Below are 62,622 nucleotides of genomic sequence, written 5' to 3' on the forward strand. Positions count from 1 at the left end.
TGAACTGCTGTTTAAAATTCTGCAGAAAATTCCTGATCCAATGATAGAGGATACTTAGCATATCTTGCTTGGGTTTTCTCAAATTATAGGTTTTTAGTGCTTATGTTGTGATTTTTTTTTTAATAATAATTCAGCCAAAAAAATTTATTGAGTTGTATAATTATCATGCATGCATTTTTTTTTTTTAAATTGATCAATTTTATTTAGGTAGTTCTTGAATACAAAGCATGATTTGATCAAGTTCTTCTGTCATGAATTGAGATTTTTAGACGTGTTTTTTCAAGTTGGTTTTGTAGAATATATCATGCGCAACTTGCTATATATAAAAGCAGAACAACTATCAAACGTAATTAGTTAGACACCATTTAGAACAACTTTAAAAAGACAAGCCTAAGATTTGTTAAAAAACAAACTCTGCCATTTTTTTTTCCTACCGTTTGGAGGAGAATGATAAAAAAAGGTCCCATGTAGGGGAAGATAGAGAGAGGCTGGAACCACTACCGGTGAGTTTTTATCTTTGCATTTAAGTTTGTTTGTTAAATACGATTAGGTTTTGATATTTTGTTTGGATTGGTTTTGATTTGGATCTTCAAATTAAGTGTTTCTCTTGGCTTTTCAGTTTCATATTTTAATCAGGTTTTTTAATTTGTTCGGGTCTTTTTTTGTCTCCACATTTAAGTTTGTTTATTTAATATGATTACGTTTCAAAATCAATTTCTCTATGCTTGAAATTTGCTTATTTATTAATTGTTCTGTTTGGTATTAGAATACCCAACTTGATGGCTGTTTATGGCAAAGTCAATAAGAGTTTGCAACCTAGGTAACTTAATCCATTTAATATAGTCTAATTTTGGTCTTACCTTCAATTTGCTGCAATTTAATTGTTGGGTCTCAATCATTATTCTATAAGAGCACGTTATGAGCAACTTAAGCCAAATATAATAGCACATTGTGATTACCGTAATATATTAGTTCTTAATAATTATATTCATATTTATAATGATCTTATGTGTAAATTTTTGACAATTTGTAAACAACTTTTTTAGTTGGAGCAGATTTAGCCTTCAAATAGGTGAAATTAGACAAATATTTAAGCCTGAACATGTTAACACTTACAACTTAAATCTGGAATTTTGCAGATTGTACAAGTATGTGTTTTAACTTTTAATGTGTTTGGAAAAAAGTATTGATTTGAGATTGACGTATTCTCCTAGAGACAGCCTTTAAACTTGCCATTATTGGGGAAGTTTGCAGATTGTACATTTGTGTTTTAATGTGTTTAGAAAAATGAATTGATGCATTCTCTTAGGCTTAGAAATGACAAGGTTTCATGGTAGTAGTAGTGGTGCGCTATGATGTTAACATAGTCATACGAGATATTAATGGATTAAACTACATGATAACCAACTTTTTCTTTGAGTTTATCTAATGGCCATAATGCCACACTATAACTATTTCATTTTGAATTCTGATTTTTAAGACATCACATGCATCATCTAAGCCTATATTATTTTTCATTTATAGTGTTCACTTTGATGCAGTTTCTAAAATTACTTGATCAAATGTACTCTTTGCATTATTATTAACATGGTCTTACATTTCAAATGTCTTATAGACGTGATTTCAAATCAAATATCTAATACTATATATAAAAGCAGAAGCTAAGAGAAGGTAAGTCTCTACAATTAAGGATGTTGCTACATGTAGGAAAAAACCCCACTTAAAATTTTGCCATTTTCCAGAAAAGAACACAAAAATTTGTGACTTTAAAACATCAAGCCTTTCAATTTCATTCTCTAAATTCTATTTTGTTTTTCTTTTCTTCTCTTCCTTCTTTCTTTTTTCTTCAATCCTTATATGATGGTTGCTGTTGAAAGGTAGAGATAGAATTATGTTATGCTTTTTATTTTTGAAATTTAGGTGTTAATTATGTTTTACATTTGGGTATTTGGTTCAATTGGTTATGCTTTAGGTTTATTTGGTTGATTTTTTTTTTTTTTTTTGGAGAAAAATTTAATGAAGCAATGAGCCATATCACTAACACAAGATTATGGTTAGTGAAAACCAGAACAACTACAAATAGTTCAAAGGTTAAAATTCAAATGTTTTACTCAAAGGTACAAGCTCTTATAGTATTTTATTATTTGTTGAAACATGCTGCTTATATTATAATTGTCTTTTTCTAATTTTTACGTTGGATAGACCAAGGTTATACAATGGTTGATTGCAAAACGGAATTTTATTGCTTCGTATAATAGAAATTGGGTTATTTATTTGTGCAGATACAAAGGACAAGCTGTTTCTTCCGGAGCTTATCAGGCATGTGTATCTCTGTCAATTTTTTCTAAGATTGGTGGATGAATGATATTTGTCTAGATGTATTTTTCCAGATTATTTTGATACTTGGCTATTGTGGTTTAAGTCTAAATAGCGCAATTGGTAAAGCAAAGGCCAGGCATTATTAAAAAATTGTGGTGGCCACATGGAGTCTAGGTTGGAAATTTATTTTCAACTTCAAAATTGATTTTTTTGGCTTTGGTTTCAGGTGTGAAATATTTTTTGTAGTGAAGTATGATTGTGATTATGTAAAAATTGCTTCGGTTTAAAAGGGGCTGGTGCTTATGGTTATCCCCTAGCGTTGAACTTTGTCATAAATTGAGTGTAAAAAATCAATAATCCAAAATGTTAAAGTTCATTTTGAGTTAGATGATTTTGATTATTCCAAAATGTGGTTTATTATGTCATAGCAATGCAAGCAATGCCTTTAGACAAGCTGTAGTTTCTCAATGATGATGAGCTTGAGCTTTTACAAGAGTATGTTAATCGTGATATTCATATTAAAGCTAATAAGGACAATGTAATCATTACTATCAGGTAAGCTTCTTGAGGATCAATAACTATATTCTCTTAAACCCACAACCTTCAGAAAAACCTTGAACCAAATCTACATTAGTTATAACTTATAAGATTTCAGTTATCATTTTTTCTAAATCATGTGTTGATGCCAGGTTGGTCATTTTCAGAACAAGTGTCTTTTTTTTTTTTCTTTTTTTTTTCCCTTTCATTCATGCCCTAGATTTAATCCCATAATCAAAGAAGTGTATAAATGGAATTTTGAGTTATTTGCATTGCATCTGTGTGCTAATTAAGAGATACTTTAGTTTACAAGTATTTTTCCTTGATATTATTTATATACACATTGATTTTCCAGTTTATAATGTTTACATACTAGGTTTAATTCTTTAGTGCATGTATGAATTTAGTTAGTTTGAATGTAACTGACTGATATTAGCTAATTAGTGACAATGCTAAAAATAATTTCTAAGAATTCCAGATTGGGTTCTCCTTTGAAACAGTTGTTGTTGGTGGCAAATTATTTGATGATGTCTGTCATCTCCTTAAATTAGATTCAGTACAGACCAAGAGTTGGGAACTGAGGGAATGCCTATTTCTTTTTTCTTTTTTATTGTTTTAATTTTTTGGTTTCTTCCTTTCTATTTGGTGTGTGTGTGTGTGTGTGTTTTATATATATATATATATATATATATATATATATATATATATATATATATATATATATAAAGTAGCGTTGGAACTGTGCAATTATTGTTGCATGAAAATATGTGATTTTATTTAGGTTGTATTTTTACTTGCAGGTATATAGAGTTGAATGCAAGAAAATTCCCAACAAATTACTTTGTAATATATACCCACCACAAAATTAAGTTTAGTCCCTTGCAAACAATGGTTTCTTGCATCTATTATTTTATTTTGTGTATGTTTGCCAGAATTTTTTTATTTTTTAATTTATTTTAAGCACATCGTAATATATAACTTTAGATTTTGTGAGAATTGTTTCATATTTTTCATCTAAAATCTTATTAGTGGTTTTGTTTATTTATTGATTGATTGGTTGATTCTAATTCTGTCCATTGTAATTAACAATTTGAAGTTGTTTTACTAAAATGAGTTTGGATTTCACAAGTATTGGTGTGATATGCTTGACATATTAACATGGAAATCAAAAGAGTAATTGACATTGGAGAATGAGGAGTAAAAAAACAGAACGTTTTCAAACTATGTGCTAGGAATTAAGGTTATGTTTTGTCTCTAAAAACCCAAGGCTTATTAAAAAAAAAAAAACTAACATAAAAGGCCTTTTGTTTGTGGTTAGCTTGCTTGATATATATCATGTGCTTGATATTTTGTTTCTAGATGAAAACTATTGTAACATATGAAGGGAGTGATATTTTGTATTGTATTTTATAGATAGAATTTTTGCAAGTATAGGACAAATGAGGGGCTGTACAACGTGCACTTGACGAATTTTAATGTATTTTTATGTTGATTGTTTTCTATTACATAAAATGATCCCGCGCATTGCGCGGGTTAAACTCTAGTAGATATAAATGACAAATCATCCATATACATAAAGACATTTTCTATTATAAAGTCAATCAATCAAAGCTACATCCACTAAAGAGCTAACCCAATTAGCAACCCATTGCGGACCCAGTGCTTCGCAGTGATAAGAAATTCTTGTAAGAGCAATGCAACTTCTGAAAATGAAATGTTTTTTCTATTCTAACCAAAATAGAATGGTTCAAACAACCTCCAAAGTCTTCATTAAAGATCCTTATGTTCCACCAATCAAGAAAATGTAAGTGTGGAAACAAAAAAATTTAGTCAAAAAGCTCGTGGTTTGAAAATGTCGACACTACTGTAGCACTACGCACAACTGCTACCACCAACAATTTGACTGCTTCATCTATCCAAACCGCAATTATTTCCATGGCTCAGATTTCACCATCATTCTCTAATATGGTCACCGCTGATAATATCATGCACTATCCCCTGAAACTGAAAGATGACGACTTTAGTAGTTTAAGAAAAATGGAGGAAAAAGGGACCACAAAAAAGATTTTTCAATTGATCATAATAGACACGAGAGGTCCATTTCAATACGAAGCAATCAAAATGAAAATTATCAAACAGGCCTAACATTTAGATTTTTTTTTATATGGGCACTGCTTTCCATTCGACAAGCAGAAGTCGCCTTTAAGCTTACTTTTCGAGTCATTTTATATTAGTAGGTATGAAACCAACATTTCGTTTTTGGGGCCAAGCTATACCTTCTGACAATTTTGGGGACCTCTCAGAAATCCACCCAAAACTATCTAGTGGATTTTTCAATTTAAAAAAAAAAAAAAAAAAAAAAAAAAAAAAAAAAACCTTAATCTGAGAATATGTCAAGTGCCTTCCGATTTTTTGAGGTTGAAATTGAGGAAAACCAAACATTAGATAAAAAAAAAAAATGTGGGTCAAAACTAAAAAATAGTTATCCTAATGAATAATTTGAGCAAAAAAAGATTGACTAGACAACTTACATGGAAAATTTTCAATATATATTATGAACTGCAAAATAGAGTAAGCAGACAACTCACATCAAATCCACATCATTTCTAGAATCACAGATTAATTAGTATGAGCAGTATCCATCTAAAAGATTGCTTAGTTTGTTCTCTATATATTCGTGTGAGAGTTCCTGCCTATGTCAGTATCTCTCTCTAAAGAAGCTAATTTCTTCCTCCCAGATGATCATCTGCTTATGAATACACGACCACTCTTCTCACTAACCTACCATGTCATCTTTCTTCTGTTCCTCTCCTTATCGATCTCAAAATTTTCCTTAGCTACCACACTTTCAAACGAAACTGATAAACTTGCACTGCTAGAATTCAAGTCCCACATAGATAGCCCACTTAATGTCCTGGCTTCTTGGAATGACTCTTTCCATTTCTGCCACTGGGTTGGGGTCACTTGTGGCAACAAACACCAAAGAGTCATCGGTTTGGACCTAAAAAACAAAAATTTGGTTGGCAACATATCACCCCACAATGGAAATCTTTCTTTCCTTCGATCCCTCGACCTTGCAAGTAACTCTTTCCATGGTGGAATTCCCTCAGAAGTTGGTTACTTGACCCGGCTTCAAACTTTGAACCTGAGTTATAATCCAATATTGGGAGGGGCAATTCCAGTCAATCTTTCTTACTATTCCAACCTACAGTATCTTGATCTCCAGTACAACGATTTAGTACAAGGAATCCCTTCAGAACTTGGTTTTTTGTCAAAACTTCAGAAACTAATTCTTGAAAGCAATAATCTAAGTGGAAGGTTCCCACCTTCTCTGGGGAACTTGTCCTCTCTCCAATATCTTTCGTTTGCATATAACAATTTAGAGGGAGAAATCCCAAATACAGTAGCCCAGATGAAAACCTTGACATCTTTTTTTGTAGAACTAAATCATCTTTCTGGTGTGTTTCCACCTTCCCTATACAATTTATCATCACTCACAAATATTGCCTTGACTCTTAACAACTTCATTGGTAGCCTCAAACCTGACTTGGGCATTGTTCTTCAAAATCTCCAGATACTTTGGATAGGAGGAAACCAATTTACAGGAACCATTCCAATTTCATTGTCCAATGTCTCAGACATTCACAATCTCGATCTTGGTAATAATTCTTTCACAGGAACCATACCTATGAGTTTTGGTAATCTACAAAATCTTCGATGGTTTGCTGCTGGTAATAATCTTCTTGGAAATTATTCAGTTGATGATTTGAGTTTTCTGAGTTCTTTGAACAACTGCAGCCAGTTAGAGCATCTGTCTGTCAGCCACAACCAATTGGGAGGTGAGCTGCCTAACTCCATAACAAACCTCTCAATCCTATTAACATCGCTATGGCTAGGAGGGAATTTTATTGGTGGGAGCATACCCACGCACATATCAAATATTGTCAGTCTAACGGAACGTCACTTAGAACAGAACTTGTTGACAGGGAGTATTCCAAATTCAATTGGAAAGCTCTCAAGCTTGAACATTCTAAACTTAGGGGCAAACAAGCTGATAGGGGAGATCCCATCTTCCTTTGGTAACATGACTCAATTGCTTTCCCTCTATATGTACAATAACAGCTTAGAAGGGAGCATACCCCCAAGTCTTCAAAGGTGTAGCCACTTGCAAGATGTACGCCTTTGCCATAATAAATTAAATGGCACCATACCTGAGCAACTTCTTGGCCTCCACTCTCTTCCTCTAGTCCTTATTAATGTGTCACATAATTCTTTGATCGGTTCCTTACCACCAGATGTTGGAAACCTGAAATTTCTTGTTGAACTAGACGTTTCATACAACAAATTTTCCAAAGAGATTCCAGCCCAGCTAGGGGACTGTTTGGCCTTAGAAAAACTTTATATGCAAGGAAACTACTTTGAAGGAACCATTCCCGACTTAAGTAAGTTAAAAGTTATTCAATATCTTTATCTCTCTAACAACAACTTGTCAGGCCAAATCCCAAGGTATATGATTAATTTTCACATGCAAAATTTGAACCTATCTTTCAACAATCTTGAGGGAGATGTACCTGTAGAAGGGGTCTTCAGAAATGCTAGTGCAGTTGAAGTCAAAGGCAACACTGGTCTTTGTGGGGGGATCCAAGAGCTGCATTTGCATGCATGCCCCATTCAATTATCCAAGAAACCTAGAAAGCATTTTGCTTTTAAGTTGATACTTGCAATAAGCGTTGCAGCTGCTTTCTGCTTGACATTATTTTCTTTGATTGCTCTTTCTTGGTTGAAAAAGTCAAAGAAGAAATCCCTTTCCATTTCCACCTTTGGACCCTCCTACCAAAAGATCTCTTATAAAGAATTACGCAATGCAACTGATGGATTCTCTTTGAGGAATTTGATTGGTTCAGGTAATTTTGGCAGTGTCGATAAAGGAAAACTTGGTCCAGATGTAAAAACTGTTGCAGTCAAGGTACTCAATCTTCTAAAGCAAGGAGCTTGCAAGAGTTTCATTGCTGAATGTGAAGCCTTAAGGAACATCCGTCATCGAAACCTTGTTAAGATTCTGACTGCTTGTTCGAGTATTGATTTTGAGGGCAATGATTTTAAAGCTTTAGTCTATGAGTTCATGCCAAATGGAAGCTTGGAGATGTGGTTACATCCTGAAGATGGGCTCAAGCAACTGAGAAGTTTAAATCTTCTCCAAAGAATCAACATTGCAATAGATGTGGCTTCGGCTTTGCTTTATCTTCATCATCATTGCCAAACTCCTATTATTCATTGTGATCTAAAACCAAGCAATATTCTTCTCGATGATGATCTGAATGCTCATATAAGTGATTTTGGTTTGGCTAGGCTCCTTTTAAAATCTGGGAAGGAAGTTCTTCTTAGTCAATTAAGCTCAGCAGGGATTAAGGGAACTGTCGGATATGCTGCTCCAGGTAATGTATCATGATTTCACTTAATTGTAAAAGTATTAACGTATAATGAATGCATCAATAATCAAAACAAGGATGCCCATTATAGAATATTTACATTCACCAAATCACTAGTTTCATAGCATTGAGTAAAAATTGTTCTTAGTGTATGAAAGTGCTCTAAATTTTTGCAGAGTATGGAATGGGTAGTCAACTTTCAACTAATGGGGATGTTTATAGCTTTGGGATCCTCTTATTGGAGATGTTAACCGGAAGAAGACCCACTGATAAATTATTCAAAGATGACTTGAACCTTCACAACTTTGTTAAGTTGGCATTGCCGGGACGAGTGATGGAGATTATGGACCATTCAATTTTCAACAAAGTAGGAGAATCTGATAACATGGTTACAAGTTGGAGTGATTGGACAAGTGGACACACTGAATGCTTGATATTGGTCTTTCAAATTGGATTTGCATGTTCAACAGAATCTCCAATAGATAGAATGGACATGAGCAGAGTAGCCCTGGAATTGCTTTCAATTAGAAGGCAAATTCCTTTGGACCGAAACTCTTGAAATGAAAGTCCATAGCTAATGGTGCAATCATAGTGTGGTTAAAAGAAGAATATCATCTTTGGAAGCCTAACGTTATAGGCAAAGCCCAAGAATAAGAAAAGGTATCCATAGCAGTTAATTAGGTTTTTATATTTTATTTAGTTATTCTATAGTCAAGGGTATTTTAGTAATTATATAATTGTTGGGTATGGGCCGGGGTTTTCTTCTATTAATAAGTAAGTCTTATTTAATTTATGGGTCTATATGTAGGGTTTTTGTTTAATTTAATTAGTAAGTTGCATGTGTGATGCATGGATAATATTGTAATGTTTTATCTTTGATGTAAGATGCTTTTGGAGAATGTTGTACATATATTATAGTATAATTGTTATAGAACTTTGTTAGTAATGAGTTCTGTAGGGACTTGGGCCCAGTTGACCAAGAATGACCTGAGGAACCAGGGCCTAAGGATGGTCTAGACCATCGAGGTTGCCCTAGGTAACTGAAACTGGCCTAACATTGTAAGGATAGGCCTAGCCCAACGACAAAAATGCAAAGGGTGTAAGGTCGGGGGACGATCAGATTCCGGGTTAATCAAGTCCAATATCAACTAACAAGCGAGGAGGAACCAATGAGAGGACAGCCAGATTCAGGTCGGTTCCCTCGAACACAGTTAGTGCCTTTGGGAAGTTCGCTGTCGAACGATATATGGCGTTATGAACAAATTTCAATAGAATCCTCAAAAGGAATCACCATTATTAGGATTTCAAGCAGAAGTGGGATGGCATAAGGACTGATGCAAAAGTAATAATTTGGAACTCCACTAATAGGAGACTATAAAAGGAAAGAGAGGAAGAGGGGAAAGGGGAAAAGGGTTGGTTAAAAAAAAAACACAGGGAAAGGAACTCAAAAAGAGAGGTAGGAAGAGTAAGAGTGAAATGAGAGGTCAGAAAGGGTTAGAGTTGGGTTTGTGGCAAGGAAGGGGAGGAGTTTGGGCTATCAAGGCAGTGTTTAAGGCAACATTTAGTAGGAGTGCTAGGATACCCACCAATAAATAAATTGGGAGCCCAAATTCATCATCCCATAGGGAATTACCAAGGGGATTGGGTACCACAAGTTCATCATAAGAAAAAAAAAAAAACTCGGAGGAGTTTCAGCAACTTAATGATAGTGGGAGGCCTGCATAACGACAATGGCAGCCTCTCATATTCCTCTCTTTCTCTTTCTTATAAATGCTTTGCCAATCTTAGGTCTTTATTTTCGTAATAATGAAACAATGCTTTTTTTTTTTTTTTGAGAAATAAACAATGCATTTTATTTAACAATTCTTAGGGTCTTATCTAGTTAGTTATATTAATCCTTGATTTTTTTATTATTTATTTTGCTTTTGTTTTTAATACTAAAACGGTGGGTATACTAAAAAACATGAAGAAGAGAGAAATGTGTTGTATTAGCTTAGGTAATTAATGAGAAATTAATGAGATAACAGTAAAAATAATTTAATGTGATCTTTTGGGTAACTAAAAAAAAAAAAAAAACCTTAAAAATAGAGTTTAAAAAAAAAAAAAAACTAAATGTAAAAATAGAGCATCACATAGCAGGACATCATGTACTTTCACATGATTTCTCTACTTTATATATATATATAAAATTGGTCCTAATTCTAGTAGGAGAAGTCAATAGTTTTATTTATATAAGTGTTTTATAGTATTCAAACAAGCAAGAGTTGATTATTAAAATTATGGAGTGTTTTAAGTATTGAAGCACATTGAGCGTAGGGTTCTTTTTTCCTCTCTTTCTTTTCTTTCTTTCTTCTTTTCTTTTCTCGGGTACTATATATTCACAGGCGTTATTCATGTTATTGTTCACTGTTCACATATATATTTTTTAATCTATTTATGTTTCTTTCTTCTCTTTTCAATCCTAAATCAAATCATTTCTCTCTCTTTTTTTTCTTTTTCTTTTTTTTTTTTTTCTTTTTTTGAATTGATCAAATCATTTCTCTTGAACCATAACCTTTTAAAGTCCAAATACACGAATCCTCCTAGACCTTAACCCGCCAAAATATAGACAACTTTCCCACTTTGTTCTACATTAATTTGGTATTAGAGCTAAAATCCTACTGCAAGCTTCTTCTTTTTTGTGGCTAAAATCTTCTTCAATTAGCCGCTCAACGAAAATTCACATCCAAGATAATGGTGACTGACTAACGTGGAATTAAAGTCTTAAGTTTAAGGCCTTTTCTCAAGATTACGAAGGAACAAACAAGACATTAAACCAATTATGTGAGAAGCTGAATTCAATAAAAGCAAAGCTCGAGGAATTATCCATCACGAAAGGAACCTTGGATAGATTGCCAACAGTTGTCCTTGGCAAATTTCCTGCTAAAACCATGATTGATCAAGACCCCTTCAAATCAAGTTTAGTTGTAGCCCCTATACTTCCCTCAAGTTCAATACCTTTTTCTTCCATAAATTCCTATGCACCAAGCTCTAGCCAAATGCCCCCACAACAAATACAATCCAACATTGTATTCACACGTCAAGGTGCGAATTTTATGGACGGGAATCAACCTTATCATCTATCATAGGTTTGATATCGTGGTGTTAGTGAAATGTTTAATCCTACATTAAAAAAAAGACTCTTTTTATTATTTTTAACTGTGGTGATTAATGGGCCAATATGTATTAAAGCAGATATTGAGCTAGGTATGTGCGCAAAGGGAAGGAGGCGAGTTAGAGGTTAAATTTGAAGTTGATTATTTTTATGGGAAGGGCAATTCAAAGGTTTTCTTTGATTGGTTGCTACTTTGTACCACCTAATTATAAGCAACAAGCTCACTTGCATTTCGCACATACGGTGTAAGGCAGTTATCCATTAAAGAGAATACTAACAAGCTCTAATGCTTGGCTATGAGATCGGGATTTCCATGGAATGAAAAATTGATTATTTCTATGTATTACCAAGGCTTAAATCCTAATATTTCTTTCGTGTTTGGTTGAAAGTATGCTTTACACTATGGTTGATGCAATTCAAGTTTCATAGCAAATGGAAGAAGAGTTTAAAAAGAAAAGCTTAATGAGAGCCCCAATGGCAAGCAAAATTAGAAGTAACAGAACAATTGTGGATGCTAATTGTTGGAGAAGTTTGTTGATAAGGCTCAAGGTAATTCTTACCCTTCAAACAAGAAACTCTGTTTTGGTACTTCTTCATCACAAGGAAGTAGTAGTTCTTATAGTGTCATACTTGTAATGGTTTTTGGTCATGTCTTTTCAATGTCCTTCAAAGCCAGTTTTTATGTTTCTAAACTTCTTTTTTCTCGTATGGTTCCTTCGTAGTTTGTTTTCTTTAAAAATCCTCATTTCTACTTGGAAAGGATAGCTCCAAAAGAAGTCAAGAGGCAGCAGAGGGATCTGAACCAACCTGAACTTGAAGAAGAGATTTGTGAACCTCTCAATGTTAAGTACATGTGAAATTGAATAATAAACGGTGCCTTTACATGTGAAATTGACAAGTTTGGGGAGATTGTTACATGTGATGTGATGAGCTTGCTAGTTGAAAAAGGGTCTAACAAGAGGCTAGCTTGTACAGAGCATTTGTGCTTTTACTTTTGGTGTTTTGTACTATGGCATTGGACTTGATATCAACTTCCTCAGGTGCGCTTGTTGCATATAAAATAACAACGAAGTTAAATTACCTATGAATATAACTAAATAAGTATAGCTTGAATAACGTTTCAAAAAAAAAGTAAAGCTTTAATAATAAAACATAAACATATTAGATAAAATAAATAAATATTTACGCTCTGTTTGTTTCGTTGGAAAACTTTCTGTAAAGATAGTTTTCCACATTTTCCAGTGTTTGGTAGCACAAAAAAAACCTGGTCAATAGAAAACTATCTTTGGTCAACGGAAAACCATAATAAAAATAGGGCTTATTTTCTATAGGTTATTATCCAAAAAATAATTTTGGAAAACAATCTCTCTCTCACGTGTTGCATCTTCTATAAATATTATCTTCGTTTATAGCCATGGGAAACATAATTTTTTGGCATCTTCTCTCTCTTATGGTAAGTTTTCTCACTTTTTCTCTATTCCCTTTACTTTTTCTCTTCTCACACCCTCACTGTCACTAACTCTAGTCTCTCCTCTTCCCATAGCTCTCTCTCTCTATCTGTTTCTCTTCTCTCTTTTCTCCATGTTTCTCTTCCCCTTTGTGACACAATTCTCTAATTATATTTTTTTTTCTTCACTGATCGGTCAATAGCTCCGACTTGCAAAGGAGAACAAATTTTTAGCACTAACTATTTCATTCCTCTCTACCAAATTCCTAATTATTTGCTTTGAATTTCAAGCTTGATTTTCTTTTTTCTCTAAGAAATTTTCGATTTGATGGATTCCAGGCAGAGGTTACTTCTTTTTCATACATAAAGTGCAAAAAAATAAAAATAAAAAAGAAGAATGAATGAATGAATGAAGTAAAAGATGAAGATTTTAAACATAGTACCTATATTACTCTAAATTGCTTTTACATGAGACAATATTTACCGTAGACTAATAATATTGTTATATAATGAATGATAATTGTTTAGGAGAATTGCATTTGTTGGCAAATACTTTTTTTGTTGGCAGATACTATGCAATGATGATATATTATGCAGTACATTATGTAAATACATAATTTAGAGTAATATTGAAGACTTGTGGTTGACCATAGTAGACAATTAGTATACCAACAAAAAGAGTAGATAATTAAAAGTTATTGTTATTTATACTTATTGAAAATATATTCCCCTGTCAAATATATATATATATATAGGCAAATGGTTGATATGTGTGTGTGTACGTACATTATTATCTATATATATGAACAAGATGAGTGGTAGAGATCATAAAAATTTGATAACTAATTAATTTTGAATGTATATTTTCAAAATTTTAGTATAAAAACCAAATTCATTCTTGGTTTTTTATTTATAATGATTACATTAGTTAGTTTACATAATATACATGTTTTAAATTACACAAAAAATAGTTTTTAAAAAATTGCATACCAAACATCAGAATACATTCTCAAGCTCATTTTCAAGGTCGTTATCAAACATTGAAAAATGAGATAGTTTTCTAGAAAATGTTATTTAGAAAATGAACAATTTTCCAGAAAACGTTAATACTGAAACAAACAGAGCATTAATATGAATTGCAATTCAATCTATTCAATGTTAATAGTATATCTAGCTATGGATATATTCAACTAAGGTTGTTTTTCCTTAATTTGTATGTATCTCAGAGGAAATTGGATAATTATAGACTTTTATTTGGATAAGGATTAGATTTGAGATTAAATGGAGATTAATATTTGAGTTTAGTTAGGATTAGTTTTCATTAGTTGTTATCTTTTATCTCTTTATTTCTTGGAAGCTCTGGCTCTATATAAGAGTCTAGTTATTTGTATTTATGATAGATGATTGATTGGTTAATGATATTCAGGATGGAGATTTTCCAATATTTGGGTGTGTTTTTCTTAGAGAGTTTCAACCTATGACGTCCGCTCCTGATGATAGCTCTTTATCATCAGACTAAAACACCAATCAGTTTTTGGTGTAGACGGAGATTGAACCCTAAGTGCTGATTATTAGGGTTTATCCTTTAATTTTCTTATTCTTTTTGTTTTCTCTTGATTGTTTTGCATCACAATTTATACTTTTGTTTCGTAGCATTAAGAAAGAGAACGCATAGAGGTTAGATATTTAGATGACTCATGCTCTCCAAGCCTTGACAGGTTGACCGAGTTTGGGACGTGATATATATATATATATATATATATATATATATATATATATATATATATATATATATATATATATATATGAGATGGGTTCAAGTTACACCTAGTGTAACTCTAAAGGGTTACACCTTTTTTAAACCATTGGATTTAAGTAGATCCAACGGTCAAAAAAAGACCTTCATTAATGTTAATATTCTGATTAGGATCTCATTAATTATCCCTTATTTATTATCTTTTATATCTATCTCTAAACCCAAAAAAAGTGTTATATTTGACTCTTTCTCTACGTTTCTCTCTCTATCTCTTTCTCCTCCACCATTGTTCCACCTCCATGGATAGATTGCTGGCAGACGGTTGTGAAGCAATGGTCTCTCATCCCTGCAAATCATACATTCAAAAAAGAAATGTCTATACGATGAACGGACTTTTCAACACAAACCAGCAATAGCCGCTACCATAAACGCAAGAAAGCATGAAAACATCATAAAAAAAAATATGTAGACTCCACCTAAAACCGTTACCCAAGGCTTGCAACAAATAATTTACAAGTAAATGATCAAAAACCATCTATCGTTTTAGCTCCAAAAAAAAAATCAAAAAATCAAAAAAAAAAAAATCAAAACCGAAAAGTCTATAGAATATGTCAAAATATTACAATATGTCTAACAAGTCCACAACTCTATCAATTCATAGTATCTATAGGCTATCGGGAGAAGAGAGTGACATAGTCTGGACTCAAAACTGGTACACAACTTCCTTATAAATATATAAAATATAAAATATATTTTAGAAAAACAATTGATAGATTCAATTCAAATATCTAGCAAACCTCTAAAGCACAGCTTGTGTTGAAGAACTGTTTGGCAGCATTCTGGGCATGAAAATATAAGGAATCTTCAAAGGTTCCAAGGGTAAAATCATGAAAAGCTACACATTTGTCAAAATCTGTTGAAACTTTTCTATTGATTAATGCAAGTTCTTGCTTTTGGTTTGCATTTACTTGTTTTCCTTCTCTATCTCTTTCTCTTCGTTTTCATTTTTGTTTTCCTTCTCACAAACCTCTAATGTCAGTGTTTCGCAGTTTTTTTTTATTTTTTTTTCCTTCTTCGGCCGGCAATCTATTTATGGAGGTGGAACAATGGTGGAGGAGAAAGAGATAGAAAGAAACTTAGAGAGAAAGTCAAATATAAATTTTTTAGGTTTAGAAATAGATATAAAATATAATAAATGAGGAATAATTAATGAGATCTTAATCAGAATATTAGCATTAATGAGGGTCTTTTTTTTACCGTTTGATCTACTTAAATCCAATGGTTTAAAAAATGTGTAACTTTTTAGAGTTACACCATGTGTAACTTGAACCCATCTCTATATATATAAAAGGAATAAATGCTTTCTACCATTTTTTTGTACTTCATTTTATACCAATGACCAATCATCCATAATTCCATATACACAAAGACATTTTCTATTATAAAGTCGATCAATCAAAGCGACATCCACTAAAGAGCTAACCCAATAAGCAACCCATTGCGGACCCCGTGCTTCGCAGTGATAAGAAATTCTTGTAATTACAATGCAACTTCTGGAAGTGAAATGTTTCTCCTATACTAACCAAAATTGAACGGTTCAAACAACCTCCAAAGTCTTCACTAAAGATCCTTATGTTCAACAAATCAAGAAATTATAAGTGTGGCAACAAAATTTGGTCATGAAGCACTGAAATAAAAATCCCGTGGTTTGAAAATGTCGACACTACTGTAGCACTACGCACAACTGCTACCACCAACAATTTGACTGCTTCATCTATCCAAACCGCAATTATTAATGGCTCAGTTTTCGCACCACCATTCTCTAATATCATGCACTATCCCCAAGCAGGAAATGCATAATGATGAATATTAATGGAATCTCACTTCAATTATGGGTCCATGAAATGGACAAAAATTCTATTAAGCAAGATTATATATTTTTTGGATTAGAGCTTAAACGGATTACGTAAAAGATTCAACCAAATATTAATCAAACATTTATGTTCAACAAGTATTACTGTATTAGCATGGGGTTTGTTTATCAAGAAATAATATAGGGTAGGTAGCACTGGGATTTGCTTGACAGCAACTACATTTCTTCACTATTAATAAAACAGCGTAAGTACAATTACTTAAGACATCAATTTTCCTCACTATTAAATTCGATTGTGTGATTGCATTAACCAATACAATACAAAGATGATTAAACTGAACTATGTGATTTATTAATCAATAGTACCATTACGTGGTTAAAATTTAATTGGAGAACTTAATGACAACATCGAAAAACTTTACCTAAATATTATCCTGAAAAGAAAGCCTATCTGTACTCTTGTTTTCCTTTTCTTGGTCTGAAAGGCCTTTTTTGCTTTAGCCAGCAAGACACAAACATCTACATTCTGTCTTCACTGGTTGGATCATAATAGATTATCTAGAATCACGTAATGCAACAAGTAACCGAGTTTTAAATACGAAGCTAATACAAAGTTTGCTGAAACATTTCAATCAACTTTTAGGGGCAGAAGTCTAAATGACGTTTTTTAATTGATCATGATAGACACGAGAGGTCCATTTCAATACGAAGCAATCAAAATGACAATTATCAAATAGAACCTAACATTTAGGTTTTTTTTTTTAGCCGAAAAATATACTTTTGGTCCTTACATTTTGGACTAATTCTCGTTTTGGTCCCTAAATTGATTTTGCTCTTAAGTCAGTCCCTGAAATCAAAAAATCGATTTTATTTTGGTTCCTACCATCAACCCAGTAACAGAAAACTCTTACGTGACAAACGGAGTTCCTTGCTTGCTGACACGGCGCTGATGTGGCCATTAAAATATTATTCAAAAAATTATTTGGCATTTGTAAATGCCACGTCAGATTTAAATTTATAAAAAATTAAAACAAAAAATTTTAGTTTCCTCAATTATAATTTTAATTAAAAAAAACAAACAAACAAAAAATTTACTTTTTTTTAGTTTTAGAGATTGAATCTCTGTTCACCAAAAAAAAAATTTGAAGCTCTCTCTCTCGTCTCTCTCATCTAACGCGCTCTCTCCCTCTCTCTCCAAAATATAGGGACCAAAAGTGTATTTTCACATATGGGCTTTGCTTTCCATTCCACAAGAAGATTTCGCCTTTAAGCTTAGTTTTTGAGTCATTTTTGTATGAGTAGGGATGAAACCAACATTTCATTTTTGGGGCCAAGCTATACCTTTTGACAATTTTGGGGACCTCTAGAAACCCACCCTAAACTATCTAGTGGATTTTTCAATTTAAAAAAAAAATAAAAAAAAAAATAAAAATAACTTATTTTAAGAATATGTCCAGTGCCTTCAAATTTTTTGAGGTTGAAATTGAGGAAAATCGAACATCAAATAAAAAAAATGTGGGTTAAAACTAAAAATAAATTATCCTCATGAATAATTTGAGCAAAAGAAGACTAACTACAAAGTTAAAACAAACGACAATAGACAACTTGCATGGAAATTTTTCAATATATATTATGAACTGCAAAATAGAGTAAGCAGACGACTCACATCAAATTCACATCATTTGTAGAATCACAGATTAATTAGTATGAGTAGTACCCATCTAAAAAGTTGCTTAGTTTGTTCTCTATATATTCGCGTGAGAGTTCTTGCCTATGTCAATATCTCTCTCTAAAAAAGCTAATTTCTTCCTCCCAAATGGTACATCTGCTTATGAATACACAACCACTCTTCTCACTAACCTACCATGCCATCTTTCTTCTGTTCCTCTCCTTATCAATCTCAAAATTTTCCTTAGCTACCACACTTTCAAACGAAACTGATAAACTTGCATTGCTCGAATTCAAGTCCCACATAGATAGCCCACTTAATGTCCTGGCTTCTTGGAATGACTCTTTCCATTTCTGCCACTGGGTTGGGGTCACTTGTGGCAACACCAAAGAGTCATCGGTTTGGACCTAAAAAACAAAAAGTTGGTTGGCAACATATCACCCCACAATGGAAATCTTTCTTTCCTTCGATCCCTCGACCTTGCAAGTAACTCTTTCCATGGTGGAATTCCCTCAGAAGTTGGTTACTTGACCCGGCTTCAAAATTTGAACCTGAGTTATAATCTAATATTGGGAGGGGAAATTCCAGTCAATCTTTCTCACTGTTCCAACCTACAGTATCTTGATCTCCTGTACAACGATTTAGTACAAGGAATCCCTTCAGAACTTGGCTTTTTGTCAAAACTTCAAATACTAATTCTTGATAGCAATCATCTAAGTGGAAGGTTCCCACCTTCTCTAGGGAACTTGTCCTCTCTGCAAAATCTTTCGTTTGCATATAACAATTTGGAGGGAGAAATCCCAAATAAGTAGCCCAGATGAAAAGCTTGACATTTTTTGATGTAGCAATAAATCATCTTTCTGGTGTGTTTCCACCTTCCCTATACAATTTATCATCGCTCACATATATTGCCTTGACTCATAACAACTTCACTGGTAACCTCAACCCTGACTTGGGCATTGTTCTTCAAAATCTCCAGATACTTTGGATAGGAGGAAACCAATTTACAGGAACCATTCCAGTTTCATTGTCCAATGTCTCAAAAATTCACTTGCTTGATCTTGGTAATAATTATTTCACAGGAACCATACCTATGAGTTTTGGTAATCTACGAAATCTTCGATTTTTTTATGCTTTTAATAATCTTCTTGGAAATTATTCAATTTATGATTTGAGTTTTCTGAGTTCTTGAACAACTGCAGCAAGTTAGAGCATCTGTCTGTCAGCCACAACCAATTGGGAGGTGAGCTGCCTAACTCCATAACAAACCTCTCAATCCTATTAACATCGCTATGGCTAGGAGGGAATTTCATTGGTGGGAGCATACCCACACACATATCAAATATTGTCAATCTAACAAAACTTTACTTAGAACAAAACTTGTTGATAGGGAGTATTCCAAATTCAATTGGAAAGCTCTCAAACTTGAACATTCTATCCTTGGGGGCAAACAAACTGATAGGGGAGATCCCATCTTCCTTTGGTAACATGACTCAATTGCTTCACCTTTGTATGTACAATAACAGCTTAGAAGGGAGCATACCCCCGAGTCTTCAAAGGTGTAGCCAGCTGCAAGAGGTACGCCTTTGCCATAATAAATTAAATGGCACCATACCTAAGCAACTTCTTGGCCTCCAATCTCTTCCTCTAGTCCTTATTAATGTGTCACATAATTCTTTGACCGGTTCCTTACCACCAGATGTTGGAAACCTAAAACTTCTTGTTGCACTAGACGTTTCATACAACAAATTTTCCAAAGAGATTCCAACCTAGCTAGGGGGTTGTTTGGCCTTAGAAACACTTTATATGCAAGGAAACTACTTTGAAGGAACCATTCCTGACTTAAGTAATTTAAAAGGCATTCAATATCTTGATCTCTCTAACAACAATTTTTCAGGCCAAATCCCAAGGTATATGATTAATTTTCACATGCAAAACTTGAACCTGTCTTTCAACAATCTTGATGGAGATGTACCTGGAGAAGGGGTCTTTAGAAATGCTAGTGCAGTTGAAGTCAAAGGCAACACTGGTCTTTGTGGGGGGATCCAAGAGCTGCATTTGCATGCATGCCCTATTCAAATATCCAAGAAACCTAGAAAGCATTTTGCTTTTAAGTTGATACTAGCAATAAGCATTGCAGGTGCTTTTTGCTTGACTTTGTTTTCTTTGATTGCTCTTTCTTGGTTGAAAAAGTCAAAGAAGAAACCCCTTTCCATTTCCACCTTTGGACCCTCCTACCAAAAGATCTCTTATAAAGAATTACACAATGCAACCGATGGATTCTCTTTGAAGAATTTGATTGGTTCAGGTAATTTTGGTAGTGTCTATAAAGTAAAACTTGGTCCAGATGAAGCAACTGTTGCAGTCAAGGTACTCAATCTTCAAAAGCAAGGAGCTTCCAAGAGTTTCATTGCCGAATGTGAAGCCATGAGGAACATTCGTCATCGAAACCTCGTTAAGATTTTGATTGCTTGTTCGAGTATTGATTTTGAGGGAAATGATTTTAAAGCTTTAGTCTATGAGTATTGATTTTAAAGCTTTACAAGCAACAAGCTCACTTGCATTTTACACATATGGTGTAAGGCAGTTATCTATTAAACAGAATACTAACAAGTTCTATAGCTTGGCTATGAGATCAGGATTTCCATGGAATGAAAATATGATTATTTCTATGTATTACCAAGGCTTGATCCTAATATTTCTTTCGTGTTTGGCTGAAATTATGCTTTATACTATAGTTGATGCAATTCAAGTTTCATAGCAAATGGAAGAAGAGTTTAAAAAGAAAGGCTTAATGAGAGCTCCAATGACAAGCAATGTAAAAATAGGATAATTGAATTTGTTTTCAAGCCTTACCTTTCACAGTTCAAGGCATTTCATTTATAGAAGAGTTTGTTACAGATTCAAATTCAAATACAATTCTGACTTATATACAAATTCAGCTATACTTCTATCTTATCACTTAGATACAAATTCAAAATACGATTCTATCTTATCCTAATCCTATCTCATCACAATCCGAGATTTGTATTTTGAATACTACAACTGTGATACATCAATAACTAACATCAGTAGCTCTAGCTGTATATGAATTAGTTGCTATCCTTGACAACTACGGCTGTATCCTTAACACGCCCCTGCAAGCTCAACGGTATTGGAGATACATTGAGCTTGGTCCGAAGAAGAGCAAATCAGGAGGAAGACAAAGGCTTTGTAAAAATGCCAGCAAGCTGATCTCGGGTAGACAAAAAATGAATAAGAAGAGAACCATCAGCAACCATATCCCAAACAAAGTGAAAATAAATCTCAACATGCTTAGTGCGAGCATGGAAAACAGGATTTGAGGATAAATAGGTTGCACCAATGTTGTCACACCACAAAACAAGAGAACTAGAGATAGGAGTTCCAAGTTCAAACAAAAGGGTACACAACCATTTAACCTCTGCTGAAGCATTGGCAAGGGCCTTGATTCAGCTTTTGTACCAGATCGAGCCACAGTCTGTTGCTTTTTACAACCCCAGGAAATAAGATTGTTGCCCAGAAAGACACAGAAACCACTAGTAGACCGCTGATCATCACGACATCCAGCCCAATCTACATTAGAGAAAGCTTGAAGAGAATTGAACTTAGAGCGGTGTAGCTGCAAACCAAAATGAAGAGTTTGCTTAACATAACGCAGGAGGCATTTGACAAACTGCCAATGGATGTTAGTAGGGCGATGCATAAACTGAGAGAGTTTGTTGACTGTGAAAGAAATGTTAGGATGGGTGAGGGGGAGATATTGCAAGACCCCAACAGTACTTCTATACATAGTGACATCAGAAAGTGGATCCCCCTCAAAAGCAAATAAACTTGTTGATTGAGTCATGGGAGAGCTAACAATCTTTGCCTCAAGCATATTTGTCTTCCTTAAAAGATCAATAATGTAACAATTCTGAGACAAGACAAGACCCGAGGATTTTGGCAGAACCTCAATGCCAAGGAAAAATTTTAGATTACCCAGATCCTTAATAGCAAAATCAGTCTTGAGATGACAAAGAAGATCATCAATTGCAGAAGATTTAAAGGCAGTAACAATAAGATCATCCGCATAAATTAGAAAATATATAGTAACAGTGGCACTATGATAAATAAACAGAGGAGAATCAGACCTCGATCCTTTGAAGCCCAAAGCAAGTAAGTGAGAAGAGAGCTGTGAGAACCAAGCTCGAGGGGACTGCTTCAACCCATAAAGAGCTTTCTTCAGCTTGCAAACATGATTTAGAAATTGGGGGTGAACAAACCCAAGAGGCTGAGACATATAAACATCTTCAAATAGATGGCCATGTAAGAAGGCATTATGAACATCAAATTGGCGAAGAACCCAACCTCTTGAAACAGCAATAGAGAGAACTGTCCTAACAGTGGTGGGTTTGATTACAGGACTAAAGGTTTCTCCGAAGTCAATCCCAGGCAATTAATGAAATCCTTTGGCCACCAAGCGAGCTTTATAGCGTTCAACGAAACCATCAGCATTATGCTTAACCCGAAATACCCATTTGCATCCAATGACATTGCGAGTAGTGTGAGGAGGAACAAGAACCCATGTATAATTTTTGAGCAAAGCATCAAACTCGAGATTCATGGCCGCACGCCAATTGGAGTCTATTTACCAGATAACAAGCTGTTTGAAATGCATCTTCCTAATATTGAAGTGGAATGTGAGCATGATTTAATAAAGCTAAATCAGTTTCCACAAGATGACAGTGTTTGCGCTCAACAACACCATTTTGTTGGGGCATGTGAGGACAAGATACATGATGAGTAATGCCACAGTTTTGGAAAAAATTGGTAAGTGAGCGATATTCACCGCCCCAATCAGATTGAACAACTTTTACTTTGCGATTAAAATAACACTCAACATATTTTTGTCATTTAATAAAAATAGGTAGCACATCACTTTTATTTGTCATGGGATAAAGCCAAGTATAGCGACTGTATGCATCAACAAAAGAGACATAATATTTGAAACTAGATTTTGAGCAAATAGGAGAGGGACCCTATACATCTGTGTGAATTAAATCCAAAGGAAAATTTATTTGAGTACAAGACAATGAAAAAGAAAGTTGTTTACTCTTAGAACCGAAACAAGAAAAACAAAGGTGAACAACTTTGCTGGAAATAATAGGCAAACTAAATTTTGAAAGAACATGATTAACAATACGAAAAGCAAGATGGCCCAAGCGTGAGTGCCATTGTGCTGGAGAAGTGCATTCACCAACAAAGATAGATGAAGACGAAGGCAATTTATTGAAAGCAAAAGGAAAAAGGTACATCCCATTTCTACTCAGCCCGTGCAGCAGAACTCTCCCTGTTGTTCGATCCTTCACAAAGAAATAAGAGGGGTGAAACTCAATAGAGGTATTAGTATTAGATATGAATTTGTGAATAGAAATCAAATTTTTGGTAATGTGAGGCACATGGAGCACATCATGTAAAAGAAAAGAAGAGGAAGGAATGGATAATTTAGCAATGTGCTTAACATTCATACCAATACCATTACCAATGCGAATCTGATCAAGACCGTGATACTCCTCTGCCTTCACATTCAAATTTTCTAGATCAGAAGTGAGATGATGAGTTGCACCAGAATCAGGGTACCAATTGAGATCGGGTAAAGCTTGTGGAGCGGCGAGCAGAGCATGCATATTACTGGTAGTGTCAGTGGAGAAGGGATTATCAAACCTGTGATAGCACTTCAAGGTCGTATGTCCTGTCTTGTGGCAAACCTGGTAGATGGGATGATTTTGGGAGGAAGGGGAAGAGTGACCATGCCCCCGTCCTCGAAAATTTTGTTGATTCCTGGATGAAGAGTCACAGCCTGCTGAAGGGGAGGAACCACCTCCATGACCACCACGTGAAGGCCCTCGCCCCGCAAAATTTGCCCCTGCAAGTGAGAGGTGCACAGTTGGTTGTTGATGCTTAAGCCGGAGTTCATGAGCTAATAAATGCCCATATAATTCATCAATAGAGAGAGGATCAACTCTTGTGGTCACAAATTTAACAAAGGAATCATATTCAAATCCCAAACCAACTAGAAGAAATGAGATAATTTCAAAATCGTTCAAGGCATGAGCAATAGCAGCAATTGTATCAACCAGTGATGTAAACTGGTGAAAATAATTAGCAATTGAGGAATTGCCTTTCTTCAAAGTGGCGAGCTGATAGTGGATTTGCATTGTTCGAGCTCTTGATAGAGAGTTAAACATTCTCTCTGAGGCTTGCCACACATCCCTTGATGTGTTGAATTTGACCACATGAGCCAGAATATGCTTGATGAGGGAGGATATTATGGCACTGAGAATCATTTGGTCTTGTAAATACCAGTGACCGAAGTCTGAATTTTGGATGACTTGTACGTGTCCATTAACTTCAATACTTAGAGATTGAGGTGGAGCAGGAGTGCTTCCATCGAAATGGCCATAGAGATATTGCCCCTTAAGGTAAGGAACAATCTAAGCTTTCCAGAGTAGGTAGTTGTCACGGGTAAGCTTGATGGTGATAAGATGGTGAATAGTAGTAAATGAAGTGGGAGAAGGAGAAGCCGCAATGGTGACAGTAGAAGTTGATGAAGATAAGAAAGCCATTAAAGAAAAAAAAAAAAAAAAAAAAAAAGACATGTCACAATAGCTCTGATACCATGTAAAAACAGGATAATTGAATTTGTTTTCAAGTCTTACATTTCACAGTTCAAGGAATTTCATTTATAGAAGAGTTTGTTACAGATTCAAAATCAAATACAATTTTGACTTATATACAAATTCCGCTATACTTCTATCTTATCACTTAGATACAAATTCAAAATACGATTCTATCTTATCCTAATCCTATCTCATCACAATCCGAGATTTGTATTTGAATACTACAGTTGTGATACATCAGTAACTAACATCAGTAACTCTAGCTGTATATGAATTAGTTGCTATCCTTGACAACTACGGCTGTATCCTTAACAAGCAATATCAGAAGTGAAAGAACAAACGTGGATGCTAATTAGGAGAAGTTTGTTGATAAGGCTCAAGATTATTCTTACCCTTCAAACAAGAATTTTTGTTTAGGTACTTCTTCATCACAAAGAAGTAGTAGTTCTTATAGTGTCATACTTGTCATGGTTTTGGCCATGTCTTTTCAATGTCCTTCAAAGCCGGTTGTTATGTTTCTAAACCTTATTTTTCCTTGTATAGTTCCTCTGTAGTTTGTTTTCCTTAAAAATCATCATTTCTACTTAAGGCAACAGAGGGTTCTGAACCAACCTGAACTTGAAGAAGAGATTTGTGATTCTCTCAATGTTAACCTGAAAGTGAACTTTGGTGACCTATATCGAGATGATGAGAGTATGATACGCATCATTCAACCGCTTCTTACAGAAATTTAAAATGACATTCAAGTGAATGAAGATCATCACTTAGAGCAACCGCATCAGCTCATGCAAACTCTTCGTCTATTTTGAACAAAAAAACTACTTTTTCTATTTTACACACTCATTTTTACAAAACACACACATCAATCTATCTATCCTACACATCTATTCAATAAAATATTCATTCTTTTACAATTTTTTATTATTTCCTCACTCACTACCTCTCTCTCTCATAGACCCAACACTACCAAAAAATACTAAAATATTAAATGCACAAGCTACAATAACCATGCATATATGCATGGTTACTGTAGCACTTGTGCATTTATGCACAATTTTACAACCACTAATGTAGGTGTTTTTTGGCTCAAAATGTGTAAAATGAACTACATTCTATATTTTGCAAGATTTTGCATAAGCTGATGCGGTTGCTAATAGAGGAAAGATTTTTCCAACTTACATTAAAAGTACATGTGAAATTGAATAATAAACGGTGCTCTTACATGTGAAATTGACAAGTTTGAGGAGATTGTTAAATGTGATGTGATGAGCTTGCTAGTTGACAATGGGTCTAACAAGTAGCTAGCTTGTACAGAGCATTTGCGCATTTACTTTTGGTGTTTTGTACTATGGCATTGGTTGATATCAACTTCCTCAGGTGCACCTGTTGCATATAAAATAGCAATAAAGTTAAATTACCTATTAATGATAACTGAATAAATAAAACTTTAATAATAAAACATAGCATATTAGATTAAAAAAAAGTAAATATTTAATATGAATTGCAATTCAATCTACTCAATGTTAAGAGCATATCCAGCTTTGGATATATTCATACTTGATAATTACATCTTGCGGTGGGCCTTTTTTGTATCCTGGGCTAGACTGCTCCTGCCTTACTGTGGCTCAATGATTATGGGGTAGGAGAGTCGGGATTGACTCAATTGAAACTCACCTTAAGTCAGCTTGTGCGCAAGTTAGGACCCCTAGCATGGATCTTGGTCATGTGCCCACTTCAGGAAATACAAAGATAATGTTTTACACAATTTTGCAATAGGAAAATACGATAATATGAGTATGGCAGAAATGAACCAGTAACAAGAAAAGAATAACGTTAGTACTTAAACAATCATGATAAAAGAAGGAAGGGGATTAGTCAGTTAAACTTAGCTCCTTAGCAGATTTAAGTCCAAGAAGGAAACCAACCTCCAATGTGGATAATCTCACAGGGAAATCATGCCATAAAAATTACTTATTTTGGAAAATGGACCTAAGTGGCTTAATCTCAAATCCTTAACTTGCTACAGAGTAGGCTATTGAGAGGGAGAGAAGTGGGTAGCCTATTGGTACATGCTTTATCACTCCTCGCACTCCTGTTTGCTCACTTCACTCTCTACTCTCTTATTTTTTTTCTTTTGTTTTATCTTCTCCATTTTCTTTTGTTTTCTATTTCTCTGTTTTTCAGTGTTTTCTCTTATTCCTTCTTGTCACCGTTGTTCCTCCCTTCTTACTGTGCACAATTAAGGCCTTTTTATACTGCTTGTTGTGATGAAATTTACCATTTTACCCCTAAACTACTTTTGGCCTATTGAGGGTGTCCTTCCCAAACTGCTCATTGGTTTATTGGCTGCCTAGCCACCACCACGACTCTGTGATAGCCGCACTACACTTCATTCCAAGACAAAAGTAGTTTTGTTTTGTTTTCTTGCTTCCCGCGGCATTCCCATCTGGATAAGGGTTGGGCTTCTCTCTTACTAACTCCTATAACATGCATCTAGTGGTTCCAGCTCATATTTGACTCTTTTGGGTGGTATGTCCTCCCAGCTGAACATTTCCCTCAAAAGAGCTTGAGCGATTATCCCAGAATAGACTTCCCCCTTCTCCCCACTGCTAAACCATACCCTCCCTTATCTCTGACCCATGACCCATTGCCCCTACATTGGCTGGGTACAAGTGGGCGGTGCTTGGGCCCTGTGCGTGCTCCACTCCCATATGAGTCAATGGTTTGTCTGGTGTTCACGCGTTTGCCATTGCCTGCGGGTTAATCTGGTCCTGTTGCGCATTTTGCTACTCGTTTAACTCTTTATGGTGTGGATGAGTCGTAGGGTCTTCATTTTTTGCATATCGTTTCTTCTTTGGGCTGAGGATTGCTTGGGTATGGGCATTTTCTTCTTTAATTCAGCCCCTGTCTCCTTTTACTTTCGGTTTGTGGGAACTGGCATTCCTGCCATGCCACTACATTATTTCTGTCATGATATCGTTTAACTTGTGTTTATTGGGCCTCCTTTGGACTTGCTCTGCCAGTTCCACGTATTACTTTTCCCCTTAGTTTACGTTGCCCAATATTCCTACTGGGTCAATTCTCATTTCATTTTGGGCTTCCTTGGCCCATTCTATTCCTTGGGCATCCTCGACCTATTTTATTCTTTCCTATTTATTACACTCTCATGGGCATTTTACTAGATCTTTTGGGCTTCCCCAGCCTAATTATCCTTTACTTTTGGGTTTATTGGCCTTTGGACCAATCTCATTTACTAATCCCTTTCTTTGGGCTCCTCTGGCCCGTCTTTGCTTGCTTTCTACTTTTTATGATTTTCCATGAGCTTACTGCTTCCTTTTACTATTTTGTGGGCCTATGTGCCATTATTTTTGTCATTCGGGCTTAATGGTTTTTCTTAGTTTACTAATTCTTCTTTCTTCACCCTTTTTACATTGTTGGACTTCTTCTGTCGTTGGGCCCTTTTGCCAAAATGAGCATCAACACATCTTAAGTTAGTAAGTAATTTCCTCAGTATTTTAATTTTAAATATAAAATTTTAACGAAAACAAGTCAATAAAGAATTGAAATTTTGTAACTAAATGTATTTAATATTAACTTTAAATCCATATAACTAACTTTGAGTAAAATCAAAACTTTCAGAGTCTCGGGCAAAAGACAGAATCCACACTACGTAAGAATTTTTACCTCCAACATTAAAAGTAGATTAAAAAAAAACCAAAATTATAGAAATGCTCAAGAAATTGCGTGCAATTAAAAAAAAAAGCAAAAAGTTTTTTATTTTTTATTTTTTTAGTTCCTTTCTTTAAAAAACATGTTGGGTCGCAATTTTTCCCAACCTAACCCAACCCAGCATTTTAATGAGTTGACCCGTTTTTCCTTGAAGTCAAAAAGTCTTGAGTTCAGCTCCAATTTGTCTCTTTGTCAATTCAAGCCCAATTATGTCTAGTCTCAGTTAGAGTGGCGTGCTCGTTGTAGAGAGATCGATGGGGTGCTTAGAATTGAGATCAATTTTTGGGGCATTTGTCAATGGATAAACTTTCGGGGCATTTGTCAATAATTCCAGTTTAGTAATCAAAAAGAGATATGATAAAAGTTTGTCTACCTATCAAAAATAGTTTATTTCTTCCTTGTTTGTTGCTACTGGGGTAAATTGTATTCAAATAACCCACCAATTGTAGAGTTTTTGTTAACTTACGGTTTTTGGTTGCTCTGGTTTTTCTTTTGGGGTAAAAACTAACGTTTTTCAATTCAAATGTTAGAGAATTTAACAGCACGCCCTTTTTTTCTTCTTTTTCTTTCTTTTCCTTTTTCTTTTTCTTTTTTTTGTGGCCGGGGGTGGTGTTGGTTCTATTGCTGTGTAACTGTGTAACAGCAGCACTGTATTTCTTCTTTTATGCTACATACAAAAATTCAACATTAAGTTTCAGCGGCACCAAGTTATAGTACGTAATTCAAATCTCTCAATTGGCAACAGGGTAAAAAAAAATGGTTTTAGACAAAGTGATTTGAAATTATAGATCACCAAGTTCAATTTTTTTCATGCTGTTAACAATGTCTTCAACTCTTAAGGTCATGAATTGATCATGCTCCTCAAGATCTTTGAGAATCATGCATAGCTGTTGTCTAAATGTTGCAGTCCGTTCTCTTTCATACTGAAGCTCATCATATAGATCCTTAATCTTCTTATCCTTCTCTTCCTAGAAATAAATTTTACACTTAAAAGGTTAGCTGCTACAAACGACGATAAAAATAGTAATATAATAGAAGCATTTAAAATTGTGAAATATCTACTGAATCCTTTTTAATATTTTAATTTAACTCTATCACACTATTGAGATTACATGGGTTCATTGCCTTTGTGCATGTTGTTTTATTGCTTAAGTATGTTTCCTATCACTTCCTCGTGAACCTGAGCACTTTTTAATGCTAAGAAACTAACAATTAAGTGCCCCATGTGACTCAGGAACACAATGCAGTGTGCAATGTTATAATTTTCTGGTTTCTAGGCAGTAGGCATGGGTTGTAATTTAGGTAAGTTATTTAGTTTGGGCTTCAAAGTAGCGCCCAAATAGTCGAACTCTTATTAGGGTGTTGAGATTTCAGTCCAGAGTGAAGGCACAAAGGAGAAACAAGAAGAACGGAATTGCAGTGCTGAAGAAACAGGGCAAAATGACAGAGTATATGAGAAGAAGAAGAAAGGGAGGCTAAAAGGAAACGGTGTCGTTGCACATAAGTGATTGCACGTGTGTTAGTGGCATGTGAGAGTGATTAAGTAGTGTACAGTTGTCAATTACTGATTGATTAGGAAGATAGTTTATTAGAGTTAGTTGGAATTAGTTTTTCTTTTCCTCTTTCACTGTAATGTGTATATAAGGCAGAGCCTTAGTGTAAATTAACCAACTCATTTCATTTTAATCAATTTCAGAGATTAAGTTTTTCTCAGTAGCTTCTAGATTTTTCTCTTTAACATGGTATCAGAGCTTCAATAGCTCATCAATGGCTTCCGCTTCCAACACTGCTTCAGATTCTGAAACTCTTCCCACCAATACTTCCAACACAGCAAATCACATATCGTCCAATCAAGCACCTTCAATGGATGATGCAAATACAAATCCTTCAAGCCCTTATTTCATTCCACCCTCAGATGTTGTTCTGGTTTCCCAACCACTGATTGGTCTAGAGAATTATCTCAATTGGTTAAGGGCAATGTTTCTATCTTTGAGTGGTAGAAACAAATTTGGTTTTCTTGATTGTTCAATTGCTACACCTAATATTTCTCATCCTTTGTACAATGTGTGGCACAGAGCAAACACCACAATTCTTTCATGGATGGTGAACTCTTTGAGCAAGGATCTTGCTACCAGTGTCATGTACATTCACACTACAAGGGATTTGTGGATTGATATGCGTAATAGGTTTCGCAGCCAAATGTTCCAAGATTCTTTGAGATTCAGAAGGAAATTTCGAAACTTTCACAAGGTTCCTTATCAATGAGTTCTTATTTCACCAAATTTAAGATTTTATGGGAAGAACTTGTGGATTATCAATCTTTCACTGCTTGTACTTGTGCTTGTACATGTGGTTCTCAAAGAAATCAATTGAATGCTCAGCAAAATGATCAAGTTTTTCGTTTTCTTATGGGACTCAATGACAATTATTCCATTGTTACAAGTCAAATTTTGATCACTGAGCCATTACCTGCTTTGAATAAAGCCTATTTTTTGATCTTGCAAGAGGAAAAGCATAGACAAGTTGGTCATTATTTGGTTATTGAACCAACAACTCTGTATGCTAATAATGCTAATCCAAAGGGGTTTCAAGGGTGGAATTAGGGTGTGAATCATGGAAACCAAGGTGTAAAGAATGGTAATTCAAAGAAAGAGAGGCATGTTTGTACTTATTGTGGCCTTGTGGGTCATGTAGCTGATAAGTGCTACAAATTACATGGGTATCCTCCAAGCTATAAGCACAAAGGGAAGGCATCTGCTAATCAGGTTTCTAGCTATGGCACTCTTGGCAGTCTATTTTGCAACAATGGTGGTTTTGGGAACTTTCCTTCTCAGCCTATGCAAGGTTTTGCTAATCAACCTGATCTGATGCATTGCTCACCACAGCATCCAGGAGCACAATCTCAAGCACAACCTCCATTCAATACACCTCAATGTCCTATCACCCGAAGTCAATGTGAACAATTGCTCTCCTTCCTTGCATCTCAGTCCTTCAAGGAAGCTAATTCATCTCAGGCTTCTCACCAGGCTGCTTCAGTTCTCTCACCACTGTCCAATGCTGCTGCTACCACTGGCACCAGTTCTTCCATGCCTTATTTTACCAATTTCTCAGGTAATCCTTTTTGGTTACCCCCTAACCCTTCTCATTCTATTTTTTCTGCTCGTATAGTTGATAGACAAGCATACAAATCCAATGATTAGATTATTGACATTGGTGCCACAAACCATATGGTCCATTCAGTGTCTTGCTTGTCCACTATCACATCCACCATTAATACCTTTGTCTATTTGCCTAATGGAGAAAAGACTTTAGTTACTCACATAGGCACAGTTCATATCTCAGATCATCTTACCCTTTATGGAGTTTTATGTGTTCCATCCTTTACTTTTAATCTAATATCAGTCAGTCAACTCACTAAAACACTCTTTTGTTGCCTTGTGTTCCTTGGTTCTTTTTGCTTTATCCAGGACCTAGCCAATTGAAACATGATTGGACTGGGTAAAGCAACACAAGGCCTCTATCTGCTACAACACAGACTTCCATCATCATTTGTGCTTGCTGCTTCTTCACAGCCGCCTGCTTCATTACCTTCTGTTCATTTTAATTCTGTCAATGCTGATTTGTGGCATTTTCATTTAGGGCATCCTTCTTATGCCAAATTATCATTACTACATAATCTTGTATCTAGTTTGCAAGCTAATAAAACACTTTGTTGTGACATTTGTCATTTCTCTAAACAAAAGAGATTGTCTTTTCTTGTTAGTACTCATGTCTCTAAATGTCTTTTTGATCTTGTGCATTGTGATCTTTAGGGACCCTTTTCAGTTCCCACCATAGAAGGTTACAAATACTTTCTTACCATTGTGAATGATTACTCTAGGTGCACTTGGGTTTATTTGCTTAAATCTAAGTCTAAAACACATGCTCTTATTCAACAATTTTCTATAATGGTTGAAACTCAATTTGATGCAAAAATTAAGTGTCTTAGAAGTGATAATGGGACAGAGTTCATTATGAAGGATTTTTTTCAAATCAAAAGGCATCTTGCATCACTTATCTTGTGATGAAACTTCTCAACAAAATGCAATTGTTGAGAGGAAGCATCAACACATTTTGAATGTTGCAAGAGCTTTGAGGTTTCATTCTTCTTTGCCTTTAAAAATGTGGGGTGACTGCATTCTCACTGTCGTCTATCTTATCAATAGGTTACCTTCAAAGCATTTGCACAATAAAATCCCTTATGAGATACTTTTCCAAGTACCTCCTTCATATGGACATATTAGGAACTTTGGTCGCCTATGCTTCACTTCTACTCTTTGTCAAAACAGACACAAGTTTGCACCAAGAGCTAAAAGGTGTGTTTTCTTAGGATATCCAAGTGGTATTAAAGGGTACAAGGTTTTGGATTTGGAGTCTAACTCTATTTTTGTCTCTAGGGATGTCATTTTCTATGAAAATATTTTTCCCTTTGCCTCCATTTCTCCCACATCTGACTTTTCAGATCATACCTCTCTTGATACTAGTAATGATTCTTTTGTTTTTCCTCATTCTGTTCCTGACTCTTTCATTTCAGATTCGTCTTTTTCTTTTGATAGTGCTACTCCATTCCCTGATTTCATAGAAACAATATCTGCAGCTCATAATCCTGATTCCCCATCACATTGTCCATTAACACATTTTACTCCTAATGTTGATTCTGAGCTTGATCTTCTCCCTGTGTCTGTACCTAGGCCTACTTCTCCATTACCCCTCAAAAAATCCACCAGACCACATAACCGCACTTCCTACCTACAAGACCATTCTTGCAAGTCAGTCAGTTCTAAGCCTTTCTCTGGTCAGCCTTATGACATTTTTGCTTGTCTTACTTATTCCAATCTCAGTAAGAACTATAGGCAATTTGTCATGGTAGTTGATTCCTCCTCACCAGATCCTACTTCCTTCCATGAGGCTGTCCAATCTCCTGATTGGAAAGCTGCTATGGATAAGGAAATAGCAGCTCTAGAACTCACAAATACTATTGGATGTAAGTGGATCTATAGGACTAAGTATAAGTCTCATGGCTCCATTGAGAGGCATAAAGCTCGCTTAGTTGCTAAAGGGTATACAAAGAGGGAAGGCCTTGATTACACTGACACCTTTTCTCCTGTTGCTAAGTCAGTTTCTATCCGAATGGTCTTGTCTTTGGCTGCTGTGAAAGGGTGGTTCCTTCATCAAATGGATGTGAATAATACCTTCCTCCATGGTGACTTGGATGAGGAAGTTTATATGAGTCTTCCATCAAGTTTTCACAGCAAGGGGGAGTGTGTTTCCAATCCTAGTTGTGGTCCTTTGGTGGGTAAGCTCAATAAGAGTCTTTATGGTTTGAAACAGGCTTCAGGGCAATGGTTTGTCAAGTTTTCTTATACATTGCTGAATTTTGGCTTTGTTCAATCTAAGGCAGACTATTCCTTGTTTACCTACACTAAAGGATCTTCATTTACTGTTTTATTAGTATATGTTGATGATTTCTTACTCACTAGAAATGACCCTAGTTGTATTACTGATTTGAAGCATTTACTTGATACTAAGTTTGGCTTAAAGACTTGGGTTCTTTGAAGTATTTTTTGGGTCTTGAAGTTGCTAGAAGTGACAAGGGTATAAGTCTAAATCAAAGGAAGTATTGCTTGGAGATTTTGCAAGACACTGGCTTCTTAGGTTCTAAACCAGTTAGAACTCCAATGGAACAAAATTTGCATCTTTCAAAGGATGTAGGTAAGCTACTTCCAGATGCAAGCCAATACCGAAAACTAATTGGGAGGTTGTTATATCTCACTTTGACCAGACCTGACATCACCTATGCAGTGCATAGGTTGAGTCAGTTTCTTGCTACACCAAGAGAGCCTCATATGTTGGCAGTCAATAGGGCACTGCAGTATTTGAAGGGTACACCAGGCAGAGGTTTGTTCTTCTCTAGCAACTCAACTATGCAAGTTAAGTCTTTCTGTGATGCAGAGTGGGCAGGCTGCCTTGATACCAGAAGATCCATCACAAGATATAGTGTGATTTTAGGGAATTCTTTAATCTCTTGGAAGTCTAAGAAGCAAAGCATGGTCTCTAGATCTTCAGCAGAGGCAAAGTACAGGGTAATGGCTACTACAACCTGCGAAATTGTTTGGGTTCTCTAATTGTTGAGAGATTTAAGGGTTGATCATCCACATAGTGCTCAGCTTTTTTGTGACAACCAGACTGCATTGCATATTGCAGCTAATCCCATTTTCCATGAAAGAACAAAGCATATAGAAGTTGATTGTCATTTGGTGAGAGACAATATAACAGAAGGAGTGATTAAGACATTTATGTTTCAAGCCAATTTCAAACAGCAAACATCTTTACCAAAGCATTAAAACTTCCAGCTTTTAGCAGATTGGTCACTTGTTTGGGATTGATTGATATCTATTCACCAAGTCTTAAAACCTCTGATAGTCAAGTCATTGATCTTGTGGCTCATGACTTGAGGGAGAGTGTTGAGATTTCAGTCCAGAGTGAAGGCACAAAGGAGAAACAACAAGAAAGGAATTGCAGTGCTGAAAAAACAGGGCAAAACGACAGAGTATATGAGAAGAAGAAGAAAGGGAGGCTAAAAGGAAACAGTGTCGTTGCACTTAAGTGATTGCACGTGTGTTAGTGGCACGTGAGAGTGATTAAGTAGCGTACAGTTGTCAATTACTGATTGATTAGGAAGATAGTTTGTTAGAGTTAGTTGGAATTAGTTTTTCTTTTCCTCTTTCACTATAACGTGTATATAAGGCAGAGCCTTAGTGTAAATTAACCAACTCATTTCATTTTAATCAATTTCAGAGATTCAGTTTTTTTCAGTAGCTTCTAGATTTTTCTCTTTAACATAGGGTTTCAAGAAGTCCAAGTTCCACAGGGAATAAAAACTATTATGGATGTAATGCTTTCTATTCAATAAGGAGAATACGTTTTCTAATTTTTCAGAAACTATGATGTGATGCCTAGAAATTTATCTTTTTTCTTCTTCATCCTTAAATTTCCACCTACTTGAAACTTTTTTTTTTTTTAGAAACAAACACACACACACAAGGGAAAGGGGAAGGGGTTTTAACACAAAGGCACACCAAAAACTCCACTCAAAAGCCATGTTACCTACTTGAAACCTTGATCTGTCACCTTTAAAACCCTAATATCCAATACTTACCATAAACCAGACATCCATCAAATAGTCCCTACTCCCAAATACAAACAGCCAAGTATTGGATTACTGTTCTCGGGTTACAGTAACAGCAACCCAAACCTTAGATTTCATCTTTGTTTCATCTCCAAATCCCACTGTTCCTTTCCCCCATTAGAAACCCAATATTTACTATGATTTTTCAGTCCTTTTTACAACAAACCCTACCCCTAATTTTTCAAAAGACCAGACGCCCAGAACTTCCAAATCAGATTTGACTTCATTCCCCTTTATCCTACACCTTTGTCCTAACTCCTACATAACATATGACCAAAATTGCATTCATTTATCCTGTGCTTCCCTCACAGATATCAGTCCTGGAACATTTACCATGGTAAAGACTGAAACCAGTGTGGTATGCATCCATTCTTTTGTATTTGTTCGCTATATAGAGATAAGATTTATTACAGCTGTGTGTCTATATAATAATATGTTGACACTTGACAATGTGTTGGCAGCTGCTATGCCTTAATATAATATAAGAACGGCATAAAAAGAATTAAAAGAAAATTGATGATAATAAAAATGAAGTGAATTTGGACCAACACCTATCACAGTCACAGTGGTGAATATTCTCCACCATCTCTCTTTTCAGTAATTTTCTTTTGGTAAGGTTTTTTTCCCATAAGTCTATACAAAATGTAAAGGTACCTTGCTGACAAAGATGAATTTCTTAGTCAGTGTAACTCAATAGTAATAAGGCAGTATATTCCAAATAAAATCCCCGAAAGTCCAAAAGCACAAAGAAAGCTACAATCTTTAAAGCACCATGAGTAAGAGCAAACCAATCATAGAACTAGAACCTGTCAAGACTGGGCGAATGGAGCAATGAAGCAACAGGTTATATAATTAAGTCCCACTAGGGAGGATATTATGCAGAGATGGACTCAATGGTGGGGTGAATGGAAATAGAAACAAAGGATTGAATCTTTAATTGATGAAACAGCACTATTGGTGATGACCATGCTAGCAGATGGATGTGCTTGAAACTTTTCCAGATTCCTGGCTACTCATGATATTAATCACATTGTGTTACAACCTCCAACTAGCTTCGTTTAAATTTCAGTTATAAGAAACTCAACATCAATCTTATTCAAGGCAAGTTTGACCAATCAAGAAATTCAAAATCTTCATTTATAGAAAAAGGGTGAAACAATGAGAAAAGGATAATATATATATATAAAGAAGCAGCTATAAACTTTGAACTTAAATTTTAGTTTACATGTTTTCAGCTGATTAATAACACTTGCATGAACAAACACTGAACCACCTGGAATACAGTGAGCAATCTTCATTTTCCCATCAAAATCTCGGTTTATGTGTTTTCACATAGTTATGATGCAGTGAGTTACAGTTAAACGAGATGAACTCAACCTAAAAATAGGCCATCCTATATAAGAAGCATATGAAAATCCTCTATGTCTTGCTTACTCCTCTTTGGCCATCCCGTACGTATTGTACACTCATGGATGCCTGCATGTCCTAGCCTTTTTTTTTTTTTTAAATGACGAGACTCGGCCGGGACACAACCAGTACCAAAATTTAAAACTAAAAGAATAAATAAATAAATTAAAAGAGCTGAAAGACTGAAATGCATTGTTTGGAGATCAAAACTTGAAAACCTAACCATAATTTCATTTCTCACTCAAACCCACAGTTGAAACTCGATCTCTCTCCTTCTTTCACTCTATCTTCTCACTCTCACTCTCTTTGTGACGAAATCAAAGGCAACAGCTGCGACGGCCAACGGTAAGCTCTCTCTCTCTCTCTCTCTCTCTCTCTCTCTCTCTCTCTCTCTCTCTCTCTCCTTGCTTATTTCCTTCAGTGTGTGTGCTGTGTCCTAACACCCAAGTTTATCAGATTCCAATGGACTAATTATTTCAATTAATTTGAGATGGATAGACTAATGCTTATTTCTCTTCAGTTTGTGTTGTGTCCTAACTCCTAAGTTTACTAGATTCCAATGGACTTATGATTTCAATTAATTATTATCCATTATTGCTCTTATATTGACAGATTTTTAATATTATATGAAAAATAAATTCTTAATAATATATAAAAATATATTTAATAATTACTTAATATGCATATCCCCGCCATGTCATGTCCTAATTTTTCAAAAATAGCCGTATCGTCATGTCGTATCCATATCCGTGTCCGTGCTTCCTATCTATAGTCCAATTGACAAAAAGCCCTATATACCAATAACATTGGACAATCACTAGAGGGTGTAATTCTCCCAGAGGATTTCCAAATAAAATTCTGAGCAATGATAACAACTAAATTATAGCTATTCAAAAAAAGACCACTAGAAGCTTATAAAGTAATTTGAAATCAAATTAATCTATCAATACCATATATTTTAGTTTATGAGTCATTAGACATACCTCACTAAGTATATTGACAATTGGCAGTTCACCAGGAAAGTTACAATGAGTCATTAGCTTGTGGTTGTGCTCTCGGACAAATTTGGTAACAACCCATATACCACCATCCCTTGCTGCCAACCTGATCATTGCTTTGCACCCTTCTCTCGTAATTGGTCGTGGAGGAAGAACCCTGTCGTTTCTAAGCGTATGTTTTGCAGCACGGAAACCTTCTCTCGAGCAAACAAAGTCCCTCCCTATAATAGCCATGTTCTTTAGCGAGTGTCTAATCCGATTTGTTCTTATGGTGAAACCCATACGCTTAGCATAATCATAATAGAAATCCCTTGCACCATCTAACGAAGAAAAAGTCATCCCAATACATGGTTCCAAAATTTCCGCACTCAAACCCTCTTCTGACCGTTCTATCATACCTAGGTGATCATTAATCACAACATTATTTAAATTACAATGCTTCAACAGCCCGTCTTCTGTGGCTTCATCACATTCACCAGAGTTTTCTACAATTTCATCATCAAAACCACCATCACCATCTAGAAAGTCATGTATACCCGCAATGCCTGCCATTACATTCCTACATAATGCAATTTTCAAATAATATCTCCACTCTCAGAAAGTACGGATTTTGCCTCCAACCAAGGTAGACTCTAAACATTTAGTTCATATCTGCATATTCATTTGATCACAAGTACCAAATCTGATTCAACTCCAACGAGCATTACATAATTAATATATTTAAAATTAATAAATAAATAAAAACCCTCTGATAGACCTGGAAAATAAATTTTAAACTAAAATAAAAGCTCCAAAACATCAAGATCAAAAAATCAACAAAACAAATTAGCAATTGAATGGGGAATTTACCTCAAACAGGGAAAAAAAAATTGGAATTCACTTAGTTTCTATGCAAAACTTTCAACAATGTTCTTTTCACTATTCTTAGCGATCTACAATGGTGAACTTGGCAATAATTACCTATCATGTTAATTTATTAAGGACTTAGCTTAGATTAATTAACAAACAAAGAGACAAAACGTACAAAAGAAGAAAAAAAAAATTACAATTATGACATTAGATTAGCCAAACATTCACACTAGTTTAGTTTCCCCCTTAACTAAGTTCTGTTTGGATGCTAAGAAAATAAAGTTTTAACAGAGTGAAATGAAAAGGAAACGAAAACAATTGGAGCTTACTTTTACATCGCCAGTGTAAAGTCTGAAGTTAGAATTGCATTCTACTCTGTTTCGTTTGAAATTGATTTGAGTTTCCTGTCTTTCTCGGTGCAACTGCTTCACTCAGACTCAGTTCATAACAGCTTATTGATTAGAGAGAACAGATCTCGAGGTATTGGTGATTTGTGATCCAACGGTAAGTGCGATAGTATGGACCAACAGCTGCGAAGCATAGTGGTGTTTTAGGATTATTATGGGTCTTGAAATTGGGCTCAGGGAGTGATTGTGTATCGGCCTATTTTTATGTTTGGGCTGTGGCCTGTGGGCATACAATATATGTAAAGGGAATGGATTTATTCCCAGAAAAAAAAAAAAAAGAAAAAAAAAAAAAAGGATTTATAGTTTTTTTTTTATCTTTCTTTCTTTTCTTTTCTTTTTTTTCAACTTTTGCTAGGACAATGGGGTTTATTATTTATAAATACTTGTTAAAAAAATATAGCTAAATTATATCTGCAAGTTCTAAATTAAAGGATTGCTACCCTCCTTTGTTTTTTTATTTTTTCAACTTTTGCTAGGACAATGGGATTTATTATTTATGTATACATGTTAAAAAAATATAGCTAAATTCTATCTGCAATTTCTGAATTAAAGGACTGCTACCCTCTGTTTTTTCTTTTCTTTTCTTTTGGTGTTCTGTACAATGAAAATTATTATAAAAAAATTTTTATTAACAAAAAAAAAAAAAAAGCCCACTAGAATGAAAAACCTTTTTTTTTTTTTTGGGAATATCAAATACTAAACAAACAATAGGAATAAATTCGACACAACAAAAATCTTTGCCAATAATAACTTTTCGCTATTCATAGTACACACTCTCTCCACAAATCGACTATGGATCACCAATGACTAATTGTTGATGGATCATTAACTTTTTCCTAAATAACTTTTTTTCTTCCCACAAACCGGTCGCTTTACCACTTAATATTTCGAAATAGATATCAAATTTAGGGTCTATTTTTGCTTTTTATGCTCCTGATAAGTGGCCCGAAAATTGAAAAAGGATTCCCTATTTTGTCTGTTTTTGTGAACGAAATTTTTGGTTTATATAATTATTTGGAGTTATAAAAAACATTGATAAAATTTAGTGAAAACTAAACAATAAAATTTGTAATCTTGCTCTGTTTTAACCATTATATGGTTTGTTTTGCACCCTTAATTTTTCAAGGAATAAAAGGTAATTTCAAATCCTATAACACCACGCACCCTTAGTGTTGCATTATGTTGTTCTTATTCATGTCACTTTACCGAAGACTAGTAGTGGTAGATTTGGGTTCTTTAGCAATGATACCACATTTTTAGTTATTGAAAAGAAAACAGAGTACTCTGCCAGGGGACTGCCTCCATTTTGAGGCCTGAAGAAGAAAGGTTTCCCACATCAAAATAGTAATTCTAGTCATTACTAAAACTTATCTAAAGAAAAAACGTTACCTAGAAAATATTTTCCACCAAAATAAATTGATAGTAAGTAAAGGTTAAAAAGTTAACATAATGTACGGAGAAATTTTTTATTTATTTTTTATATATGAATTATGTAGAAATTTTTCTGACTATGGACAAAGTTGCATGGCATCAAAGCCAGGAAATGTGTACAGCTTTGAAATGTTTTTGTTGGAGATTATTACAAGTAGGAAAGACCTAATGATAGCAATTTTTAAGAAAGGCTTGACCATCATGGTTTTACCAAGATGCACTAAGAATTCTTTGCTCAATGAAAATTCGAAGAAAGATGTAATGGCAGGATTATGTGCTATTAGACAGAAATATCTTTCAAGTTTCAAATGAGCTGATTGCTTACTGCTCAAATTTACCATACAAATGAACTGTACTCAACATTATTTCAATTGTATTTACTCGTATCTAGCACCTCAAAATTATTGAGTAAGAACTTTTTCTTATCTAGATAATGCTTCCTAACTTGACTTTTTCTTCCATTCTTTTCTAGTATCAAAATGCTACAGGTGTAGAAAGTCTAATCAAAATAGTATAAACACGGGAGCAAATAAGCAGATGGTGGAAAAAGCCTGCGCTCCATTTAATCAATACTGTTCTCAGCCACAAAGAGCAATAAAAACAAGCACAATCTAAGAATGTGTTTGGATCCAGCGTCCAGCGTTCACGTCCAGGCTTCATTTTTTTTTTTTTTTTTTTTTTTTCTTCCCAGCCGCAGTTGTTGACCAAGTCTTCCGTGAACAGTACATTCGTTCACTGTTCATGGATCCACAAATTTTACTTTTCAGCTATTTTTTCATTAAAAATGGGTCTCGCGGTACTATTCACACATTTTAAAATTATTTTGCTACAGTATTTTTAATTTTCAACAATAAGTTCCATCCAAACAGACCCTAACAAGTTTATTGATATGAATTGAAAATAGGTAAACAGTAATTGGGTGTGGATAAGCTCGTAGGTCTGAAGTCTAAAGAGACCTTCACTCTTTTCTGTTTCTTCAACAAGAATGATGAGAAATCAACCCAGAATACATAGTAATTCGCAGTACATACATATATATCAAGTGCTACCTATCATATCCTCAAGAAGTTGTCCAATAGAGTTGAACGAAGATCCACCATCCATCAAAGCTTTTCTGGCCATCTCTCCCATCTCCTTCGCCTTCTTCCTAACCTCGCTATCATCCATCACATGCCTTACAGCTCTCTCTATCTCATCAGCCATCACAAGATCACCACCACTCTTATAATCTAACCTCAGCTCCACAGCTAACCCCATCTCCTTCACCATCCTAAATGCATTAAGCTGTTGCTCAGCATATATAGGCCATGTTACAATAGGCACACTATACCACAAACTCTCCAATATGGAGTTCCATCCACAATGAGAAACAAACCCTCCTATTGCTTTGTGAGCCAAAATCTCCACCTGTGGTGCCCATCCACTACATATCATCCCCTTCCCTTTGATCTGATCCAAGAAACCTTCTGGCAAGACATCATTGGAAGTGGGTGACCTCAAGCACCACAAGAACCTACGCCCACTACGCTCTAGCCCAAGAGCCATCTCTTTCACTTGGGTTCCACCAAACCTCCCCATGCTTCCAAAGCATAGAAACACTACGGATGATGGAGGCTGATCATCAAGCCATTTCATGATGTTGTCACGCTCAGCCTCATCCAAAGCAGGATTAGGTGGACCCTTGAGGTCAAGCACTGGTCCAACCGTGTAGACTGGAGGGGTTTGACCATCTGAAAATGAATCAATAGCATATTGCTCCAATTCTTTGAGCGTATTTACTATAATTCCCTTGGCGTCCCTGAACCTTTGAGCAAACTTCATATAAGCTGTGTAGCCACCATCTTTGTCAAGCACAGCTGCAGGCAGAACACCTGTGGGTAATGGGTTGAGTATCCCTGGGATTAACAATTCAGGATCTGACTCACTAAATTCATTGCCAATTTGGTTATGAAGAATTGGAAGGTAGAGCATAAAAGCAAGAAATCCTGCGTTAGAAGTGAAGAACAAATAAGATGGGAGATTAAGCTCTCTGCCCACATCAATCATGGACGTGCAAACGAAATCAAGAATTAACCCAACAACAACTCGGGATGAATCTGAGTTAGAGTTGGAGGAGACAATATTTGTGACAGTATCTTTAACATTAGGAATGTTATTTTCAATGTAGACAGATATATAGTTTAAACGCGATTTCAAAAGCTCCGATGGAGGTGGGTTGACTTGAGGGAGATGTATGAGTTGGATTCGAGGTTGTGAAGCAGTGAGTGATTTGGTGTATGCATCTGAAAAGGGATAAAGGGAAATGTTGAACTTCATGGAAAGAACAGTGATGAAAAGTCGATCATCTCGATCAATTAGGCGCTTTGCAAATTCAATTGTCGACACCAAGGGACCAATTCCCGGGGCTGGAATGACGATCAGCTCTGCTTTCTTCATATGGGCACTCTGATCTTTCTTTCTTCTTCTACTTTACCAACTCTTCACACACTCACAGTCACGTTATCCCACATTTGTGATTTGACTTCCACTCCCCCACATTTAACTCCCATAAAAAGTAAAAACTTCTTTTACTCACAACTTTGACAATTTCAACTGCCCTTAATTTCTTTAGAAAAAATTGATGGAAAAAAAAAAACGGATCTTTAATGTATTTACACTTCTTAATTTCGCATTCGTGGCAGAGAATAATTGAAGCTACTCATTCACTCAACCTACATCAACAATATCAAATCCACCAATTGGTTGGAAGTCACGAATCCAAGGGGTTTTAATGTGATTTTTTAAATGTGTTTAATCATTAATGTTGTTTTTGAAAGTCATTGTTATTTATTTATGGGTCATATTAATGAGTGTCTTTAGGGTATTAGTTAACAATTTATTTAACATCACTTTTATGAAAAATAAAAAAAGTTGTCAAAATATTTTTTTTTTTTCCTATAAAAATTTTATTTAAATGAATTATTAACCAATACTTTAAGGGCATTCATTAATATTTCTCTTTACTTATTTTAATACTTTATGTAAATGAATTTCTTGGTTAAGATGTCCACTAGATCGTGTTGGGACTCAACAATTAAGATCTTTATAAAGTTTTAGATTTATTGTTTAAAATTATTAAGGGTAAAATATTATTTTGGTCCTTAAATTTTGTTAAAAATTTGTTTTTTATCCTTAAATTTTAAAAAGTTCTTTTTTTTATTTCTAAACTTTGTAAAGAATTTTTTCAATAGTTTAGAAACAAAAATATGAATGATAAAACAATTCAATAATTTAAGGATGAAAAATAAACTTTTGGTAAAGTTTAAGAATATAAATAAAACATTTTTAATAGTATAAAGACAAAAGATGAACTTTTTAATAGTTTAGGAACAAAAAATAAGTTTAAAAATAAACTAAATTTTTTAGTAAAATTTAAAGACTAAGATAGTATTTTACCTTTACAATTATAAAAACAAAGTCAAAAGTGTGTTATGTTAGATCTTGCTTTAGTTTTTGATCTCTCACATTTTGTCTTTATCTTTTTTGTTTCCCCCCAAAATCATTGCCTCAAATCCAAGGGATTTTTGTTATGTCACTTTTACTGTGTTTGATCGTTACGTTGTTTTCCAAATCATGCGTCTAATTTTAGTTGTATGCATTATGTTGTTACTTTTATGCTTATTGCAGTGGATTTGTTGGTTCACACACCAGTGGGTGAGAAAATTGCTCTAACACAAAAGCACACTACAACTCTATTTAAAAGTTACCATAACTTTTAAGAGTAGGTGAAACAAATTATACTACAGACAACACTCTCTTAAGCAATGTGAGATAATTATCCTCTTTTTTTTGTTTTTTTTTTTGAGAAATAAATACACACACATAAGGAAGAGAAATGAATTCTAACACAAGGGCAAAGAGATGCTAATGTAGGATATTAATACTTATGTAACAAATCCTCGTGTGTTTTTTTTTTTTTTTGCTAAACAATCCTCATATAGTTATACACAATACACTTAAACCCACTTTCATTTCTCACTTCTCATTCTACCTACTTTTTTTGTTCAATAATCTAAACTAATTCAATTTATTGGGTCTGTGAGAAATCAACTTCTAATTCTGAGAGTAACTACTAACTCACTCGTGAACTCCAGCAGCGGATGTGCAATTGATTTATGGAACAAAGGATTGAGTGTTTCAGGTTCACGGGCTGCCACAAATCGGCAATGGAAGTGTTATAGGTATGCCCTTTAACTATAGGTATGGAGGAATCCCTTAATTATTGTTAGATTTTCGTTTTTTGATGAAATTTTTTTAACTACAAATAGCAATTTTATATATATTTTTTTGGCCAATGAGTTAATGCTGGAGATGTGTTCCAGTCTACCAATACTGATGCCGCAATAGTTATGAAGTTATTTCTTCTCAAAGTGATGAAGGGAGGACTTTAGCGAAAAAAGAAAAGCGAGAGAGAGAGCATTGGAGGAATCACAACTAAAACATATGCTTTGATGTTTTGTTGAGTCTATGACTATATCTATTAATAGTCTTGGGGTTGTCATCAACCACATCAGGGAATGATCTAGCAGCACTACATGCTTTTTTTTTTTTCCCTGCTGGGGTATTGTTGAAAGCATGGATTTGGGTTGTAATGCACATGATAAGTCTTCACGTGTATAGAGATTTAGGAAGTTAATCATAAGAGCATTCTTATCAAGATGGGCAAATCCTATAAATGCTAAAATTTAACATACAAAATTCTATAAATACTAAAAAGCATGCTCCATCAAACCTACTAAATGGTATAATTTTTGCAATTGGTGAACAGTGCAATCTCATATTTGAGACCGCACTGTTCACCTATTGTAAACCTTTATATTATTTTTTTATTCACTAGGCCCACTTTCTTTTCTTCCTCTTTCTCATTCCGTTTCTTTTCACCATTTCTCTACGCGCTCTCTCTCTCTCCCTTTGCTCGATGTCTTTGCCTCCCTCTCTGACAAAACCCAGGCCGGAGCATCAAGCCAAGCCGATTTCTTTTTTCTTTTTTTATTCACTCAACGCTCTCTCTCTGCTCTGTCTTTCTCTTTCCTCTCTCACTTCTTTCTTCTCTCCTCTTTGTGCTTCGCTGATGAGTGGGCTCCGCCGATGATTGTGCTCCGGCAATTGTGGGATGCCGATGGCTGTGGTCCGGTGATTGTGGTCATGGATCGTGGGTCCGATGGTTGTGGTCCAATGGCGGCAACGGAGGTTTCTTCTTGTTCTCTTTTTTTTTTTTTTTTTTTTTGTTCTACGCAGTTCTTCTTGGGTCCGATTGGGCTCCGATCGTGCGAAGGAGGACGTGGTGGTTGTGGGATTGATTTTGGGTCTTGATTTGGTTTTGGGATTTTGGGTCTTGATTTGGTTGGGGTGGGTCTTGATTTGATTTACAGGTGCGAAGGAGGACGTCAAGCAGCGCCGTGGAAGAAGATGACGACGGGGAGGGAAGTGGTGTCCGTGTCCTATGGGTTTTGGTTCGGCGTGATGGGTCTGCTAGTGGGTTTGCTGGTGGCAGCGATGGTGGAGGTTTCTTTTCTTTCTTTCTTTTTTTCGGTTGTGGTTGGTGGTGGTGAGTGGATGTGGTGGTTGTGGGTGGATGTGGAGGTGTCTTTCTACTGTGATTTTTTGGTGGTGGTTATGGTATGGGTGGTGGATTTTTGGTGGGGGGTGGGTTTTTGGTGGGTGGTTGATCGTGTGGTGCCGGCGGTGCTGTGAGAAATCGAGAGAAACAGAGGAAAGAGAGACAGAGGAGAGAGATGAAAAATAAAAAAATTATTGAAAAATAATAAAGAATCATTATTTAAATGAAATGGTAAAAAAAATAGAAGTTTTGATATAGGTGGTATTGTAAAATGGTGTGTTCTATGTTATAAAATTAGGTTTTGAGAGGCTAAATGCTATATTTTTTAAGATGTTTGATAAGAATGCTCTAAAAGTCGCAATAGTTCTTTTGTTTTTCTTTTTGTACGTTCCACTTGGCCTTTACTTCCATTTTTACTCATATCTCTTAAGAGTCATGTTAACAGGTGCTCTTAAGAAAATTGTTGATAAACCATTTTAGAAAAGTTTTGATACAGCTTTTATGAGAAATATAAAAAATTGTCAAAAAATTAATATTTTTTCTTCTTTCATAAAAATTTTCTAAAAATATTTTTTAAACTAATACACATAAAGCATCCGTTTTCTTCAAATTTATAACAAAGTCAAAGTTTAACTTCATACCAATATAGAGGAACCTCCTCCAAACAACCAATGTGACTATCTATGATACTATCATATATATTATTTAAACAAACACACTATTCATTGAAAATGCTATATAAGTAAAACTATACATAGATGATCTTTTCAATCGCTACATAGCGAGTTGGAGAAAATTTATTTTAAATCGGTTTGGAACTAAACTGTTTCCCAAAATAATATTTGCATTAGGGAATAGATTGATTAAAGCAAAGTAACTAATACAAAAAGACTTAATTGAAAACAAACTCACATGTTCAAAGATTCTTATATTTTTTTAAAATGATAATAATTTTCATTCATCATAATTTAGAGTTGTTACATTTTCCAATAACAAAAATATCTAGGGGTGTGATGAGATGTAGCACAAAAACTTTACACCCATAAACACATAAATCTTATCACACCCTAAGTTTTTCAATAGAACAAAACTTAGGTACAGTACCTTAGATGATGTTCCTTAAGTTCTCCTCTGAATATTCAGTCATGTGACTACTTAACTAAAAAATACACTTTAATCTCATGAGAAAAAATTCACATGGCAAAATCTTAAAATGGGAACTTAAGGAACAGCACCTAAGTACTGTATCTAAATCTTATTCTTTTCAATAATTGGAAAACATAGCAACCTAAAATTATGAAGAATAAAATTATTAACATTGAAAAAAAAAAATAGAAATGCCTCACACGCATGCTCAAATGCTAGTTTTAATTTAATTATGGAAAAAGTTTCTCTCCGAAAAATTTTCTCTCCGAAAAAGTTTCTCTCTAAACTAGTTTAGAGACAAATCCTTCAAACTACGTCGATATTTTTTTATTAGAAGTGAATTCTGAAAATATAACCGTTGAATTGCATGTTCTTTTTATATCCTACATAATTGCAAAATTTCAAAAAGATCAAAGATTAATCGCTATCTTATCAATCAAATGTTTAAATTTCAATTTTTTGTAATCCAAAATTATACATAAAAAATAAGTATATTAATTAACTAGTAAATAACATCTGATTTGAAAAAAACTGGCATGCATGTTAAGAAAATAAATTTTATGAAATCCAATAGATATTCACATCTAATAAAAAATATATATGACGAGTTTGAAAGCTTTCAAACTCTATCCTTTAACCATTTGATCATTTGGAGAGTTTTATTATTAATCAACTTGATTATTTAGAACTTAGAAGTTCGAAATCTACCCCTAAGAGCATTCACATCCCAAATCTTCAAACTATTCTATTTTACCATCTCAAAACCTACTTTATCATTTATACAATACCGTTTTACAATACACCTAGCATCCCAACTTTTATTTTCATATTCTACTCATTAAAATAATATATCTACACAATAAAATATATTTTTTCCTTTTTTGTTTTTTCCCAATTTTCTCCTCCACACGCGTATGTACCTTCCCTCAACCTCTAGCACCGCGCCTCCACTGCCCCTCCACCATGCCCACCATGCCCATTGTCTGTTTAGTTGCATGTCCCTCTACTTTTCTTATATAATTGGTATCAGAGCCCAGTAACCAGTTTCACCCTCCTTTGATCAGTATACTTTGATTATTGTCCTGATTAGTATGCTCTATGATTTACAGTTGCCACAATATGTGAATCATCTGTATTTATCACATCAGAACACTGGATTTGATAATCAAGTAGAACACTAAGGGGTTGTTCTCAAAGTTTTAAAAAAACCTATTTTTTCTGAGTCATCTTGTGGATGTGTGAGACTAGAAGTTGCGTTTTAGTCCTGTCAGACCTTAGAAAAATAGTTCTTCTTTTTAGAAACTATCATGGCTAGTTCATCCTCAGCAGTTACAGATACCATTACAACCACGTGTGACCTTTCCCTTGGTAAATCCACTGCAAATAGGTTAGACTACTTGTATGAAATCTCCCATGTACCTGAAGATAGTAAAATTCCTATCACTGATTTTCTTATTGTAAATCCTTACACTGTGTTTGATAAACCTCAAAATACCTTCAAAAAATCCATAAAAAAGTTTTTAGGTCCTTCTCATCCTTCTAGTGTAAAAGAATATGTCTATGCTTCTAAGTTTAACCAGTTCAACATTCCAACTAGTGAAAAAGAAAATTTTATCACCCTTGCCCTTCCTCGAGAGTTTGTAATCCCACGGCAAAAACAAGGATATACTCACCTCCATTTTAGTGCAGTAAGATTGGCACTCACCTTCCATGGCAAAAAGGGACTCCCTATAGCTTCTAGAATTTCTCTTCTTGATTCTAAATTCTTGGAATACCATAATGCAGTTATAAGAACCGTCCAAACCACTCTCAATGCGGGGACAGTCTTTGTTACCCTTTTCCCCAACTTTAACATGTCTCTTAAAGACCCTCACCTTTGTGATGCTCTTAAAGTCCAAGTTCAGATCACAGGAGCTTCACAAGTGCATGATACTTTTGCAGCCACACTCCATTACCAGCTTGCCTATAGACTCCAAAATCATGCTTTTGACATAGTTATACCAGAAATAGCCCAGTCTAATGATGCTCTTTTAATCAAAGTTGACCCAAGCATGACGCCTATGTGCACATTTGTTCCAAGACAGTTGAATAAAGAGCAGATGACAAAACTCTTTCCAAAATCATGGATCATAAAATATGAGAATCTTCATCAGGCGGCTCAGCCAATCCAGTCCAACACTCCTTTCTTCATCAAAAAAGAAAATGGTGAAGTTGAAGTTAGGTTCTTGGCGGCCACACCAGAAAAGGATGAAGTAACAGTCTTTCCTACTCAAATGGCTATGATCCAGCCAGTATCATATGTAGGTCTTGATGGCCTTCAAATTAAAGCATTTCGAGAAGATGGAAACCCTTGTTATGAAGGAAAATGATCCTCTGGCCATATATGGTGGGATGTTTGTGACTGTGCTAATTGTCAGGAAGAAGAAGTCTTTGAAGAAAAGCAGACAAGACGAAAGAAAAAGTCTTCCCAGCAGCTTCTCAAAGAAAGATATGAGGCAGGAGATTCGAAAGTTGACCTCCTTGGAGAACCCTCTAGAAAGTTTGATTATTATGTCCTCTATCCTAGAACCAAAAAGCAAAATCCTCCTTCTCCTTCCCCATGCAGAGAAAAATATGATCAAAACCATCAAAACCATAAACCTCCACTAATCCCATATTACCAGAAAGTCCTTCTCCAAATACCAAAATGTCAACCCAAGCCTCCCAGTCAGACCTATACATAGAAAATCTTACCTTGTTATATGTTTGACCATGCTTCACCTTCCTATTCACAAAATTTTCCTCCTCTTGAAAGTTTTGACCATCCACAAGCCAACGTCAAACACGTTTGGAAAATCAAAAATCCTATTGGAACCAATCCAGATGGAACCAAGAAACAGGTTTCTTCAGCTGAAGCAGCTCTAAATTGGCAGGCATAAAATGTTGTTGCACAAAACTAGGTCCTTTCAAAGATCCTTGATAATCAACAAAAGATGACTGAAACAGTAACTCATACTTTCTCTAACTCATACTTTCTCGTCCTCAAATTCTCTTATTAAAGATTTGAAGAAAAAAAATACAGTCAATAGAACAAGAATTGACAACAATTGCCTCCACAATAAAAAATTTGTCTGTCTCCTTCCCCCTTATTGGGCAAAAAGAAAAAGAAAGAAAATAGTTGTTGATGCAACTCCAGTCTATGGAAAGTTCACAAAAGTTGGCTACCCAAGCTCTTCTAATGCAAGTCTACATGCCTTATCAACCTCATCAATCATTGTATAAAGATCTGTCCATACCTCTAACCTCACCATTCTCCCCAGTTTTCCCTACCAGAACCTCCAACCACTAACCATGACACATCCTGCTCACAACCCTTTTAAACCAAGTGGAATTTTTCCCAGTATAATAAGCTCAACACCACTCTAGCTAGAATCTCAAACCAGAGCACAAAATGAACATTCTCCCATAAAAAATGACAAAAAACCATTACACCAACCCCCAGATCCAACTATTGGTACTTCTTCAAGACCTCTAGATATGAATATGTTGGCCATAGATACTGATCCCCCAAACCCAATTTCATCATTTCTTAAAACCCTTACTCTTCAAGAATCAAAAGAACCTTTTGTCCTCCCAGTTATTGACGACACAGATATAGACTTGTCTGGCCTTAAATTAGAAGGAGTATTTATGATAGATCCAAAGGTAGAAGAAGATGATGATGTCCTTCACCCTGAACAACCTCCACCATCACCAATATTTCCTCCACCGCCTTTCATTCTTGATCACCATACAAGATTAACCTACTCATCCACCACAGATTCAAAGTACTTGTTTACCATTGATAACAGTCCTCCTTGAAAATGGCATGATGAGATTTTTAACATGTATTCATGGTGCACAGCTGAACTCCAGGCTCCAAATAATACTGTTGCACAGATCATTGCCAAGTTTGTTGCAAGACTTACAGGAAGATTGAGACAATGGTGGATCAACCTTGGAGAATACAGGCAAAGACAAGCAGCTCAGTGTAACACTTTAGAAGATTTCTTCACAATCATTCATAGTGAATTCCTTGGTTCACTGACCCATTACACAGAAGTGGTAAGAGAAGAATTCTCACTGATGAAATGTTGCTCTTTTGAAAGAAAAGATCTAGAAAAACATTTTGACTGAATGTCAAGCCAATATTACTCCTTTAATGGAATGGATGATGTCAATTCCAAGCACACTTTTCTTAACTCTTTCCCAGAGCCATTAGGAGATGAAACTCTCCACATAATGAACCTTCAAAAAATCACCCTGCAGTAAGCCTCCTTGGGAGAAATATATTAGCATGTGCTTATTGCTCTTGAAAAACTCTGCAATCAGAGAAAGTTTCTTTCAGAAATTGACAAGGTCCATAGCAAGCTTAAAGACAATTGTAAAAGGAAAGATTTGAAAATCAAGTGCTATGACAAAACATGTGCTTGCCCAACAAAAAGAAAAGATCATTTCAGAAAGTATTCTTGGAAGAAGAAACACTATGCAAGCCAACAGAAAAAGAAGTCTTTCAGAAAAAAGAAATGGCAATTCCTCAGAAGAAAGCAGTTCAATGAAAAAACTTCAAAAGTCTGTTTTGTATGTAGAAGACCCGACCATTTTACAAAAAATTGTCCAAAAAGGGAAAAAGCAGCAAAACTTTTAGAGCAAGCCCAGATTCATGCAGATGACACCCCCTTTTCAGATGTTGAATCACTCTTCTCACTGGATGATGATTACTCTCCCCAAGCCTTGGCAGTCATGACTTATTCTACCTAAGAAGATGATTCAGATCCAAACAATACTGATGATTCAGAACCAGAAATCCAAACTATCTACACGTCTTAGCCTTTTATAGCTCCACTAACTGGCCCCACACCAATAGTCCAGGTTCACATCCTCCTTGATACTTATTCTAGACCCATCCCAGTAATAGCCTTGTTTGATACAGGAGCAGCAGTAACAATTCTCCATCCTAAGATATTACCAGAAAACTTTTGGCTACCCCATCATCAGATGTTCAGAGCAGCCAATGGCAAAACATTTCTAATCACCCAGAAAAGTAAGCCCATTCGCATTCGAATTTTTCCAACCCTTAACATTAGACACCAAGTCCTTGGATCCCCACTCACCGGCAAAGACCTTCTCATAGGATTTGATCTCCTCCATCAAATACCTAGTCTTAGATGGTCATCAAAAGGACTTTTACATAAACAACACCTTCTCACCTGGACCCAGGTTCCTCATTTGTTCTCAATAGATCCCTTTGATTTTTTGAGACTTCAGATTATCAATGAATGTTGTGCAATCACTCACTCTGAATTCCTCCTTAAAAATCCAAATCCTTTGTGGAAAAACCTATCTTTTTTCATAAATCTACCCTTCAAAAAGAATGAAGACGTTAACCCTACCAAAGCTAGTCACAGAGGAATGAAACCAGAACATTTATCCATGGCTAAGCAAGAGTTATCCACCCTTCTTTCAGAAGACCTCATTGAACCCACAACTTCTCCATGGGCGTGTGAAGCTTTCTATGTTAACAAGCATGCTGAACAAGTCCGAGGAAAGCTTAGATTGGTAATTAATTACCAAGATCTTAATCACTTTCTTGCAGATGACAAGTTCCCTTTGCCAAACAAAAGTGCCCTTTTCCAACATCTTTCCCATGCTAAAGTGTTTTCAAAGTTTGATCTCAAAGCAGGATTTTGGAAATTAGGAATCCATCCAGAAGAACGATACAAGACAGCATTTTGCATCCCAGACCACCATTACCAATGGACAGTAATGCCTTTTGGTCTTAAAAATGCTCCATCTCAATTCCAAAAAGCAATGGTAACACTGTTCCAGCCACTCTTGTCAAATGCATTAATTTATGTAGATGATATCCTCCTATTTTCCAAATATGCAGAATCCCATGAAAAATTGCTTACTGAATTTTACAATTTAGTAAAGACTCAAGGGATAATGCTTTCAGAAAAGAAAATGGTCATAGGAGTATCCTCTATTGACTTCTTGGGCTTAAACATCTCAGATGTAAAGTATACTTTGCAGCCCCACATAGCAGTCTCTCTTACTGAATTTTCAGATAAGCTCACCAGCACCAAACAGATCCAACAGTTTCTTGGAATTGTTAATTACATGTCAGACTTTATCCCAAAAATCTCCAGACACAAGGATTGTTTGTTTAAATTACTGAAAAAATCTCCCCTAGAATGGAATTTAATTCATACAGAAGCAATCCAACAATTGAAAATTTTAGCAGAAAAACTTCCCCCTTTGCAGATTCCAGGACCAGGCAAACAAGTTCTGCAGACAGATGCAAGTGATGAGTATTAGGCAGCAGCTCTCTTTGAAGAAATTGATGGCAAAAGAAATATTTATGGATATAAAAGTGGTGCATTCAAGCCTTCAGAGCTTCATTACCATTCTACTTTCAAGGAAATCTTGGCAATCAAACATGGAATTGAAAAGTTCCAGTTTCACCTCCTAGGTCATAATTTTCTTGTAGAAATGGACATGTCCTCTTTTCCTAAAATGCTCTAATTCAAAAGAAAAATGCTTCCACATCCTCAACTACTCAGATGGTCAAATTGGTTTTCACAATGGTCTTTCCAAGTCAAACATATTAAAGGTAAAGATAATCTTATCATTGATTACCTTTCTAGAAAGCCTCCAGTCCTTAACACCACAATAATTCCTCCACCTTTATGTGTATATCCAATCATAGATCCATCCTCATTTTCTGGCCCTTCTACTGCAGCCTCTAATGATATCCTTAATATAATAGAAACCCTTCCCCCATAAATAGAAGACCAAATAAAGACCTTGACCTTTGAAGCCAAATCCAAAAGAATCATTAGAGTCCTCCATGATTACCTCAAAGAACACCAACGTCATTTCCTTGCCATTTTTCCAGACATTGAACAACCATGGAAAACTCCATTTGCCTTTTGGATAACAAATTGGACTGTTGTATACTACCTCTACATGTGGTACTTACTCAATGAGTATTATTTGTGCCTCCATTTTGAACCAAAGTTTTATTCATATATTTTCCCTCGTGAAAATAGATATTTTCACAAATTCTGGTCTGAAATCTTATTAGATGATGCTCATAATGGTCAATGGTTCAAATATTCCAAAATAGAGCACCCTCATTTTGGTCACAAAATTACTTCTGCATGTATAGTAGCCAAGCTAAATTCCAAAAATGATGTTTGGACAGAAGGAATCCTCCACCCTATAGAAATACATTGGGTGACTAATGCTGATGGTACTCTTCACACATATATGGATGTGTCTTGGATATCCTGTCACTATTCCCTCACAATGGCAGAATCTCTCAATTAGGGAATCTTCACAGACATAGTACCAGCCGACCCAGATGTTTGCAGATAGCAATGGCCGCATGAAGACCATTGGGAGATGCCCAATCCTTTAATCGGCTATGATGATCCTTACTATCATAATCATGATCCAGATGCAGATATTGATGAAGAATGGTTCCAAGGAAGAGATGGGTGAGATGACTAGATATAAATATATATATATATATATATATATATATATATATATATATATATAAAGAGAGAAAGTGTCAGAAACAACTTCAAGCATAGCCATTATTGTGGACTTTTCAAGCAAAGCCACTATAGTAGACTTTTCATTCACCAGCTTCTACTTTCCCTACAATATGTTTGTTGACCGTAACTATTACTTTATGCTCACACATGTCAACCATGCAAGAAAATCCAACCAAAGGCCAACCAATCAGATTTACCCCATTAGAAATCCAATGCAAAACCCATCGAAATCCACCCCATCTCCACCAGTTCTACTATCACATTCCTATCAAAAAAAGAAAGTACTACTATCACACACACAAACACAACAACACTGTCCAAATTCCAAAATCCAAACCAACTAAACCATACTCCCATTACCGCCACATCCTCCACCACAATCACAAAATGTAACAAAGCTTTCAAAACCAAAAACCAAAAATCCACAACCCAAAATGGATTTATCCAGATGGACTTCGTCATCGTCATCTTCGTACTCCTCTTCCTCCACCTTCATTCCGCCACACCGCACTCAACTCCACCCCTATATGCACCTCTTCTCCCAACCGCCAAACCCTGATAGTAGTTTATATTCCCTTTTGATATAAATTATTTACTCCTCACGGGTGATGGACTTCCATCACATTAAATGGGTGTAGCAACTTTAGGGGATCTTGCCGCCTTTGTAGTTGCTTTATCAGTTCATCTTCCACCTATATATATGACCATTCGCTCCCATTGTAATGTACCAAGGAAATTAGAGAGACATTGAGAGAAAAAGAGAGATATATATTTATATCAGTTCTAGAAATAATATGTTGTGTTGGATGACCACAAGACAATAAGCAATTTATATATAATATCATCCTCATATTTTATTCTCTTGCCTTTATATGTGTGTGTGTGTATTTCCTCTATTTCACAACACAGTATCAACACTATGCTCTAGCCAGATTCAAAGGAGCTTTCATCATTTTGCCTCTTGAAAAAGGTTATTCCTATGACACCCTTCTTACATTCATATATATATATATATATGGCATAAGTTTACGTTATTACATCTAGACTAAACACTACATTACTATATTAACATTTTGCATGTTATAATTGCTTATTTATTGTGGTTATTAATATCATATCTATTATATATAAATTATGTCAAACCTAACAAAACTTGAGTTTGCTTCCCTTGACATATCGGGCAAGAATTATCTATTATGGATCCTTGATGTTAAGATCCATTTAGAGGCAATGGCTCTTGCATAGACCATTAAAGATGTCAATGAAGAATCCCCACAAAATTGGGCAAAGGCAATGATTTTCATTCGTCATCATCTCCATGAGGAATTAAAAACTGAGTACCTCATAGACCTTATCCCTATGGAAAAAACTGAAGGAGAGATATGAGAATCACAAAAGTGTAATCCTTCCAAAAACTCGTTATGACTGGATGCACCTAAGGTTGCAAGATTTCAAAAGTGTAAGTGAGTATAATTCAACACTATTTAAAATTACCTCACAATTGAAATTATGTGGTGAAAAGGTCACTGAGGAAGACATGTTAGAAAAACGATGTAAATGCACTTTTAGTCCCTACATTTTGACTTTTTTCCATTTTAGTCCTTACATTTTAATTTTACCACTTTTAGTCCCTAAATCAATTAACGCGTTCCATTTTGGTCCTTTCCGTTAGCCCACTAACAGAATTTGCTTAGGTGGCAAACTGAGTTAATTGCTTGCTGATGTGGCTAATTAAAAAATAATAAAAAAATTTTAATTAACATTAAAAAAAGCCATCTCAGCTTCTAAATATAAAAAAATTTATTAATCAATTTTAATGAAATTAAAAAAGAAAAAAAAAATTAAAAACAACAAAATATATCAATTCAGATCTAATTCACTACAAACACAAAGAACACACAAGAACACATCACAAATTTAAACATCAACACAAGAAATCAAACACAAAAAACACAAACTTAACACACAACATAATGCACAAACACAAAGAACACAATTACACAGCCCACCCAAACCCAGACTACACCTTCGCCATTTCCTTCCTTAAATCCCAAGCTCGCTTCCTCAACCTCCAAATACAAACTGCCCTACGACTGAAACGGGTCTGTACTGTACAGTAGCTTCGACGTCGGCCATGGCGGCCTCTTCGGAGGCCATGGCCACAAGCCTTATGATCTCCTCCCTCTTCGCTTCCACATCCTTCCACTTGTGGCGAATCAGTACACCGATAAAGAAGATTAGGGTTAAGATCGCAATCTCAAACCCTAAGATTCTGGAGACCAGCGTTGGCCTTAACCGGCGTTGAGAATCAATCTAGGATAGAGAAACCCTAGGATTGTGATTTTGCTATACATAGATTTCGCGACGGCAGCGGTGGCGATGGTGGTTTTGGATCCGTAAAGGATGAACTGGTCGGTGTTGGTGGTACTGGTGGAGAGCAAAAATGAAATTTCAGGTGGGACTGGTGATGGTAGTCATGTGATGCTACTACTAATTTGTCACGTGTGTTACTGCCATTGGAGAGTCTGTGTTTGTTGAGGGAGTGAGCTTGGGATTTGAGGAAGGAAATTCTGGATTTGGGTGGGTTGTGTAATTGTGTTCTTTGTGTTTGTGATCTGAGTTTGTGCTTTATGTGCTGTGTTGAGTTTGTGTTTTTTGTATTTGGTTCTTCTTGTGTTGATGATTAAATCTGGGATGGTGTTCTTGTGTGTTCTTTGTGTTTGTAGGGAGTTAGATCTAAATTGATGTGTTTTATTGTTTTTCCTTTTGTTTTTTCTTTTTTTATTTCATTAAAATTGATTAGTAAATTTTTTTATATTTAGATGCTGACATGGCTTTTTTTAAATGTTAATTAAAATTTTTTATTATTTTTTAATTAGCCACGTCAGCAAGCAATTAACTCAATTTGCCACCTAAGCAATTTCTGTTAGTGGGCTAACGGAAATGACTAAAATAGAACGCGTTAATTGATTTAAGAACTAAAAGTGGTAAAATTAAAATGTAAGGACTAAAATGGAAAAAAGTCAAAATGTAGGGACTAAAAGTGCATTTACGCCTAAAAAAAATATTTACTACATTTCATGCCTCAAATATGCTCTTGCAACAGCAATATTGAGAGCGTAAATTCAAAAAATATTCAAAACTTATATCATGTCTTCTAGCGGCTAAACAAAATTATGAGCTTCTATTAAGAAATCACCAGTCTCGCCCAACCAGCTCCACACCATTCTCTGAGGTGAATGGAATATCATTTGAAAGAAATGGAGGGAATAGAGATCGTGGGAGTGGATGTGGTAAAAATATCCAAAATAAGGGGAGACGTGCTCATAATCCTTCAAAGGAGCAAAACACACCTTATAACAAAAATTTGAATCAAAATGAGATAAAACATGAAAATTGCAGAGATTTACAATACAAATCTCAAAAGGGCCATGAAAATAAATGTTATAGGTGTGGCATAAAAGGGCATTGGTCACGTACATGTCGTACACCTAAGCACTTGGTAGACTTGTACCCAGCCTCCTTGAAAGAGAAAGGAAAAGGAGTTGAAGTGAACCTTGCCAAACTTGGTGATCCAGAAGAGTACCTTGATGCCTCAGATGGAGTAAATATTACTCATCTTGAAGCTTCTGAGTTCTGACTTCTTTGAGGATATAAATAGAGAGGCTTAGAATCTAATTGGAGACCAAAATGATCAAACATTTTAAGTATTTCCTCTCATTGTAACATTACATTATGCTATGTAAATTATGCTTGTGTTTAAGTGTAAATTATGTTTGTGTTTAAGTTAATGAAGTTCAATTCAAATTTCAAATATATGATCTCACTAATTAATCAGTCTAGGAAAACCTATGATTTAGGATATCACATCTATTATCCTGACACACCCATTCATTGTTCACACAGGTGGCTTATTAGCCATCCACCCACTGCACTAAAGGGGCGAAAATCTAAAAGCATTATCCTAAGGAATCCTTTGCTTTAGATCTAAGGGATTTTGTCCCACAAATGGTAAGCTTTCAAATGCTAAAGCTTTCCCACTTCCCTCTATATATAGCTTTGCATACACCCATTGCAAATCACATCATAAAATAGAGAGAAGATAGAGATATAGATTTGGTATTAGCAATATGATTTTCCTATTTTTCCTTTGTATTCTCCTTATGATCTTTTTATATCTCTACATGTTAATTGTTCAATATCATTACTCTACTTTGTATTCTAATTATTATTAATGAATTTAAAATTGCTTCATTATGTGTTTATTTTCTTTTAAAGTATTAAAAGTCAAAGTATATGTTTGCCATACTTGAAGAGACATGGATCTTACTCATGGCTTTAATTCCAAGATGATTGCGGAAGATTTTTGTCTAGTAGAAAATGCAACAATGCACACAATACTCAAAGATAAGAAGTATTTTCAAAACTTAACTTTAATCAAAGCTAAGGTCAATACCATATTTGGTTCATCAAACATAATTGAAGGCTCTGGAAAAGCAAATTTGATGTTGCCTAAGGGCACAAAATTTTGTATTGATAATGCTTTGTATTCTTCTAAATCTATAAGAAATTTACTTAGTTTTAAGGATATACGTAGTAATGCTTATCATATTGAAACCAATAATGAAGGTAGTGAAGAATATCTTTATATTACTTTAATGGTTTCGAGCCAGAAGCTCATACTAGAAAAATTGCCTATTTTTTTTTCTGGGTTATATTATACTACATTGAGATTAATTGAAGCAAATGTTGCAGTGAACTAGAATTGCTCTGATCCAAGGATCTTTATGCTTTGGCATAATCGTCTTAGGCATCCAGGATCAACAATGATGTGTAGAATCATTGAAAACTCCCATGGACACCCCTTAATGAATCAAAAGATTCTTTCACCAGAAGTCTATTCATGTAGTGCCTATTCTCAAGGAAAATTAATTATCAGACCATCACCATCAAAAATTGGTATTGAATCTCCATCTTTCTTAGAAAGAATTCAAGGAGATATTTGTGAACCTATTCATCCACCTTATGGACCATTTAGATATTTTATGGTGTTAATAAATGCATCAACAAGATACTATTCCCTTTTTGTTTTACACTATTTACTCTTCATGTGTGATGGACATAAGTCCATCACATTAAATGGGTGCAGCAATTTTAGGGGATCTTGCCCCCTTTGTAGTTGCTTCATCAGTTCATCTTCCGCCTATAGACATGAGCCTTCGCTCCCATTGTAATGTACGGGGGAAATTAGAGAGATACTAAGAGTAAAAGAGAGATATATATATGTATATCAGTTTTAGAAATAACATGTTGTGTTGGATGACCACTAAACAAGAAGCAATTTCGATATAATATCATCCTCGTATTTTATTCTTTTGCCTATAAAAATATTTCCTCTATTTCACAACAAATTCTAGGATTTTATTACGTGGGGGTCTCTTGGTTTTTATTGTATTGAAGTGATTTTTTTATTGGGGTCTTTAAATTTTGGTTGTAATTCATGTGGGTGTATGATTGATGTTGTTACTTTTTGTGGTGGTGGATTGCAAGAGAGAGAAGAGAAGACATAGAAGAGAGAAAGAAGACAAAGAGACGATAGAGAGATGAATAAAAAAATGAGTAAAAACTCTACAACATTTTTCCGTACCGTCTCAAATCTAGAGCATCACTATAGCTTAATGCTAAATTTTTTGAGAATTTACACACTTGATGTAAGTGAGTTTTTTGTGTTTGGTGCAATAAATGCTAAAATTTTTGCATGTAGCACACCTAATGCTAATGCTTTTAGGGGCTTTGTAGCAAGTGAGAAGAATTACAATGTAAAAGCATTTTCATTAGCCTTTACATAACTTTAGCTAAATTAATACCAAAAAAAACTCTAAGTTTTTCATTTTAATTATGAAGCATGCACCTATATCAGTCTCAATTCTTATTTCTCTATTCTATTTAAATATTATTGTTTCTCCCACCAAAAATGAATAAATAAATATTTTATTCTCATCTCCACACCCATTCACAGCAACGCCAACATAGACCTCGTAGATCCACCTCAATACTCTTTCTAATCGACATATCAGGCAAAGAACGGACAGTTGTCAATATTGTATTTTGTATGTCATAGATTTGCATGCCAAACCCCAAAAACAATATAGGGTAAACTATATATTTTGTCCTTAACCTTTGGGTTGAATGTCAATTTAACCCCTAACTTTTTCAATGTATTAATTTGGTCCCTAACTTTTTGGTATTATGTCAAAATAGTCTGTCATTAAGTGATAGATTGAAAATGCTGTCGTGGCTAAGGACTAAAATAAAATATTGTTTTTATACAACTTAGGATGCCATGTGTACAAAGATTAAAAAATATATATAAAAACAAAAAAGAAACTAAACCAACTAGGAATAGCATAAAGAAGGATTGGAAAAAAAAAAGATTCAACAAAAAAAAAAAACCAGATTTCTATACACATATTCAACGCTTTCAACAAAAAATATATAATTTCTATACACAAATCATCAAAATGAAAATTTTCTACCCAGGTCTAGCAATCGGACTTAGATGGACATAGTCTCCTCCAGGATCATCTTCGCCATCTATCAAATCATCATCAACAGCTGCCCTCCTCTCCTGCAACCAAATTCATACCCAACCCAACAATCATGGATATGTAGTTTCGTTTAAACAAGGCCATTAGACAAAGAGTTCAAACTTGAGAATTAATTTCTCAAAAAAAGTTGAACTCAACGTCATGGATGATGGAACTACTAGCTGAGGACATTAACTTTTTGTGAGATATGTGAGAAAGGGTTCAAGTGAGATGCGAATCTAAAGCAAAATAGTTCAAGTGTAGTTTTTTCCTCCCTAAAAATCCCTTCGTTTTTTATTTCAAGAATATTTCCAAATTTCATATTTAGTACTGTGGTCAAATTCACATTTCTTTCCACACAAAACATATTTATTGTTGCACTTGCTTAGATCTCTTCTAGTTTATACTGGAATCAAGTTCTTCAAACACAATTTTTCTCTATTTGGTAGGATGCACACAAAAAAAAAAAGTGTGTAAGCCTTAAAAAAAAAAGGAATTAACAATATATATAGATCATTCTCTTAAATAAGAGAGAGAGAGAGAGAGAGAGCAACTTGAAGTTTAATTTCAATGAATTACGATTCCAAAAAATGAACTCAATCAATTATGATGTAACGAGCTTAGGCAGACTTTAGCCCATTAAGCCTGATGTCACAATTCAAGAGTCCACACCAAACACAGTAAGTTAGCAATACTGACCGTTAAGGAAAGCTAAACCTAAGAAAACTAATAAAGTCAATAAGACAATCAAAGACAATGCATATTACCACCACACACTCTTGGTGTGATGGTCA

General features: G+C 35.0%; 4 protein-coding genes, 1 non-coding gene and 1 pseudogene across 7 annotated transcripts; 2 read left to right on the forward strand and 4 right to left on the reverse strand.

The window, feature by feature from the left end:
* Positions 1-5,551: 5,551 nt before the first annotated feature.
* Positions 5,552-8,929, forward strand: LOC142605987 (LRR receptor-like serine/threonine-protein kinase EFR). The gene is made up of 2 exons (XM_075777411.1): positions 5,552-8,291; positions 8,462-8,929. Exons 1-2 carry the CDS (start codon positions 5,552-5,554, stop codon positions 8,842-8,844), a joined length of 3,123 nt encoding a protein of 1,040 aa, XP_075633526.1. The 3' UTR covers positions 8,845-8,929.
* A 9,258-nt stretch (positions 8,930-18,187) lies between these two features.
* LOC142606734 (putative receptor-like protein kinase At3g47110) lies at positions 18,188-20,806 on the forward strand (annotated as a pseudogene).
* Positions 20,807-22,640: 1,834 nt separating this feature from the next.
* Positions 22,641-24,531, reverse strand: LOC142605988 (uncharacterized). Its single transcript, XM_075777412.1, has 2 exons — positions 23,715-24,531; positions 22,641-22,828 (listed from the first exon to the last, which is right to left on the reverse strand). Exons 1-2 carry the CDS (start codon positions 24,529-24,531, stop codon positions 22,641-22,643), a joined length of 1,005 nt encoding a protein of 334 aa, XP_075633527.1.
* On the reverse strand, positions 24,156-24,294 carry LOC142608501 (small nucleolar RNA Z247). The gene has a single exon (XR_012839530.1). It is a non-coding gene; the product is annotated as a small nucleolar RNA Z247 (small nucleolar RNA).
* Positions 24,532-29,222: 4,691 nt separating the features above from the next.
* Positions 29,223-39,584, reverse strand: LOC142606955 (protein FAR1-RELATED SEQUENCE 5-like). Of its 3 annotated transcripts, none has more exons than XM_075778334.1 (3): positions 39,405-39,584; positions 38,212-38,877; positions 29,223-29,561 (listed from the first exon to the last, which is right to left on the reverse strand). In XM_075778334.1, the coding sequence occupies exons 2-3, from the start codon at positions 38,776-38,778 to the stop codon at positions 29,376-29,378; spliced, it is 753 nt and encodes a 250-aa protein (XP_075634449.1). In that variant the 5' UTR covers positions 38,779-38,877; positions 39,405-39,584; the 3' UTR covers positions 29,223-29,375. The 3 variants fall into 3 exon arrangements, with proteins under 3 accessions (XP_075634449.1, XP_075634450.1, XP_075634451.1); XM_075778336.1 differs by lacking the exon at positions 29,223-29,561 and adding an exon at positions 32,090-35,156; XM_075778335.1 differs by lacking the exon at positions 39,405-39,584 and having other exon boundaries at positions 38,212-38,938.
* Positions 39,585-41,781: 2,197 nt separating this feature from the next.
* On the reverse strand, positions 41,782-43,434 carry LOC142606921 (UDP-glycosyltransferase 71K1-like). Its single transcript, XM_075778297.1, has one exon. It carries the CDS (start codon positions 43,347-43,349, stop codon positions 41,952-41,954), a length of 1,398 nt encoding a protein of 465 aa, XP_075634412.1. The 5' UTR covers positions 43,350-43,434; the 3' UTR covers positions 41,782-41,951.
* Between the last annotated feature and the right edge of the window lie 19,188 nt (positions 43,435-62,622).

Source organism: Castanea sativa, chromosome 8, assembly GCF_040712315.1.
Source record: "Castanea sativa cultivar Marrone di Chiusa Pesio chromosome 8, ASM4071231v1".
Classification (NCBI taxonomy): domain Eukaryota; kingdom Viridiplantae; phylum Streptophyta; class Magnoliopsida; order Fagales; family Fagaceae; genus Castanea; species Castanea sativa.

Coding starts and splice junctions, on each gene's coding strand:
- LOC142605987 (XM_075777411.1), top strand. CDS start 5,552: ATGTCAGTATCTCTCTCTAAAGAAGCTAATTTCTTCCTCCCAGATGAT. Junction 8,292..8,461: donor TGTCGGATATGCTGCTCCAG/GTAATGTATCAT, acceptor AAATTTTTGCAG/AGTATGGAATGGGTAGTCAA.
- LOC142605988 (XM_075777412.1), bottom strand. CDS start 24,531: ATGATTCTCAGTGCCATAATATCCTCCCTCATCAAGCATATTCTGGCT. Junction 22,829..23,714: donor TCGCATTGGTAATGGTATTG/GTATGAATGTTA, acceptor TCTGGTAAATAG/ACTCCAATTGGCGTGCGGCC.
- LOC142606955 (XM_075778334.1), bottom strand. CDS start 38,778: ATGGCAGGCATTGCGGGTATACATGACTTTCTAGATGGTGATGGTGGT. Junction 29,562..38,211: donor TTGTCAATATACTTAGTGAG/GTATGTCTAATG, acceptor ATTTATTTCTAG/GAAGAGAAGGATAAGAAGAT.
- LOC142606921 (XM_075778297.1), bottom strand. CDS start 43,349: ATGAAGAAAGCAGAGCTGATCGTCATTCCAGCCCCGGGAATTGGTCCC.